Raw genomic sequence first — 72,089 nt, forward strand, 5'->3', positions numbered from 1 at the left:
AGCCATCGAACCCATACAGCCACCCTCCCCATTACTGAAATCTTGGAAAGAAGCACAGAGTTTGGAAAACACTGGAGATTAGCGCACACGACCAACCCTCCGACAGGGCGCTGGCGGGTTGGTAGAGAGGGCGGCACCATTGATTGTTATTCGTAATTTTCTTTTCTTTTATCATTTTTACTTCTGTTTTCTTTAAATATTATTTTGACAATTACCCCTGTGACGTAGCCGCTGTGAATAAATAATGTAAAGTGAGAGTAGATTATTTTATTTAAAAGGAAATTGAAGTTTTACAATGCAAAGTGTTTCTTGGATCTTGTAGGTCCTGTAGAAAGCTGCTGTTTTTTTTTGCTAAAAGTCAATTTTGGTGCTTTTAGCAGATCTACGTTAAGAGAAAAGATCTAGATATAAATGGAATTTATTTATTTGCTAGCAAAGACTCCCTTCTGATGCACTGGACCAAAATAATGGTTTATATGAATGAATTTGACTGTAACGAGGTAAGTGTATCTGCAGAATTATGGCCACAGATGACTTGGTCTTATCAGTGGCTTGAGCCTCTTAAGGACATGGCAAAACTGTTTATTTAAACTGTTAATTTTGCCTAGATTTGTAATTTTACACAAGCACTTTTTAAGAGGAAGAAAGAAGTTTGTTAAGATAATAAAGCTATTTTTCCCCCAGAGTAATAATATTATTGTACAGCATCTCTGAACAGCTCTGTTGTGTGTGGTTGAGTTTGGTATTTACATGTCACGTTCTGGTCAAGAGGATACAATGAAGGATAAAGATACTGGTTGCAAGTTGAAGTCTAATAAACCAACAACTAACATTGGAGACAATGGGTTATTGTTTTGTACTTTGTGTGGTTGTCTGGAGTTGGTTTGGCACAATCCATGGTCCAGTTGTAATTCTGCAATTGCACATCTGCCTCCCTCTATACAGACTGCCCAGTTCTCATTTCTGTCAATTCGATAAGCAGTTTCTGCAGTGTATCAGCCAACTGTATCATGGGCTTTGCCCTGGACACCCAGCTAAAAACTCACTTCAGGGAAGTCTCATAAGACCATGCTTCAGTACAACAAATCTTTTCCATCGTAGGAAGGCATGTGTGTTGCTGCTGTGTTAGAAAGTTCACCCTTTGTGTTAATTCTACAAAATTGTGCCACTACCCAGTGTTACAACTGCATCATTATATAACCTGGATGTTTTAGAGTATCAGAAGACCAGATAAGACTATGGTATGCCATGGGCTATAGTTTGGATACCCTGTGATAGCCTTTCAATAACACAAGACAACATTTGTCCACAGACCATCATAACCATCACATTTTAAGTTAGCCTGCTATAATCTATCTCATTCCACACAGCTCTGTCATTTCATAATCAGTCGTATGCATTGCCAGTGTTGTCAAGATATGTCATATTTTTAAATGGTGCTGATGGAAGATTCTGCTCATTGTAACAACTTGCATTTCTCTAACATCACCAACACAATAAAATCCTGCAAGGATCTTCACAGGATATATGAAACAATTTGCCAAAGCAGGAAATATTAGGACAAGTGATCAAAGGTTTTGGTTAAAAGGAAACAAACAGAAAATACTGGAAACACTCAGCAGGTCAGGCAGCATCTGAGGAATGAGAAGTGGTTAATGTTTCAGATTGAAGATTGGTTCTGAAGGAAGGGTTCTTCACCTTAAATGTTAACTCTGCTTCTCTTCCCTGACCCACCAAGTATTTCCAACACTTTCTTTTTATATCTCAGATTTCCAGCTTCTGCATTCTGTTTTCATTTCTATTTAGTTAAAATGATAAGTTTGAAGGAGAGTCTTAAAATATGAGGGAGCTGTGGGAGGATGTTCAAGAACGTAGATGCTGGATACATTTGACACAGTGGAGCAATAATATAAACAGGAGGTACAGGAGACTGCAGATGTTGGAATCCGGAGCAACAAACAGACTGCTGGGGGAACTCAGCACATTGACCCTCTGAGTTCCTCCAGCGGTCTGTTTTGTGCAAAATATATCAACAGCCTTGTATAGAACAAGAACATTACGGCACAGTACAGGCCCTTCGGCCCACAATGTTGTCCCAACATTTTATCCTGCTCTAAGATCTATCTAACCCTTCCCTCCCACATAGGCCCCCATCTCTCTGTCATTCATGTGTCTATCTAAGAGTCTCGTAAATGTCCCTAATGTATCTGCCCCCACAACCTCTGCAGGCGGTGCATTCCACGCACCCACCACTCTCTGTGTAAAAAAACTTACCCCTGACATCCCCCTGATACTTTCCTCCAATCACCTTAAAATTATGTCCCCTCGTGTTAGCCATTTTCGCCCTGGGGAAAAGTCTCTGACTGTCCACTCGATCTATGCCTCTTATCATCTATCAAGTCACCTCTCATCCTCCTCCTCTCCCAAGAGAAAACCCCCAGCTCACTCAACCTGTCCTCATAAGACATGTTCTCCAATCCAGGCAGCATCCTGGTATATCTCCTCTCCACCCTCTAAAGCTTCAACATCCTTCCAATAAGATAAAATATCTTTATTAGTCAAATGTACATCGAAACACACAGTGAAATGCATCTTTTGCGTCGAGTGTTCTGGGGGGCAGCCCGCAAGTATCGCCACGCTTCTGGCATCAACATAGCGTGCCCACAGCTCCTAACCTGTATGTCTTTGGAATGTGGGAGGAAACCGGAGCACCTGGAGGAAACCCATGCAGACACAGGGAGAACATACAAACTCCTTACAGTCAGTGGCCGGATTTGAACCCGGGTCGCTGGCATTGTAAAGCATTACGCTAACCGCTACAATAGTGAGGTGACCAGAACTGAACACAATACTCCAAATGTGGTCTAACCGGTGTTCTGTAGAGCTGCAACATTACCTCATGGCTCTTGAACTCAATCCCCTGACTAAAAAAGACCAACACACCAGATGCCTTTTTAATAACCCTATCAACCTGCATGGTCAATATTAACTCTCAGGGCATGGGTGACAGTAGTCACTTTGCCCAGAAATTCAATTGAATACAATTTAGTTATTTTTCATTATGTAATTGCAACTTGTCTTCTCTGAGTTATACATGGTGAATGATATTACCCCCAACATCTGTGATACGGAAAGTACATCAGAATCCCAAAGGATGACTAATTGACAGGTAGCGCCCAGATCGAATTTTCTGAGTGACGGGAAATATCCTGGAAATATTTGTTGTCTGGCTTCACTCATGGAGTACGACATAGAGGACTGGTCTAAAGTACAGTGGTCATGGATGTCCAGAACTTGCACCGTGTTGTGCTGGTGGCACCTATCATGGAAACACCTGGGATAATATGGTTTTGCACCCCCAATCCACATTAAATCTCACCCCGAATACCCTAATCCCTGTTCTTCAATTAGTTCCTCAGTCAGTGGTCTCCCCTCCAACCCCATGATCCTTCCTCCCAGCTAATCCCCAGCTTCTAGTGCCTCTTTCCCCCCACTCGTAGCTTTGCTGATATGATCCCTCCTAGCCAGCAATCCCACTCACCAAACCTCCGCAGGATGAACCCTCAACCTTCTTCCCCCCCCCCATTCCATTCCCCTAAGAATGAATGACACTGCCCTTGGTCTCTTGTGAAAGGCAGTTGGGGACATAAGATAAGATAAGATATTTATTTATTACTCACATGTACATCGAAACACACAGTGAAATGCATCTTATTTGCGTTACTGAGAATGTGCTGGGGGCAGCCCGCAAGTGTCGCCATGCTTCCCGTGCCAACATAGCATGCCCACAGCTCCTAACCCGTACGTCTTTGGAATGTGGGAGGAAACCGGAGCACCTGGAGGAAACCCACACAGACATGGGGAGAACGTACAAACTCCTTACAGACAGCGGCGGGAATTGAACCCGGATCGCTGGCGCTGTAATAGCGTTATGCTAACCGCTACACTACAGTGCCACCCACATCCCTGATTTCTCACTTCTGCCACTCCTCCACCACAGGCCCCTGATCTTCTGAGCTCACCTCGAGAAGAGAAGCAACTGACATATTTTTAAAATATTTAAATGTGAAACGCACGGTTCATTGTGAATTAATTCTGATGCAGTGTGATGATGAATATTTTCGTCATTGATCCATTGCCTCCATGCCCCTCTAGAGAGCTATTTAGGTTCACTGGGCAGCTGAACTCAGTGCATATCCCCTCATACATCTCCCTCCATTCTCTTGCCAATCACACTAGCAGCAAGTTACAGTATCCAGTCAGTTAGTGCATCTTTGGAATATGGAACTGGAGCATCTGAAGGAACGCCAAGCATCACAGGTTTAACTAGGTAAATGCCTCTATTAAAATAGCAAATCTTATGCATAGAAGTGTTTCTATTATTGTATAATTTGTTTTCCTGTTAAAAGCAAAGCTCACACTCTCCATGTCCTTCTACATTGCTCCCTTCTCCCCATTGAAACTTGAATAAAACAATGATAAGTGATTTGACATCGTGACCTACATTTTGCAGCACAGCTGCTGTGTCTGGTACATGTAAGAACAATCTCACATGCCAGCAGTAGAGCATATGGTCAGAGAAAGAAAGAATTTACTTTCTGTACTTCAATGTGAAACAGACTTGGCATGCAGTGCCACATAACGAAGTCATGTTACCATAAATTAACTTGAACTGAAAATCTTAACACAAAATCTTGTAAAACATAATGGGGAGTTCAATTAACAATGCAAGTGTGAAAAACTAGGCTGAATTTGTTGTTAATGTCCTATGTGTGACTAATGCTATGTTAAATACAATATGTCTTTGAGCAAGGTGACATCCCTTAATTGTGTTTTACAGCCATTCAGATACACTTCTTCAGCAATATTTGCACACTTGGGCACTAGGATTTGATCTGGGTTTAGTACATGGTGTAGTTTCATGTCACTCCTTTTATAGCATGACACTTCCAGGAAGGAAGGGTGATTGCATGTGGACGTGGAAATATAATTGGGTTGCTGTTACCTGCTGTACTACAGTGCCCTAATGTTCCATTTCAAATTGGTTCCATAAGGTTGCATCTGCAGACTAGACTAGACTCTGAAACTGTCTGGAGATTACCTTTAATGTCTGCTCTCACAGATGCCACGATAAAATAGCACATGCTCTCAGCTACCCCTTGCTCTTCCAATTACCTTTATCTCTTAGCAATCCCCCACCCTACCCCTCTCCACTCCTGACTGTCAAACTGTCTCAGGCTCTCTGGCACCTGGAATATCCCTGTGATGATCACCAGTGAGCAGTGAACCAACTTCCCCATGGTCCTTAGCCAACAATCTCATTCCCAGCCCAATTGGTCAATGAAAACTCCTTGGCCTATTTTAGCTTTAACAATTTCAATACTATTCATAGAGTACACATGATGATATTCTGTCCATTCTGAAACTATCGTCTGTCATTTCTCTATCCACCTATATAATTTGTCTGTACCTGTTCCTGTGTGACCTGAGCTCATATTTCACACCATGCACTTGTCTCATTATACCTTCCCCATCCCTTTGTGAGAGCCCATCTTCCACTCTACTTCCTCCTTTCTCACTCTGCCTGTTTACATTTACTGGAAAATGTTATCATCGTGGCCTTAGAATCATGTCCATATAGGTAAATCCTAAGATCAAACCCTGGTACTTTACAGTCTCTAATTCTCTCCCCATCTCAGGGGAGAATCTCATTGAAACCTGTCGGATACTGAAAGGCCTGAATAGAGTGGACGTGGAGAGGATGTTTCCATCAGTAGGAATGTCTAGGATCCGAGGGCACAGCCTCAGAATAAAGGGACATCCCTTTAAAACTGAGATGAGGAGGAATTTCTTCGGCCAGAGGGTGGTGAATCTGTGGAATTCGTTGCCACAGATGGCCGTGGAGGCCAAGTCATTGTGTGTATTTAAGGCAGAGATTGATAGTTCTTGATTGGTAATGGGGTTAAGGGTTACGGGAAGGAGGCGGGAGAATGGGGATGAAAAGATCAGCCATGAATGGTGGAGCAGACGGGATGACCTAATTCTGTTCCTGTATCTTACGGACTTATGCTGACATATCATCCCAAATAAATACTTGAATCAGAAACAGGTTTATTATCACTGACATATGTCATGAAATTTGTTTTGCGGCAGCAGTACAGTGCAAGACATAAAAATTACTATAAGTTACTAAAATAAATAGTGCAAAGGAGGAATAACGAGGTAGTGTTCATGGACCGTTCAGAAATCTGATGGCAGAGGGGAAGAAGCTATTCCTAAAATGTTGAGTGTGGGTCTTCAGGCTCATGTACCTCTTCCCCGATGATAGTAATGCAAAGAGGGCATGTCCCGGGTGGTGAGGGTTCTTAATGATGGATGCCGCCTTCTTGAGGTACCACCTCTTAAAGATGTCCTCGATGTTTTCCAGTTTTCAGCCAATTATTTTGCTTCAGCTTTGGGGCTAAGCCTGAATTGCTAATGTTTTGACATTAACTCAGCTGTCTGGTTCATTTGTGTTCATATCCTATCTCTCAACATGTAGAAGGAGGCCATTTGGCCCATTGAGTCTGCCCGCTCTCCAGAGTGCTCTCATATTACCTGTTCTCACCAACATGCCCGTCTATTCCACCCTGATTCTCCTGCTGTACAAGACATTGGTGAGATTGTACAAGATGTTGCTGAGACCGCACTTGGAGTATTGTGTACAGTTTTGGTCATCCTGTTACAGGAAAGACATCATTAAACTGGAATGAGTGCAGAGAAGATTTACGAGGATGTTGCCAGGACTCGAGAGCCTGAGTTATAGGGAGAGGTTTAGCAAACAAGGACTTTATTCCTTGGAACATAGAAGATTGAAGGGTGACCTTATACAGGTGTATAAAGTCATGAGGGGTATAGATATGGTGAACACACACAGTCTTTTTCCCAGGGAAGGGGAACTAAAAACTAGAGAGCACAGGGTTAAGGTGAAAGGTTTGAAAGAGACCTGAGGGGCAACTTCTTCATGCAGAGGGTAGTGTACATGGAATAAGCTGGCAGAGAAAGTGGTTGAGGCAGGGACAGCAAAACGTTTAAAACGCATTTGGATAAGTCCATGGATCGGAGGGATTTAGAAGGATATGGGCCGAATGCAGGCAAATGGGACCAGCTTGGCGTGCACCATGGCCAATGTGGATTATTTGGGCTGAGGGGTTTGTTTCCATGCTGTGTTACTCTATAACACTCGGGGTAATTTACAGTAACCGATTAACATAGCAACCAGCACATCTTGGGATGTGGGAAGGAAAGGGAGCTATTACAGGAAAGACACCTAGTCATAGAAAACATGCAAACTCCACACACACAACACCAGAGTTGAACCTGGATCACTGGAGCTGTGAGGCAAGAGCATGAGCTGGTGCTCTGTTGTGCTTCTCCACGGGGAATGAGGTCCACTCGTTACTGGTGATTATTATCAGGGTGGATGGATTCCAGGTGCCAGTCAGCTTCTTTGATTCCTTGCTTTGTTGAAATACAGTCCAAGTCCTCCGTCTCTGGATCTTTGTAGTCTCTTCTCAACTGCTGAGAGGTCACCCAACTTGTCTGACCTAACCAGAGGAACAACACCTCATGTTCTGTCTCAGTAGTCTACAACCCGATGGTATGAACGTTGGATTTTCCAGTTTCAGGTAACTATTACCTCCCGTGTTCCTCTCTCTCCTTCCAATCCATCTCTGGTCCTCCTTCTTCTAACCCCTTCCTCATATCCTGCCCCTCACCCATCTTCATCCCCCTCTCCCTCCTGTTTCCTCTTTATACTACAGCGCACAGCTTAGCTTTAAGGTGAGAGGGGCAAATTTTAAAGGAGATGTGCGGGGCAGTTTTTTACACAAAGAGTGGTGGGTGCCTGGAATGTGCTGCCAGGGGTGGTGGTGGAGGCAGATACAATAGAGGCATTCAAGAGGCTTTTAGATGGGCACATGAATATGTGGGGAATGGAAGGATATGGATGATGTGCAGGCAGAAGGGATTCATTTAATTTGACATCATGTTCAGCACAGACATTGTGGACCAAAGGGCCTGTTTCTGTGCTGCACTGTTCTATGTTCTATATGTTCACTCCACTCCCGGACTTAGCAGCTGTTGGTAAGATGTTCTTTTATTCGTTGAAGGGATCTGCGGTTCACAGGCTGAGTCAGAATTTAATTGCCCATCCCTAATTGCCCTTGTGTGTTTGTGTGGGGGCTGGGCAGAGTTCCACAGATCCACATTGATGTACTTTGTGAACATTGCCTTTACATTTTTTTAATATATGTTCATTTTCTGGTCATCACTGGAAACACCAGCAGCTGTTCGCTATGAGCAGTTCCTTGGTTAATGTTCTGCCTGTGACAGCCCAAGACTGGATGAAGTCGCTGTTGACAGGAAGAGCATTTGAGGACGGTTGCTCATGAGGTCAGTTCAATAATGGTGCCTTGTACCTAGTGAATGCCATACCACTGAGATAACTGTGTCTGACGTCTTGTCAAGTGCTATTTGTTAGACATGTTGGATGTAAACAGGCAAAAGCAAGATTAAAAAAAAATCTGTACATAAAAGTGGTCATTATAATTTCCATTGAGTGATGAAGTTATTTTGTCACTTCTGTACAACTGGTTTGTTGTAGGAGATGACACTGTCAGAGGTCAGCCATTCCTGAGTAATAGCCTTCCCCAGCATTGGCCTTAGCTGAGGACATATTACTGGCATTTAGTATGGTTGTCTCTGTGACTGGCTAAGTAGCAAGCCTGAATGTAGATGGAGTTAAGTCACAGATCGATGATGGGTTTGTTGAATGCTGGCACAGGATAAGGTTGAAATGGTCCACTCCTGTCTCTATGTTCCGATTAATTTCCACTGCAGTTGGCTTTGGACCATCTCCTACACTACTAAACTCCTCCAGAATAGTCATCATGCTGCAGTCATGATCCTTAGATTGTCTTATTCACACTAACCATGAGTTACACACAGCTCTGCTCATGGTGCAGTCTGCATTAAATGTAGGTTGAAATATCAGTAATTAACATTATTTGAGAAATTGGTCAAAATCTATAGGTTGGACTTCCAATGTAATAAGCAATGAAAATTGAAAAATGACTTTAAATTTAGACTAATGTGAATTTCATCATTATCCTTTATGGAGATTTTGGAGAATGTGCTAACATTGACTCGGGATATGTTAACACAAACTCACAAATTTAATCCCCATTGACATAGCTTTGAAGAAAGAGGAACAAGTTTAGAAGGGGTGTTAAACTGTATCCATGACTTTTTGAATTAGAGACTGGATGCAACCCTTTATAAATTCATTGGCTAGCACTGCACTTGCATTTAATTCGGGCCACCACACTGTATGAAAGATCTCCTAACTTGGGAGAGGGGTGGAGAAGACTAAATAGATTGGAACTGGGTTGAGAGCTTCAGTTACGTGGAGTGATTGGAGAAGCTGGGTTTGCTTGCCTCTCCGTGAGGTAGGTTAAAGGAAGATAGAGCATAGAACACAGCACAAGAACAGGCCCTTTGGTCCACGATGTTTTGCTGAACTAATTAAGCTAATGACATCTAACTAAACTAATCCCTTCTGCCTGCACATAGGCCATATCCCTCCATTCCCTGCATTCTCATGTGCCTATCTACCAACCTCTTAAACTCCTCTATCGTATCTGCCTCCACCACCACCCCTGGCAGTGCATTCCAGGCACCCACTACTCTCTGGGTAAAATACTTGCCCTGTACATCTCCTTTGAACTCTCTCCCTCTCTCCTTAAATTTCCTCTAGCGTTAGACATTTCGAACCTGGGAAAAAGATACTGCTGTCTATCTATGCTTCTCATAATTTTATAAACTTCTTTCAGATCTTCCCTCAGCCTCCGCCGCTCCAGACAGAACAGCCCTAGTTTGTGCAACCTCTCCTTATAGTACCTGCCCTCTAATTCAGCCAGCATCCTGGTAAACCTCTGCGTTCTCTCCAAAGCCTCCACATCCGTCCTGTAATGAGGCGACCAGAACTGAATGCAATATGCCACTTGCTGCTTAACCAGAATTTTATAAAGCTGCAACATAATTTCCTGGCTATTGAAATCAGTGCCTCGACTAATAAAGGCAAGCATGCCATACACTTTCCTTACCACCCTATCGACTTGTGCAGCCACTTGTACAGAGGTTTACAAAATCATGAAAGCCTTTGATTATGTAAATCAGGATAATATATTTCCAAGAACTGGTGAACAGAGGGAACCGAATCAAAATGATCGTCAAAAGAATGAGGCAAAATTAGGAGAAATTATTTCACACAGCAACTTATGAGATAGAAGGCACCAACATAAAGAGATGCAGTAGATTCAATAACTTTCAGAAAGAAGTAGTATGTTTACTTTGAAATAAAAATATACAAGGTTGTAGAGAAGACATTCTGTGTTGTATGAGTTGGACTATGCGTTCAATGAAGCAGTACATACATAATGGTCTCCCATGGTATTTTCTAATACATCTACTTTCTATATTAATATTCCAGTCTAGATAAAGCATTGAGGTATGAGGGATACCTCACTGTACAATTGTTGCAAAAGGTGAAAATTAAATTAGTCAGATGGAGTGGATTTGTGTGGATTGTTCTAGATACTCCTGAGATTCGATTTTTGATCTGTGACATCACAGAAATGAGTTCAGGCTGCATTTAATTGGAGGATTGTAAGGATCAGATTTTGTATAAGGTTCGTCTGATCAAGAATATGCCAACATCACATCAAGACGAATGAAAATCAAATACGTGGCAGTGAACCAGAAGAGTATATGAAACAAGTTGGAAGTAACAGTTAATAAACAATACATTAATGGAAAGCAAAGGGTTAAAAGTCCATTGTACACCATACAAACAAGGTTAACAGAACGCACATCCATTGCACAGATGGGATGACTACACCTGATCTATAGATATTTCAAATCTTTTGCAGAGACTTGCTGGACTTTACTAAGATCTCCAATAGTGTGATTGCAGACTTAGGTCATAAAGTCACACAGCACGGAAACAGACCCCTCAGCCCAACTCGTCCATGCCGACTGTGTTACTATGTTATCTGCCCATATCTGGCCCATAGCCCTCTAAACCTCTCCTATCTATGTACTTAATTGAGATGGCTTTTAAACATTGGTAATGTGCCTGCCTCAACCACTATTTCTGGCAGCTCATTCCAAATACGCACCACCCTTTGTGTGAAGAAACCGCCCCCAATGTCCTTTTTAAATCTCTCCCCTCTGATCTTAAACCTGTATCCTCTTGCTTTTAGCACCCCTTCCCTGGGAAAAAAAAGTATGTGCTTTCACCCTGTCTATGCCCCTCATGATCTTATATACCTCCACCAGGTCACTCCTCAATCTCCTTCATTCTAGGGAATTAAGTCTGGTCTATGCAACCTCTCCTTGTAGTTCAGACCCCAAATCCAGGCAACTTCCTAGAAAATCTTTTCTGCACTTGTTCTAGTTTAATAACATCTTTCCTATAGCAGGGTGACCAAAACTATACACAATACTCCAAGTGAGTCCTCAGCAACATCTTATATAATTGCAACTTCTCATCTCCTATACTCAATGCCCTGACTGGTGAAGGCCAGTGTGCCTAAGTGTATCACTTCCTTTAAGTTTCCTAACCTGTCTGTGGAAAGCAAAAGCTCATAATGTAGGAGGTACTACTTTACTGTGGATATATAAGGGGAATAATAGGAAACAAAGTATAGGTCTAAGTGAGTCTCATTCTGTTGGCAAGATGCAACAAGCATAGACGTAAGTGAGTCTCATTCTGTTGGCAAGAGGTAACAAGTTCTGTGTCACAAAGGTTGGTGCTGGAGCTGAAATTTTATATACATGATTTGGGTGAAGGGGCTGAAGGTATGGCTGCTAATGTTGCTGATGACACAAAGAAAGGTAGGAAAGTAGGTTGTGAAGAGCACATAGAGAGCCTACATAATTTGGTATTGGTAATAGCTGGGAGAATTACATGCAATAGTAGGGAGGTTATGCTTCAGTTACAGAGGGCAATGGTGAGACCACACCTGACATGTTATTCATCATGTTATCCTCCTTATTTAAGAAGATATAAATGCATTTGAAGCAGTTCGTAGAAGGTTTGTAAAAGTAACTGGAAATGTAAGGGTTAATGATGTACTGCTGTTATTGCTTCGACCATGGCATGACTATAATTATGACTGCAAGATGTGCAGGTGCTTGGGTGAAACAAAGAAGTGCTTAAGGCATATCTTGTTTTGCTAAAGTTTGCTGTAAGCAACTGCCCAAGTACGTGCAACTCTGCACGTAGGCATCTTTAGATTAAGTATAAAAGGAGGGACACAAACATGTGAATCCTTGAGTGGGGATCAGTACAGAGCTCGGATTACACTGTTTACTCTTTCTCTGTATCCCTCACTCCTGCTAGCGTTAAATAATAAAGTGCTTATTGTACGCTCTTTGGTTCTGCTGTTGTCTACTTTATTACAGCGTAGATTGATTTTCACAGGTTTACTGGACGGATACCTGGAATGGACGGGTTGACTATTGAGCAAAGTTTGGACAATGTAGACTTATAGCTGATGCAGCAAAAAAGGAGGAACTCTTTTTGCTCCAGATTCCAACGTCTGCAGTCTCTTGTGTCTCGATTGTATCTGCTGGCATTTGGAAGTGTGAGAGGCAGCTTAATTGAAACATTAAAGATCCTAAAGGGTCTTGATAGGGTGAATGTGGAAAAGGTATTTCATCTTCTTGGAGAATCTAGAACTCCTAGTGGTCACTACTTAAAAAATAGGCAGTCACCCATTAATATGGAGATGTGCTTTTTTTCACTCTGCAGGTTGTGAGTCTTTGGAATTATTCCTGAAAGGGTGGTGGAAGCAGAATTCTTGAACATTTTTAAGGCAGGCGTAGATAGATTCTTGACTAGGGGGGTGAAAGGTTACTGTGGGCAGATGGGGATGTAAAGGTTGGACTGCAATTGAAGATGAGGAATCTTATTCAGTGGCAGAACAGGCCCAAGGTGCTGAGTGGCCTATTGCTGGTCCTATTGTAGATTCATATAAAACTGAAACCCTGTGTGATAGTGTGTCTGTCGAATTGTAATTCAGTAAGACTGTGTCTATAGAAAAATAGCCCAGTAAGATTGTGTGTGTTGAACTGTAGCCCAGAGAGACTCTGTGTCCATGAAACTGTTTGTGGTCAGCAATCAGGTGTCGTAGATTCAAAAACCACTGGTAAATGACCAAGAGAAAATTTGAGATCGTGGTATGCTCAGCGAGAAGTGGCGGTTGAAGCTAATTCCATTGTCTTAAAATGGAGTCAAAGGTAAAATGGCATGAGGAACTTGAAGGGTTACAGGATGTGGGACGAGGCATGCCTTTCCTTCAAAGATATAACATGGGCTTGATGGTCTGATTGGCCATCTTTGGTGCTTTTTTTTAATGACACTATGTTTTTCTCATTTGCTTGAGCAACGCTCAATACCAGGGACAAACAAGTATCACTCAAGGCATTGCAACGGGCCAAGTATCAGAAAATATGTTGGCTGTTGACCATTTAACCTGTAAATTCACCATCCATTTCTTCCAGCAAGGAATCCACCGGGTATAAGATTGGGCAAACTCATTTTCTTCCTTTTCACTTAGTTTGACCTTGAAACTGCCAGACTTTGGGTAGATGACTTATTCTCATTGTTACCCTCCAGAAGGTGGAAGCTTCCATTAAGTGTCCATTAACAATGGGCCTAGAACGTGCACTGCATTCAGGCAGAACACCAGATAACATCTCATCACTAACTTAAAAAAAACTTTTATTATAGATTTTTCAAAAGTAAAGACCAACTATATTACACCTGACTTTTAGTTACACTTGCATTTGTACCGTTATATGTTAAATGATTGCAAGTACTATGCAAAAATAAAAGCAGCGAATAATGCAACGGGAGGTCACATTGAGAATTCTTTCAACCTGTATGAAAAAGGTGGAAGGAAGATGTTAGTATTTCTTGTCTTCTCATGGTGTTGAGCTCTGCTATTTCGATTACATCATCCTGACAACGCTTTTACATCAGTGCAAAAATTCGGTGTCAAATGTTAAAGAAGCGCAGAATAAATTACTGTATGATAGAGTCCAGTCTGTGATTTCACCATCCTCTACAATTTAGAAATCTCGCTTTTGTTTTTAAACAGATTGTAACATAAATGGAATAAGAAAGTAATGCAAGGGTCCCATGCATTAGACACCAAACTCTGCCGAGTTTTCAAAAAGTTCTCATTACGGTGGATAATATGAAGAGTAGCCTCTCCGTGCAGTCTTGATGAGGACAGTGGGGGATAATTTTAACCTATCTCTTCAGACAGGAATACCGCCTTATTGAATGGATCTTCACCCGATATTACTCTTGGGTTAGTTCAGTCTGAAACTGGTCAAAGGCAGAGTTCATTTGAAATTGCTCCCCACTGATTTAAAAAAGAATTAGGAAAATAAAAGTATTTCTTCCATGGCTGAAACAAGTCAGTCCATTGGTTTGTGTGTTCGGCACAGGTTAATATTAATCTCTGTAAAAATATATATATTCAAAAATGAATATAGGAATATTTGGGAGCAAGACTTCATTTTATGAAGAGCAGTGGCTTCAGATGACCTGAATGAATGTTACTCTAGAGTCACTGCCGAGGTGGCTTCTGGCTGTGCATTTGTAAGTCCCTGAATCGCTAATGGAAACCTTTTGGATCACTAATGTTCCTTGTGGATGTAGGTACTCCCTTCCAACTGGGCGCACCTTACTGAACGTTGAAAGCACCGTGTAGTTAGGCAGCTCCCACACAATTTCAGGCTTAGGGATTCCAATTGCCATGCAGTTGAGTTGAATGGATGACCCAGCCCTTGGCTGAATAGATTTGGGTGGACCATTGGTTATACGAGGTGTGTAAGCTATGACCATTATGGGTGTAACCAGGGAGGAGACACCAGCATTATTATGGGCTTTGCAGATATAATTACCCCGATCGTGTGTGCTTATCTCCCTAATAATCAAAGTCCCATTTTCAAACAGGATATACTTTGCATTGATCTGGGGTCTATCGAGGACAAACCCGCTCGGCACAGTCCATGCAATTGTTGGTGCTGGACTACCGCTAGCAGAACAATGGAGACTCAAAGCATCCCCGCTCATGCTTCGTACTAATCCTAGTGAGCGAGTGTGTATGACAGGTTTCTGGGCGACCTCGAAGATGATGAGTTTCTCTATATATCCGATCTTATTCCTGGCTGCACAACGATACTTGCCCGCGTCTGCCGAGGTGGGACTGTGGATAAGGAAGGTTCCCTGGCTCCCCATCTGGTAGTGGGCAGCTTTGTGCCTACTTGTGAACCGTGTCCCATTGGGTAGGATCCAGATGATCTCTGGGGGTGGGTAACCATCTGCTGAGCAGTTGAGGACGGCAGTGGATCCGGTGCTGGCAATGAATTTCTCATTGAATGGATTCTTGAACATGGGCCTCCTTAACATCTGAGTGACATCCAAGTTGACCACCAGAGTAGCCTCTCCTGCATTGTTGCGGGCCACGCAAGTGAATTGGGCTTTGTCCGAAGCCCTGACGTTGCGAATTTCCAAAGTGCCATTGGAGTGGACAACTATTCTGCTGCCATAGTAGGGAGCATTCAGCAGAATGTTATCAGGCATAATCCAAGTGATACGGGGCATGGGGAAGCCCTCTGCCTTGCAGTCTATCTGTTTCCTTGTGTGCCTCACCGCAGTGTCCTTAATGACCGTCCTGTTCCCGCGGAAACCATTGATGACCGGTGGGGTCAAGGCCACACTGAGATGCATGAGATCCGTATCATCACCACCGGGGTTACGGGCAATGCACATGTACTCCCCAGCATCGGAGAGCCGAATATTTTTGATGAGCAGGGAGCCATTGGAATGTATGTGGTACCTGTTCTTGGAGAACGAGATGATTTCATTTGTTGGCAACATCCACAATATCTTCGGCAGTGGTTTTCCCACTGCCTGGCAGTCAAACGTTGCAGATTCACCAACCTTTGCCTTGTGGAGGGGTTTATAGGATTTCTTTATCCGTGGTGCTGCAGCCACCACTGTCACATGAACCTTCATTTCGTCCTTGCCAAGGGTATTTTGCGCGTAACACGTGTAGTCCCCCTCTTCTGCCATCCCCACTTTATTATAGTAGAGGGTACCGTTGCCAAACACGACATACCTCCTGGTCCGCCTGCCGTTGTCGTCAGCCTGCAAGACGTTGTTGACCATTGTCCCGTCCGGCAAACTCCAGGAGATCTCAGGTTTGGGGGCCCCGGAAGCCTTGCAGTCCACTTGAAGGTCTCCTCCGTACGAGACGTGCTTGTGGATGGACTGTTTGTGTTCAATCAGTGCTGGCTTCATGGACACGTCGATTTTCACCGACATCAGGTCGTCCCCAACCTTGTTGCGGGCGATGCACAGGTAGTTCCCTGCGTCCTTCTCTGTGATGGACTCGATTGATAAGGTCCCGTTGAACAACACCACCACACGGCCTCCTCTCCTGGAAGAAAAAGTTGAGGACATTTCTGTTGTTAGTTGAAATGAAAGCCAGAGAAGAAAACTCCAGGGAGAACTAATGTTTGGAAACCAGATTTCAACAAGTACCTGCTCACCAACAACTGCTTGCATTTGTATTGCACCTTCAACAAAAGTGCATCATGCCAGGATAATTCACTTCAATATTGTCATAGAGTCATAGAGCCAATATGGCACAGAAACAGGCCCTTCGGCCCAACTGGTTCATGCCGACCAAGATGCCCGTCCAAGATAGTCCCATTTGCCTGTGTTTGGCCTATATCTCTCTCAACCTTTCATATCCATGTATCAGTCCAAATTGTTTTTTTTTAGTTATTATTGTACCTGCCTCAACCACTTCCTTTGGCAGCTTATTCCATATACGTACCACCATCTGTGTAAAAAAAGTTGTCCCTCAAGTTCCTATTAACACAGTTGACACAGCCCTGGGAAAAAGACTAAGTCCATTCACCCTATCTATGCCCCTCATGATTTTATCCACCTCCACAAGATCACCTCTCAGTCTTCTATGCTTCAATGAATAATATCCTAGCCTGTTCAACCTCTCCTATAACTCAATCCCTCAAGTTCTGTCAACATCCTCGTAAATTTTTCCTGCACCTTTTTCAGTTTGATAACATCTTTCCTATTGCAGAGTGACCAAAACTGTACAAATACTCCAAGTGCGGCCTCACCAGCATACTGTACAACTGCAACTTTATACCCAACTTTATACTCAACGCCCTGACTAATGAAGGCCAGTGTGCCAAACACCTTCTTCCCCATTTTACCTGTCTGATAAAATTTCACTGGGAGACACTATTAGGACAGGTGACCAAAGCCCTGGTTGATGAGTTAGTTATTCACAAATCATTCAATCAAGGGCACTGGGGGGATACCAGATCAGAACCTATTCACCCACAGAATATTGCCGTCACAAACCAAAATTTTATTATTACTCATTTTTGGTTCCCTTCTAGCTGAGAATGGTCATTTTAGAGTTAACCACGTTGTCTTGTGCTGAGGGTCACATCAACATGAATGTTTCTCCTTGAAGGACAAACTCCAGGGCAGAGTACTGGAAGGACAAACTCCAGGGCAGAGTACTGGGTGAATGGCAAGGTACTTGGCAGTGTGGAGGAGCAGAGGGATCTGTGGGTTCATATTCACAGTTCATTGAAAGTTGCCTCACAGGTGGAAAGAGCAGTTAAGAAGGCCAATGGGATGTTGGCTTTCATAAGTCGCGGGATTGAGTTTAAGAGCCGCGAGGTGATGATGCAGCTTTACAAAACTCTAGTTAGGCCGCACTTAGAGTACTGTGTTCAGTTCTAGTCACCTCATTATAGGAAGGATGTGGAGGCGTTGGAGAGGGTGCAGAGGAGATTTACCAGGATGCTGCCTGGATTAGAGAGTATTGAATATGAGGAGAGGCTTAAGGTGCTAGGGCTTTATTCACTGGAAAGGAGGAGATGAGAGGAGACATGATAGAGGTATATCAAATATTGAGAGCAATAGATAGAGTAGACAGTCAGCGCCTCCTTTCCAGGGCACCAATGCTCAAGACGAGAGGGAATGGTTTTAAGGTTACGGGTGGGAGGTTCAGGGGAGATGTCAGGGGGAGGTTTTTCACCCAGAGAGTGGTTGGTGCATGGAATGCACTGCCTGGGGTGGTGGTGGAGGCAGATACATTGGACAGGTTCAAGAGCTTGTTGGATAGGCATATGTAGGAGTGTGGGATGGGGGGATATGCGGGAGGAAGGGGTTAGGTAGTGCGAGGGTGGTTTGATGGACGGCACAACATGGTGGGCCGAAGGGCCTGTTTTGTGCTGTATGGTTCTATGGTTCTATGGTTCTAAACCAAATTTGTAAGAAATCCAATCTTTCATAGTATTAATATAAAGCTTTTCTAAAATAAACATTTCAAGTCTCTGAACACAAGCTCCCCATCACTGCCACTTACTGTCTGTCCCTAATTGTTCTTGAACTGGGGAGCCAACTAAGAGTCAACCACGTTGGTGGATCATAAGTCACATATAGGCTTGACTAGCGAAGGAGAGCATATCTCCTTCCTGCAGAGACATTTGTAAACCAAATGGGTTTTAATGGCTTTTCAGTAGTTTTGAGTGCACCCTTAATTGAGGCTCATTTTTTAAACATTGCAAATGTTTTTAAATACTTGACTTTAAGATATCCAGCTGCCATGGTGACATTCAAACTCACATCTTTGAATCAATGGACCACAACTTTGGCTGTGAGTTCTACATCTCAAATGTCATGTGTCATAAGGTAAAGGACTGCCATCCCAAAAGGACTAGAGTGAAGAAAACACATTTTTACAACAGGTTGGCAGTTTCTTGGTCAGCATTACTGATTTCAGTTTTTCCAGATATTTAACAAATTAACACATTTAAATTACCAGTTCCCTTATACAATGAGATGGACTCTGACCTCATGATCTACTTTGTTGTGACCTTGCACCTTATTGCACTGCATTTTCTCTGTAGCTGTGACACTTTACTCTAAACTGTTATTGTTTTTACCTGTACTACATCAATGCACTCTGTACTAACTTAATGTAACTGCACTATGTAATGAATTAACCTGTACAATCGGTATGCAAGACAAGTTTTTCACTGTAAGTCGGTACAAAACCATAGAACCATAGAACAGTACAGCACAATACAGGCCCTTCAGCCCACTATGTTGTGCTGACCTTTAAACCACACCTAAGACTATCTAACCCCTTCCTCCCACATATCCCCCTATTTTAAATTCCTCCATATGCTTATCTAACAATCTCTTGAACTCAACCAACATACCTGCCTCCACCACTAACCCAGGCAGTGCATTCCATGCACCAACCACTTTCTGGGTGAAAAACCTCCCTCTGATATCTCCTTTGAACTTCCCACCAAAGCCATGCCCCCTTGTATTGAGCATTGGTGCCCTGGGAAAGAGGCACTGGCTGTCTACTCTATCTATTCCTCTTAATATTTTGTACACCTCTATCATGTCTCCCCTCATCCTCCTTCTCTCCAAAGAGTAAAGCCCTAGCTCCTTTAGTCTCTCATAATCCATACGCTCCAAACCAGGCAACATCCTGGTAAATCTTCTCTGCACCCTTTCCAATGCTTCCACATCCTTCCTATAATAAGGTGGCCAGAACTGGACACAGTACTCCAAGTGTGGTCTAACCAGAGTTTTGTAGAGCTGTATCATTACCTCACGGCTCTTAAACTCGATCCCACGACTTATGAAAGCTAACATCCCATAAGCTTTCTAAACTACCCTATCCATCTGTTAGGCAACTTTAAGTGATCTCTGGATATGAACCTCCAGATCCCTCTGCTCTTCACACTACCCAGAATCCTGCCATTTACCTTGTACTCTGCCTTGGAGTTTGTCCTTCCAAAGTGTACCACCTCACACTTCTCCGGACTGAACTCCACCTGCCACTTCTCAGCCCAGCTCTGCATCCTATCAATATCCGTCCGCAATCTTCGACAGTCCTCCACACTATCCACAACACCACCGACCTTTGTGTCATCTGCAAACTTGCTAACCCACCCTTCTACCCCCTCATTCAAGTCATTAATAAATATCACAAAAAGTAGAGGTCTCAGAACCGATCCTTGTGGGACACCACTAGTCACAGCCCTCCAATCCGAACGCACTCCCTCCACCACAACCCTCTGGTTTCTAAAGACAAGCCAATTCTGAATCCACATGGCCATGCTTCCCTGGATCCCATGCCCTCTGACCTTCTGAAGAAGCCTACCATGAGGAACCTTGTCAAGTGCCTTACTAAAATCCATGTAGACCACATCTACTGCACTACTCTCATCAATCTTCCTGGTCACCTCCTCAAAGAACCCTATCAGGCTTGTGAGACATGATCTTCCCTTCACAAAGCCATGCTGGCTGTCCCTGATCAGTTCATGATTCTCTAAATGCTCATAGATCCTATCTCTAAGAATCCTTTCCCACAGCTTGCCCACCACAGACGTAAGGCTCACTGGTCTGTAATTCCCTGGGCTGTCCCTGCTACCTTTTTTGAACCCCATCATCCAATCCTCCGGTACCATTCCCGTGGACAACGAGGACTCAAAGATCCTAGCCAACGGTTCAGCAATCTCCTCCCTCGCCTCGCGGAGCAGCCTGGGGAATATTCCGTCAGGCCCCGGGGACTTATCTGTCCTAATATTTTCTAACATCTCCAACACATCCTCTCTCTTGATATCTATGTGCTCTAGAACATTAACCTTACCAACACTGTCCTCAGCATCATCAAGGCCCCTCTCCTTGGTGAATACTGAAGAGAAGCATTCATTGAGAACTTCACCCACTTCCACAGCTTCCATGCACATCTTCCCACCTTTGTCTCTAATCGGTCCTACCTTTACTCTCGTCATCCTTCTGCTCTTCATATATGTGAAAAAAGCCTTGGGATTCTCCTTAACCCTACTCATCAAGGCCTTTTCATGTCCCCTTCTTGCTCTCCTCAGCCCCTCCTTAAGTTCCTTCCTTGCTACCCTATATTCCTCATGAGCCCTATCTGATCCTTGCTGCCTACACCTTATGTATACTGCCTTCTTCCTCCTAACTAGTTGTTCCACCTCTCTTGTCACCCATGGTTCCTTCACTCTGCCATTCTTTCTCTGCCTCACCAGGACAAATTCATCCCTAACATCCTGCAAGAGATCCCTGAACAGTGACCACATCTCCATAGTACATTTCCCTTCAAAAATGTCATCCCGATTCACACTCTCAAGGTCTAGCCTTATAGCCTCATAATTTTCCCTTCCCCAATTAAATATCTTCCTGTCCTCTTTGCTCCTATCCTTGTCCATGACAATGTTAAAGGTTAGGGAGCGGTGGTCACAGTCCCCCAAATGCTCACCCGCCGAGAGATCTGTCACCTGACCCGGTTCATTACCTAATACTTGATCTAATATGGCATTCCCTCTAGTCGGCCTGTCAACATACTGTGCCAGGAATCCGTCCTGGACACACTTAATAAACTCTGGCCCGTCTAAACCTTTGATACTAAGCAGGTGCCAGTCAATATTTGGGAAGTTGAAGTTTCCCATGATAACAACCCTGTTATTCTTGCACCTTTCCAAAATCTGCCTCCCAATCTGCTCCTCAGTATCCCTGCTGCTACCAGGGGGCCTATAGAATACTCCCAGTAGAGTAACTGCTCCTTTCTTGTGCCTAACTTCCACCCATACTGACTCTAGAGAGGATCCTCCTACATTATCCACCCTTTCTGCAGCTGTAATAGTGTCCCTGACCAGTAGTGCCACCCCTCCTCCTCTTCTCCCCCCCTTCCTATCCCTTTTAAAACACTGAAATCCAGGAATATTCAATATCCATTCCTGCCCTGGTGACAGCCAAGTCTCTGCAAGACCCACAATATCATAGTCCCGTGTACTTATCCAAGATCTCGGTTCATCACCCTTATTCCTGATACTTCTTGCATTTAAGTAAATGCACTTTAGCCCATCCACCTTTCTACTTTTATGCCCTGTGCTCTGCTTCTCCTTCCTCAAAGCCTCTCTACATGTTAGATCTGACTTTTCCCCATCTCCTTCTTCCTCTGACCTACCCCTCCGGTTCCCTTCCCCCTCGCAAACTAGTTTAAACCCTCCCGAATAATAATAATAATGACAATAATAAAACAATACCAATACCATGATAGGATTTGCACATCTCTGAACGTTTGCAGACCACTGCACCACTAGTTCAATAACGTACCCACAGTGCCACAAAATGCACAGCTTTACTTAAGATAAAATGACAAATTTAATCCACATCATTACTTGGTAATTCCAGTAATTCTAATCCGTCCATTTAGTAACTACTCTATTCAGCCGACCAATTCAGGACTCTCTGTGTATTTCAATAAGTGCCTAACAGACCCTTACACATACAACAAAGAAACCCTTTCTGCTGTCGCCAATTAATTGCTCGAAAATTTATACTGCAGCTAACACTTTAAATCATTTTGACATTCATTGCACGTATGATTAACTCTGGGAGGTCTTTGGCATATGCGGCTTGAGGGAGTTCCATGGATTTGAAGTGGAGATTTTCTGACCTAGGGAGACATGAACAGTATTGAAAAGAGTTCCCAACAGCTTAACTGCAGCCAAAAGTAATGGGTTATCAAGTCTGAAGTATGCAAGGTATCAGCAAATAGTAACAAGGTGAGATTTTTCTGTGTTAAGAATCATTCCTACACCACCATCCCTGTTCACATAAGCATATAGTTACAGTTTTCTACCCTATTTCAGAAGCATTCCTATATAGGTGGTTTGATGCAGCCTGCTATTGATATGTGTTTTTATCTTTTCATCTGAAGAAGTATCCAGCCTCCACTTGGAAGATTTGTTAATGATCTTAAACCCACTTTGTGTGATGGCAAACTGCAAACTACCACTCTTTTGTATATCTGTGAGCTTCTTAACAGAACCACATTGTGCAAGTTTCCACATAACGATCACAGTCAAAAGTCAAAGCCAGTACTATTGGTAGACTTGCAAACTATTGCTGCAACAGCTACCTCCCGGCTACTGTCTTTACATAATGTCCAAAGAATTCCCTTTTATCAGATTAGCAGGCAACATATCACATATTTATACGACTGTTTTCTAACTGATGTTTAATGATGACTTTAACCTGTTTAGATGTGTTTGCATTAAATTGCCACACATAGACCATAGAACAGTACAGCACAGAACAGGCCCTTCGGCCCACAATGTTGTGCCGACATAGCTAATCCCTCCTACCTGCAGAATGCTCATATCCCTCCATTTTCCTCTCATTCATGTGCCCACAAGATAAGTCACATGTACATTGAAACACACAGTGAAATACATCTTTTGCGTAGGGTGTTCTGGGGGCAGCCCGCAAGTGTCGCCACGCTTCCGGCGCCAACATAGCATGCCCGCAACTTCCGAACTTCCTAACCCGTACGTCTTAAAGCCCCCAATGAACTTGCTGCCATCACCCTATCAGGCAACACATTCCAGGCATCCACCACTCTCTGAGTAAAAAACGTACTCCTCACGTCTGTTCTGAACCTACCCCCTCTCACCTTAAATGAATGCCCTCTGGTATTGGATCCTTCAATAATAGGATATATATAATTCTTCACTTGCTTATATGGTAGCTTAAAGCCATTACATGATTACTAAAAGCAATGTTGTTTCACTTTTTGCAAAATATTACTCACTTAACATCTGACGTCCTGTTTTTGTGTTTGATGTTGGTTCCATGAAACGTCTGTGAACTTTTCTGAAATTCCACCTATCAATGTCAATTTCTCCTTTCACTCTTTTCAGACCATAGTGTGTGAAAGGCTAAGTCCTTCGACACTTTTAGATACAACTTAGAATTGAAAATGTTTCAATAGTATTTTGATGTTAATATTTAAACAGGTAGATGAAAAAATTCCCACTGAGATTAAATTTACCAAGTGATTATTTCATTCATAAGTCTTCTGATTCTAGCGCATTAGTATCTTCCTTTTTTAAGGTACAGCATACCATCATGTTTTGTTTTTACCACTTCAATTTCTGTCGAGTTAAAAATGTGTCTAATTGTTTATCATCTCTTCCAGAAATGTCTGGATGGACATCATATGTGCACAACTCTCACCTATCAATCACAAGATTATGAGTTCAAGCGCCACTGCAGAGATTTGAACATACAATCTATGCTGGCATTTTGATTTTGTATGGAGGGATTGTTTGGAGGCGCCGCATTCCAAGAAGAAGACTGCTCTCTCAGGAGAATGGAGCAGAAGAAGATCAGACGAATTGCCCCTAGATTCCTCAGCCATACTTATCTCCCAACCAACATCACTAAAATAGATTGTGTCTGATTTCTTATTGGTACTCACGGGGGCATGTGTTTGCAAACTGACTAATGTGTTCCCCAAATGAGTATATTGACAGGACTTTAAAAGAGTCCTGTAGGTTATAAAGACCTTGGATGGTTCCAAGGTCCTGAAAAAATTGTATAAATATGTCTGTCTGTCTGTCCTTCCTTTCTCCCTTCCCTCCTATCCCTCTCTCATTTCTTTTCTCATTCATTCATTTTCTCTTTCTTTCATTCATTTTTTGTTTTCTCTTACCTTATTTCCCTCTCATTCGTTCCTTCTTCCTTTCCAGCTTTCTTTCTTGCTTCCATTCTCTTTTTGTTCTTTCTTTTTCTTCCTTTTGTTTTACCTTCTTTTTCTCTTTCTCGTGTCTCTCTCTCTCACTCTTTCCCTTTCTATTTCCATCTTTATTTCAAACATTTATCCTTCCCTCCTTCCATTTTAGTATGGGCCTTCGGGATACCAAAGAGAGGGGAGGTAGGGGAAAAGAATGCAGTTTGTTTTGTAGATGGATTTCAGGCACCTACACATTTGAGCAGAGTAAAACAATTCTCACTCAGAGCGGCAAAGTATCAGTCAACAACAGTGGAAACAACTTGGAGTAATACTGGGCACCTTACGGAAGAAAACATCCCAAGATGTTTTCGAGAAACAAAATCAGCCAAACGTGGAAACTGAAATGAAGGAAATATTGGCAGGGATCTTTAAGAAGAAACCAAAGTTTAAGGAGAGCATTTAAGACCTGCAATGGTAAGCTGGTCTGAAAGGTTAGATCCCATGGGATGCAGAGTGAGCTAGCCAATTGGATACAAAATTGGCTTAGTGGAAGGAGACAAGGGGTGGTAGTGGAGGTGGTAGTTGTTTTTCAGTTTGGATGCCTATGGCCAGTAGTGTGCCGTAGGGATCGGTGCTGTTGTTTATCATCTATGTTAACGATATGTTTGAGAATGTAGGTGACGTGACTAATAAGTGTGTGGAAAACACCAGAATTGATGGTGTGGTGTGGTGGACACTGAAGAAGGTTGTCTATGGATCCAGATCAACTGGGAAAGTGGGCCAAGGGGATGGTAGATGGAATTTAACTCGGGCTAGTACGAAGGGATGCAGTTCGGGAAACCAGGGCATGACACACACAATGTTGTTACAGGGCCCTGAGGAGTATTGTAGAACAAAGAGACATAGGGTACAAGTTCCCTGAAAGTGGCCACACAGGTAGACAAGGGGGTGAAGAAGGCATATGGCATGCTTGCCTTCATTGGACAGAGCATACGCCTTCTTTGCCACCTTTTCTACCTATGTGCCAAGAGTTGGGATGTCAGGTTACAGCTATACAAAATGTTGGTCAGACTGCTCCTGGAATATTGGTTCTGGTCTGGTTCTGGTCACCATACTATAGGAAGGATGTGATTAAGCTAGAGAGGGTGCAGAAAAGATTCACGTGGATGTGGCCAGGACCGGAGGGCTTGAGTTATAAGGAGAGACTGGATAGGCTGGGACTGTTTTCCTTGGAGTAAAGGAGGCTGACGGGTGACCTTATGGAGGTTTATAAAATCATGAGGGGCAGAGATAAGGTGGATTGTCACAGTCACATCCCAAGGGTAAGAGAGTCTAAAACAAGAGGGCATAAGTTGAAGGTGAAAGGGGAAAGATTTAAAGGGGACCTGAGTGGCAGAGGGTGACGGGTGTACGGAACGAGCTGCCAGAGGATGTGGTAGAGGCTGGTACAATTATATAGGAAAGGGCAAAATTACAATCATATGGAGATATGGGCAAAATGCAGGCAAATGGGATGAGTTCAAGGAGGCACCGTGGCTGGCATGGATGGGTTGGGTTGAGGTTTCCATGCTATATAACTCTATGCCCTCTTCACATTACTACCATGGGGGAGGAGATACAGGAGCCTGAAGACCCACACTCAATGTTTCAGAACAGCTTCTTTCCCTCTGCCATCAGATTTCTGAATGGTCTATGAACCCATGAACACTACCTCGTTATTCCTCTTTTGCACTATTTATTTATTTTTGTAACTTATAGTAATTTCTATATCTTGCACTGCTGCTGCCGTAAAACAACAAATTTCACAACATATGTCAGTGATAATAAAACTGATTCTGATTCTGATTTGGACTCAATGAGAGTAGTTTTGGGCAAATTCTGCAATGTTTGGGCTAGAATGTGAACTCTTATTCCGAACTAGATTTGATTACAGTCTGCTTAAAACTATAATAAGTGGCAATATTTTTTTAAAAGAATGATCATCTTTGCATTTTGCCTGAAGATTATCACTGACCAGAAGTAGTTCTTAGCAATATTGTATTAACCACACTGGAGACCAGGAGTTAACAATTCAATGTAAAACTGCACAGATTGGCCCAGAATTTGAAGGTGAATGTTGCCGTTACGCACATAGCTAACAATAATGCTTACACTTTTGCATGAATGTAGAAATCCTGATGTTGCAACCTTAGAAAATATTTGCCCTTAATTACATTCCCTTGTTGTAACCCAGCAAGCTTGAAGGAGGGAAATTCACTTGAAGGAACCCACACCTGGTTGGACCTGGATCATGGACAGTTGCCCCATTGATTTCACTGGAGGAAAATGGCTGTGAGGAATTAAGGTGTATTTTTAGAATTTTTCCCCCAATTATTTCAGTTTAATGGTTTAAATGTCTTAAAGTGTTTTATGTTTATTTTAAATTATTTGAGCAAGATTTAATAATTTTATAATGTTTTGAATATTTCTGGAACACTAAGGAACATTCTTGGTCAACTGTTCAAGACATTTCAGCTGTTTTAAAGTATTTGAGTTTCTTGTTTTCTTAATATTTTTTCTTTTAATGATTGCAATATTTGGAGAATTATTGAATGTTTCTGGAACTTTCATAGGTTTTTGACAGCTGGCTTCATCAGGTGTTGGGTATATTTCAGTTCTTTGGTGAGGGAGGTGGGAGAGCTTAATGTTTTCATGTGATGGTTTTACTGCCAGAAGACCCTGTCACTGCACAATGCTTTACCAGCAAGGCCCAGAACGGCTTCTCTCATCAGTCAGGGCATTGAGTATAGAAGTTGGGATGTTGTATTGCAGTTGTACAAGACATTGGTGAGGCTGCATTTGGAATATTGTGTTTCGTTTTGGTCACCCTGCTGTAGGAAAGAGTCCATTAAGGTAGAAAGAGTGCAGATGAGATTTATAAGGATGTTGCTGGGACCTGCGTGACTGAGTTATGGAGAGACTACCTTTAATTGATCATGTTAAACTATTATTTACTAAATGGTCCCCATTATCTCTATCATTGATAGGCCGAATTAATGCAGTTAAGATGAATATTTTACCAAAATTTCTATATCTATTTCAGGCGATTACAACTTTCATCCCAAAATCTTTTATTGACACTATTGATTCCAAAATTCTTTCATATATATATTGCAGAATAAAAACCCAAGGTTAAGTAAGAAATATTTACAAAAATTAAAAAAGGATGGTGGTATGGCTTTGCCTAACTTTAGATTATACTACTGGGCAATTAATATCAGATATTTGATTTTTTGGGCACAAGATTTAGATGTAATTCAATGTCCCAAATGGCTATACCTTGAGTATGAATCAGTGCAAGGATTTTCATTAGTTCCTGTTTTAGGAGCCTCACTCCCTTTTGCACTTATTAAATTGAGTAAACATACGACTAACCAATAGTTAAACATACAATACGAATATGGTTTCAATTTCGTAAATTTTTTGGATTGAATAAATTTAACTTATCAAGTCCCATTCAATCTAATTTTTTCTTTCAATCATCCAGAATCGACTTAGCTTTTTCTTTATGGAAAATGAAGGGAATAACATGCTTCCGTGATTTATTCATCGATAACTTTTTTATCTTTTGAACAGTTGTCTAATAAATACAATTTGCTTAGATCACACTTTTTTTGATATTTACAGATTAGAAATTTTTAAAAAGTTACTATACCTTCTTTTCCGACTCCATATAAAATTGAAATTACGGAAAAAAATTTAGGTTTTAATCCCTATCAGAAGGGCTTGATAGCAATAATTTATGATCTAATTATGAAAATACATCCAGAGATACTTGATAAAATTAAGAATGAATGGGAAAAAGAACTCCAGATACTTTTACCTACAGAGACATGGAATAAAATTCTTCAATTAGTTAATACACCTTCAATGTGTGCCAGACACTCTTTGATACAGTTTAAGGTGGTTCACAGGACCCATATGTCTAAGGATAAGCTTGCCCGTTTTTATCACCATATAAATCCTATATGTAACAGATGTACGTCAGAGGTGGCTTCCCTGATGCATATGTTTTGGTCCTGCCCTCTTTTGGAAAAATATTGGAAAGACATTTTTAACATTATTTCAACTATTGAATACTGATTTACAACCTCACCCTATCACTGCAATTTTTGGACTATCAAGGATGGAATCTGGCCACTTATCTGCTTCTGCTTGCCATATGATTGCCTTTGTCATATTAATGGCCAAGCAATCTATTTTGTTTAAATGGAAGGATCCAATACCCCCCACTACTTTTCAATGGTTTTCTCAAACTATATCATGTTTGAACTTAGAAAAAACTAGGAGTGGCACTGTTGATTCTTCGCTTAAATTTGAGGAAGTTTGGAGTCCATTTATTCAATATTTTCATATGATATAGATCCCTTTTCAATAACCTTTGAATTTAGAGGAGGAGAGTTGATGACATAACAATGCTCTTTTTTCATCGAGAAATATCAGTCCAGTTTTTTTTCTCTTTTGAAATTTTTTTTAGTTTGTTTTGATTTATTACTTATAATTTTTTTGATTTGGGGGTTCTCTTTTTTATTATACAATAAATATTTTTCTTTCCCTTTTTGATTTTTTTTGTATTATATTCGCTTACTAAGAGACCATGAGGTCTAGATTATATTTTTTATTCTTTATGAATATATATGTCATGATTGTCCTCCCGATCGCTTTGTATTATATATATTAATCTGTATTAATTTGAAAATTAATAAAAAGATTGACAAAGAAAAGAAAGAAAGTTACGGAGAGAGGTTGAGCAGGTTGTGACATTTTTCATTGGAGCGTAGGAGAATGAGGGGGGATCTTATACAGGTGTATAAAATCATGAGGGACATAGACAGGGGGAATGCACAAAGTCTTTTTCCCATAGTTGGGGAATCAAGAACTAGACGACATAGGTTTAAGGTGAGGGGGAGAGATTTAATAGGAACCTGAGGGGCAACTTTTTCACCCAGGGGGTGGTCCGTATCTGGAATGAGCTGCCAGAGGAAGTGGTTGAGGCAGGTACATTAACAACATTTAAAAAGCACTTGGGCAACAGGTACATGGACCTGAAAGGTTTAGAGGGATATGGGCCAAACACAGGCAAATAGGACGAGCTTAGATGGGAACCTTGGTCGGCATGGACCAGTTGGGCTGAAGGGCCGGTTTCCATGCTGTATAACTCTATGACTCAGTACATTCTGGTCTCGGGAGGTAATCCAGGTAAGTGTAAACCTTTATACCAGATGTTCACTGTTGGCCACCGACTCTGGGCCATCACCTGCCTTCATTTATCACTGCTTAGTTGAATAGGAAGTGGAACAGAAAAAAACGAGGCAGGAGCCAGCAAAAGAGAATGATTCAGCACAGTTTTAACCCTGGTGTCCACTGGGAGACCAGCAGGATCGGGTATTACTGTGGCTGTTATCAGACTCTTGAACAAACCTCTCATACGCTAAAGATGAATTCTTGGTCTCTCAGTCTCCCTCATTGTGGCCTTTGAACTTTATTTGTTAACCTGCACTGCACTTTCTCTGTAGCTGCAACACTATATTCTGCATTCAGTTTTCTTTTTACCACCTCAATGCGCTTATGTATGGAATGATCACCCTGGATGGCACGCAAACAAAAGTTTTTCACTGTATCTCGGTATACCTGACAATAATAAACCAATACTAATACAATTAACGTTGCTCGGTGGTGTTGGAGTGTGGAAACTGATCAGGCAGCTTTATGTTCAAGCGGGTTTGGTTAAAATGGCCCCAACACCACTGCCTCAACCCGTGCCCACGGGAAGTTAGACGAGTGGAACGTGGAACGCACTGCCGGCAGAGGTTGTGGGGGCAGATACATGAGGGACATTCAAGAGACTGTTGGAGAGACACATGAATGGTAGGGAAATGGAGGGCTATGTGAGAGCGAAGGGTTAGATAGATTGTAGAGTAGGACAAAATGTGGGCACAACATTGTGGGCTGAAGGGCCTGTACTGTGCTGTAATGTTCTATGTTCGACGTAAGTAAAGCCTTACCGGTGCCACTGATCCACCAGTAACTTGGAAGGTAACCTCCAGAGGATCTGCGGTTTGGGGTATCCTGTGGCCGAGCAGTGGAGCTGTAGCTTATCGCCATAATTCAGTTTGTTCTTGCTGGGTGAAGCAGCGACGATCTTGGGCAGCTCCTGCTTGCGCTGCACCAACAGGCTCACAACCCTCTTCTCTGAGCCGCTGGAACTGGTGGCAATGCATTCGTAATTCCCGCTGTCAGAAGAAGTCAGGGATTTGACGTAAAGCGTCCCGTTGGTAAAGACGAACAGTTTCATGCTGACAAATTGCAAAGGTTTAATCTCGGTGCCGTCAAAGATCAGCCAGTGGATGGTGGGCTGAGGTGTCCCCATGGCGGTGCAGGGTAGTCTGATGTTCTCCCCGACCTGCGCCTTGAGGCTCTGGCGGTTCTCCTCCAGGATAGTGGGCGGTTGAGCCAACACCTGCATCCGCACTGTCACTGTGTCGATGCCGGCTGGGTTGCTGGCCACGCACCTGTAGTTCCCTCGGTCGTACACGGTCACTGCTTTAATGCGCAGCGTGCCATCAGGTAGCACTGAGACTCTCCCGTTGAATGGGCTGCTGTTTCTCACCATGGTCCTGTTGGATAGAATCCAGGAGATGGTTGGAGAGGGGCGTCCCTGGGATCTGCACTTCATCTCCACCGGATATCCCGAGTGGACCGTGATGTCCTTTATTCGAGGCTCTAATATCTTGGATGGGTGAGCCACCACAGACAGAGTGACCAGGAGTCGATCCGAACCGTGCTGGTTCTCTGCTGTGCAGAGGTACTGTCCGCGGTCCTGAACTTTGATCTTATGAATGGACAGAGTACCGTTTGGAAACACCTCGAATTTATTGCCTCTCTTGGCGTTAGCTGTGATGGTTGCCCCTACAACAAAATCAAAGATTCACTTCAAACAAATTAATGTTCAATACGGAATCAAAGCAATTAAATTCACCATCACATTAAGGCACAGATTTATACTCTAGGACAGATACTACACCCTACAACCCAATCAATTTTGAGTAATGTTACGTACACGGTACAACTTAATAACATACTATACAACATGTACAACTCTATGGTGCATTATATAAAAAAACTGCACAACTGAATATTGTACTAATTAAAGGCCCAACTTAATACTATGTTTTACAAATGGTACCATTTATAATTGTACTATAGAAAATGGGCAAGTGTTTACAAAGATGTATCTTCATACTGCACTATGTGGGTACTGTACTTTGTCTGACAAAAGCTTCAGGGAGCTTTGGGGAGCATTTGTGTCCTTGGGATTTTCAAATAGGCAGAAAGTGTGTAATCAGGAAAAGAAGTTAGGTGACTAAAGGTTTCAGATAGATAGATAGATAGATAGATAGATAGATAGATAGATAGATAGATAGATAGATAGATAGATAGATAGATAGATAGATAGATAGATAGATAGATAGATAGATAGATAGATAGATAGATAGATAGATAGATAGATAGATAGATAGATAGATAGATAGATAGATAGATAGATAGATAGATAGATAGATAGATAGATAGATAGATAGATAAAAACTATTATGTGCATTAAAAGCCACAAGACATCAAAATGAATCAAGGAACCCATAATCAAGGAACCGTTAAAGTTACAGCCAGTCCTTACTTGATACACACTATCAAGCATTGGGGTGCAGAATACACTACAAGTAGTCAAACTAGAATCTGTGAGGCATAAGGAGACACAAGAGACTGCAGATGCTGGAATCTGGAGCAACAAGCAACCTGCTGGGAGAACTCGGCGGGTCGAGCAGCATCTGTGGGGTGGGGTGGGGGTGGGGTTGTTGATATTTCAGGTGGAAACCCTGCATTAGGACTGACGGATGTTGTCTCAATCCTGATGCAGGGTTTTGACCCAAAAAGACGAAAATTCCTTTCCCCCCACAGACGCTAGTCCACCCACCGAGCTCCTCCAGCAGATTGCTTTTTATTGTGAGTCATAATCCCCTACAACAAATTGAGTTGAAGAAATTTGATAAGGAAAACTAGTTTATTGTTACCGAGAACCGTTTATTTCCCCAGAGCAGATGTTCTATGCACTACCAATTGGAAATGGAGAAAGTAATTTACTGATGGCATTGTCCAGGCCTGGATTGTCACTCCAGTGGTAACAAGAAATCTTTGGCTAATGTAAGTGAACACTATTGCTGGTTTCAATGTTGTAAGAGAAGAGAAATTTCTGTCAAATTTCTCAATGCACAAATGAAAGGCCCACTCCTCAGTGCAGTGGGTTAGAATAAGCAACAGGGCCGTGGTGAACTTTTTAACTGAGTTCAGCGGATTCGCTAAAGCTGTACATATTGGGACCAACCCCAAGGGATATGACAGGGTTTTCCCTGGAGGGGGATCCCAAACCATTGGATTTCAAGTGATCTCTTGCTGGGTACACTGTAATGTTTGTATTTGCTACATTTAAACAACTTCCCACAAATGGCAATGTGGTCCTGTAAGAGGAATTTTGAGAATGAATGGAAAAATTGTGGAAAAAATTGAATGTAACTTGGTGAATAAATTAATCTGGGAATGAGAAGCCAGAAGGTAAACGGATGAGCGAGTGAATAAATGGATAAATGAGTGTGACAGTGTGAATGTGTGAATAAATGCACGAATCAATGAGTGAATAAATGTATGAATGAAAAAATGAGCCGATACATGGATGAAAGAACATTTTCATGAGTGAATGAATGAGTGAGGAATTAAGAAATGAGTCATGAAATAAATGAATGAGTGAGACATGAACGAATGAATGAAGGAGCGAAAGAATGAATGTGGAAGTGAATAAATGAGTGAGCTAATGAATGAATGAACCAGGAAGAGAATGAAAGAGTGGGCTAATGAATGAATGTGGAAGTGAATGAATGAGTGAGTTAATGAATGAATGAATCAGGAAGAGAATGAAAGAGTGAGCTAATGAATGAATGTGGAAGTGAATGAATGAGTGAGTTAATGAATGAATGAGCCTGGAAGTGAATGAAAGAGTGAGCTAATGAATGAATCAGGAAGTGAATGAAGGAAGGAGAGAACCAATCAATGAAGGGCGAACAATTGAATGAACGTGTGAATCAACCAATCAATGAGTGAGGTAATGTGAATGAACAAGGAGTAATCAATTCAATGGGTTAGTCGAACTGGGTGAGTGAGTGAACGCTTCATAAAACGTTTCCACGGGAATAACTGGAACACTCCTACATTGCATCCACTCACCTATTTGTTCCATTACTCATTCACGCGTTCATTTGTTCAGTCATTGACTTTGTTCATTCTGTGCACGTTTCTCAGTCCACCACGCCGCCGAGCCATTCAACAAACTTACCCGTTGAGATTTTTGTCCATCGAATGGTGGGAAGCGGATTTCCAGTTGCTTCACACGGCATAAACGCGTCGGAATCGGCTAGCACCGTGAGACTGGCCGCCGCCCCACTGGTTATACTCGGTTTTGAAGGCCGGTTTCCAGCCACCGGGTCAACGGCGATAATATTGGGCGACGAAGGCTGGGAGTCGCTGGACAAGCCCTCTCTGCTGTCTTCGTCCTCGATGGTGTTTTCAAGGTCCGTATTTGGAGTGGGTCTTCTCGCCCAGCGTCCAGTGGGCGCCTCTGTCAAACTTGCCTGACTTGTCCCAACGACCCGGCCGTGGGAGTTTTCCCGGGGTGGTGTGTCCACCCTGACTTGGGGGGTCAGGAACGGCTGACCCCTGTCAAACTTGTGTAAGGTGATGCGGAATCTGGGAGTAGCCCTGGAGGTCGGTTGGAAGGTACTCAGAGAGCGGGAGGAGGTTGCAGCCGGGGTGGTGGAGTGCACGCTTGGTTCAGTCATTGGGGCGATGGGTGAGGAAACGCTGGGTGTCTGGGTGACAGGGGTGACGGTTGTGTGCGTAGGGCGAATCCTGTTTCTGATCCTGGGCAACCTAATTGCCTTGCTTGCGGTCGATGGTGGACCCATTGTGGTTATGGACCTCCCGGCTTTAGCGGTGGGCGTTAGGAAGGTCATGGGACTGGTTGCAATGGGTTGACTGGGAGGGTTCTTGCTGGGTAGAGCGAGCAGCTTGGGGCCATACTGACTCTCCGGTGTAGTAGGACTTGGCACAGGGTTCCAAGTGGTCTCAACAGCAACAGGGAGCGAAGCCTTCGTGGTTACAGCGACGGTTGGAGACAGAGGCATCCTAGTCTTCATGGGTCGTTTTTTCCTGCTTTCCGCCGCCCGGTTCCGACCCGCGGCGGGACGTGAGGACAACACGCGGTCCCTCGTTCTGCCGAAGGGTTTGCCCGGTCTCCTGCGTCGGAAGGACGTTCGTCTTGTGGTCAGGATTGTCCGGGCGGTGGTCGGCGTGGTGGGTACGGCCTGTGAGATGGCCGGCACGGTTCCAACCATGGTCGGGAGGGCGGTGCTGGTGAAAGTAACGCGGGTCGGCGTGGATGTCTCGGTGGTGGTGCCCAGGAAACGCGCTGTGGAGGGAAGGAGTTTAGTGGGATCCCTTGTAGGAGCTGAGGTCCCCACACTCTGGAGAGTGGGCTTCGTCGGAGTGAACGTCCCGTGAGTAACAGCTTTAGACCTGGTACCTTGCCCTGGCTTACGAAGCCTTCGGAGAATCTCCTTTTGCCTGTTTACCCCGAAAAACCTATCCCATGGGATCTTTCCACGGGTTACCTTGAGGGATTTGTTGGTGGGCTGCACAGTGGTTGGAATATTTGAAGAGAAGCTAATTTGGGGTGGTCTTTCTGTTGGTCTCTTGATAACAAAGACGGTAGGAGTTGGACTGGCGCTGGGAGGGGTCTGAGGGGGTTGTGTTGTGATTTTAGAAGCGGGGGTCCTTGGTTTGCTGTCGGGACCGGTCGACCGGTGCGAACGATGGGTCGGTGTCACCTCCGGTGCATTTACTTCTCGGGAGTCTTTCTCAACCTGGGGATCAGCCGGATCTCCGGGTCCCTGAAGTTGTGCCAACCCAGTGTCGGTCTGTGTAGGGACGGGCAGTCGAACCGGGGGTCTCCCTGCCACCTCAGTGACAGAGGAGGTGCGCTGTGACTGTGTCAGTGCGGACCCTGAGGTTCTCCGCTGCCCGGGTCTCACGATGCTGTATCTGTGTTTCCTTAACCCTGGTCGGCCGAAGCGACGCCTGTAGGTCAGCTTCCTCCTTCTTCCCAGCTGCCTTGGTTTGGAAACGGAGACGTCGGTGTCGGATTCCCTTGCACTGTGGATCTGCTGGGTCACCGCGCTGGAGAGCAAGGGAAGCGGAGGGGTGGTGGTTTTCTGAGTGGCCTTGAATAGAAATCGATCGCCATCCTCTATAGCCGTGGGAATGGTCATAATCCGAGCGCGGTAGCCACGGGTGGTCACGGCTCCACCTTTAGAGACCACCCTTGGAGCGTCAGTCACCAGAACAGCTGCCGTTGGTCCTACCACGATATGGGAGCCCAGCGTGTCACCTCTGGGCTGTTGGGGGTTTGATGTTTGGGCGGGTTTCCTTTGGTAAATTGAATCTATTGTCACTGGGTGCCGACTGGGGTCTGTGGGGACCTTTCCCACTAGAGTTGTTGCCTCCTTTGCTCCGGGGTCTACGGTGTGCACTTGCACTGGAGGTCGTGCGACCACTGGGCTTTCTTTCTGGTGAGCAACCTTTGCTCTTAACCAGGGAGATACCCGAGTGATTGCAGTCTCCCGTGGCCGGAGGGTGCTGACTGTCATTAACTCCTCCTCCGCTGGGTTCGGCGCCTCCTCTCCCGATGCCTCGCCCTCCTCTGGGGTGGGTTGGGTAGTCCCTTGAGGTTTAACTGTGGTCCCTCGCGTTGCCGTCTTCGCCACGATGCTCTTCCTGGCCTTTTCCAGATACTCCGCCCAGCGCTGGGGGTCGACCCTCCTCCTGGGCTGCTTGAAAGTCCGGCGGTTCGCCCACCAGCGAGCTCGGGAGGCACCCATTCTTCTCCTGGGGGTCACCAGCCTTGGCGCTGTTGTTGTTGGCTGAGTTCTGGGCTCTGGAGTGCTGGCATGATCCGGTTCAGCCTCTGGCGTGTTCTCGGTGGTTAACAGGCTGTCTTTCCCCCCCATTTCTTCAGACCCCAGCAGCTCTTCCTCACTCTCCCCTGACCCTGCGCCGTCCTCTGCCGCGTCGTTATATTCAGCCCTATCTTTCTCAGAGGGGCCGGTAACCGTCACCTGCAGGGCGAGAACATCTACCCCATAACGGTTTGAAGCCACGCACCTGTAGTAGCCGCCGTGTCTAACGGTGAGCTTCTTTATCCTTAACGTCCCATTCGGTGTTATCTCCTTATTGGCGGCGGTGTGGTCTAAAACCCTGTGGTCGGGAAGAACCCATTGAACGGACGCATTTGGGATTCCAGAGACTTGGCACGGGAGATGTATGGACTCGCCAGTAGATTTGGAAAGGTGAGGTCCATTTATATCCTTCTCTGAAACATTGGGGTCCAGTATGGTCACCCGAAAGCTCAGCACGTCTGCATCTTGGTAATTGGTTCCTATACAGTGATAGATGCCGGTGTCATAGAGGTCGGCAAGCCTTAATCTGAATTGGCCATCTGCACTGACTGATATCCGGCTATCCTCACTGTTGTAGGGGGCTCGGACTTTGCTGCCATCTGGAAGTATCCATTCATTGATGGGCTTGGGGTCACCAAAGGCTTGGCACTCCAACTCCACGGTCCCACCCATCACCACAAAATGTTCCGTTCTTACACTGCTTGCTCTCTTTATCATCACCCAGCTATTCTTCCCCGGCTTAACTTCCAAGTCTTGCAAGGTCACCTGGACGTCTACGAGGTACTTGATCTGCAAGATATTGAGAGTTGTCCTGCTCCTGTCCATCTGCAGAGTGATTTCACTTTGCAATAGCCACGCATGATCAGCTCTGATCTCTGCCTGGATACCTGTGAAAAGCTGCATATCCATGGTTGGCGGTTGTTTGTAAAGGTAGCTCATGGAAGGTGACTTACTCAGTAACGTGTCCCTCTCCAGCTTTAGTGGAGAGTCCGTGTACATTGCCAGGATGCCCCATAGCCGTTGAATCTTCTCATAATCGATATAGCAAACAAGGAAGGTTGATAAGGATGTGTTTAGGAGCACATAGTCCTCTTTTTGATCCAGGGTTACCCCTGGGGTTCCCAGGGGTCGGTGTACATTGCAGGTTATTTCACACCCATTCCCTGATTGGTCGCTCATGTTCAAACTCATTTGACCCAGCGGTGCCACAAAATCCTTAGCATGCACGATGGCGTAGTCCCCTTCTTCTTCCATAAGGCTGTTACGGATTTTGAGGGGAGACTGGATCTTTGGTGGTGTGCAAGCAAACACCGAGGAGGGCAGCTGTAAAATATCCTTGCCCTTAGAGACACTTGGGTTCGCACACAGGGGGCATATCTGACCATTGGGGTAGTTGCGGTCTCGTTTGCATTTAATTACACCTGCAAAAAGAAACCTGCAGTGTTATTCTGGGAAAGTCAGGCTTTGGACATTTAATAAGCAGTTCATAAAGAAAGATTTCCATAAGTCTTTTGCCATTTCATTGTTAAGCAAATAATTAAAAAATAAATATCTGTGCAATGTATCCTTTCATGTATTCTTACTTGGAAACCAAATTCATGAGGTGTGTGACTGGAAAAGGAATTCCATACTCTCCTTACCTTAAGTTATTTCCCAAAGGTTTTTGAGTACTTAACTGTATTTTCTGCCAAAATTGCCTTGCTGGACTTTGTTTGAGTGAGTAAGACACATCTCTCAATCTGATGTCCTACAGTCTTTCACACCACCTAAATATGGGAAGGACTTTTACGTCATTTAGTTGCCTTTACAGGTTGCTCAGTTGACTCACTTCTGTATCTCCATATACCACTTTTAACTAGATTTGAAACTGCAGTGTAGCTAATCATGGGCTGATGGTAGCACAATGGTTAAGTTACTGGATTGGTATCCAGAGGCCTGGACCTTTCTTCAGGAGACATCTTGGGTTGGCAGAGTTGCAAAGCTGGTAGAGCTGCTGCCTCACAGGTCCAGTGACCCAGGTTCAATCCTGACCTCCAGTACCATCTGTGTAGAGTTTACACGGCTTCCCTGTGACCACATGGATTTCCCCTGGGTGCTCTGGTTTCATTCCACGTGCCAAATACTTGCAGGCCGGAGCTTAATTGGCCAGTGTAGATTGTTCCTAGTGTGTAAGTGAGTGGCAGAATCTGGGGGAGTTTGATAGGAATGAAGGGAGAATAAACATGGGGTCAGTGTAAATGGGTGCTTAATGGTTGGTGTGGATAATAGGCTGAAGGGTCCATTTCCTTGCTGTATTATTCTCTATCTATCTTGAATCCCACCATGAAAGCTGGGGAACTTAACTTCAAGCAATTAAATTAATGTAGAATTATAAAGAAAGTTATTACCAATAATAACAATCATGAAACTATCAGATTATTGGAAAATGTGATCAAACTCACTAGTGGACCATGGAGAATTAGGATGGGTGATAAATTGCCAGCAACATCCACACCCTGTGACTGGATAAATAAGAAAATGCAGCCTACTGGAAGAATATAGAGGACACATTCACCAACTGAAAAGTATTTTGTACTTTCACCTTCAAAACTATATCATTATCAACAGGAATTAGTTTGGGATTCCTACAAATGACTGAACTTTCTTCATAAAAATGTGCCCTTTATATATTTGTGGATATATATTTAAAGACACAAAGACAAAAATAGGTAAGAAGCAATTTTTAAAGAAAGGCATAAATTATTGTCACCTGACTTTTACACAAATATAATGGTTAATTGTGTTTCAAGCCCTAACTATGAAAAATAAGCATTTTATGTATGTTTACAGGAAGGGTATGTCCTGAACTGTCTGTCATATCTTTAGTTTAACTTGCTGTGGCTTATAATTCCTAAATATTTATGACTGTATCTACTCTGGCATCAATCCATTGTTGGAATGACAAGTTGCAGATATTTTTCCCTTGGCTTGTTTGCTTTTTATTTCCCTCTGCTTTCTCATAGCTTGGATCAAGTTAAATCCCCTCACCACCCCTCCAACCCCACCTCATCCACCCTTATGTCCCCTGCCCCCCGCATGTAAATAAGCCTGAAGCCATCGCTGGCTCCTTTCCATGCCAGACGATTGCAAATTATCATTTGTGTCCTCAGTTCTTTCCACTGTCTCCCACTCAAAAGCCCAGTGGCATTTTAATTGCTCTGTCTATTCAGACAACTATTTGTTGACATATACAGAGCAATGGCAAACATATGTAATAATTTACCCTATTATTATGAACTCTTAAATATTGTTCTTATTTTCCTTTCCTGTCTCCTGCTCTGTTAACAAAGACACATCATTTTGCTTTTGGCCACAACAGAATAAGTAGTAAACACTCCCCTCCTTGCACTCTCACTGCCTTGTTGAGCAGCCAGCATAATCAAAGACCCCACCCACCCAGGTCATTCTCTCTTCTCTCGTCTCCCATCAGGCAGAAGATACAGGAGCCTGAGGGCATGTACCACCAGGCTCAAGGACAGATTCTATCCAATGGTTCCCTTATATGATTAGATGGACTCTGACCTCACAATCTACCTTGTTGTGACCTTGCACCTTATTGTCTATCTGCAATGCACTTCCCTGTAGCTGTGACATTTTACTCTGTACTGTTATTGTTTCTACCTGTACTACTTCAATGCACTCTGTACTAACTCAAGGTAACTGCACTGTGTAATGAATTGACCTGTACAATCAGTATGCAAGACAAGTTTTTCACTGTACCTCGATACAAGTGACAATAATAAACCAATACCAATACATGTATGTGTTCGTGCTGATAGTCAAATATTTGACTTCATGCACATTTGAGAAAATGAAGTCTATGTAGATGTACAGCATGACCTGTATTACATGCAGGTATGGGGTGATGTGCACCAAATCAGTTCACATAATGACCAGGCAATGATCATCTCCAATAAATGAGCATCAACCCACTTTCTGCTGATATTTAATGCTGCTATTATCACCAGTTGTCTCACCAACAATATTCTAGGGTGTCACAATTGACCTGAAATTTAATGAGGTTGGCCACCCAACCACTGCAGCTATTGGTCAGAGTCTAGGTATCATGCAGTGGGTGAATCCTGATCCATCAAAACTTTTCCACCAACTACAAGTCAAGAGTGTCTTGGAATTCTCCACTTGTCTGGCTGAGTGCAGCTCCAACAGCACAACGTTATCCAGGGCAAGCTGTTCCTCTTGATTGACACCTCATCCACTTTTGTATGCATTCATTTCCTCCACCCTGGTGCTTCATAACTACAGAGTGCATCATCTACAAGCTACACTGCAGTTACCCAGTGAGACCTCCTCAACAGTACTTTCCAGGCCTGTGACCTCAGTATTTTGGTGAGCAGTGGCAGTAGGGACATGGAAACATCACCTTGAGCTTCCCCTCCAAGATGCACATCATCTTGACTTGGAAACATTTTGCTACTCCTTGGTCTTCACTAGGCTTAAGTCCAATGACTCCCCACCCAACAGTGGGAGGAGCATCGCCAGAAGAACCATGGTGGTTCAATAGACCATCACCATCAAAATATTAGGACTGGTATTGCTAGCAATCCCAACATCCATAGGTGAATTAAAACAAAACTATCTGTGATTATTGCTCGTATTTCAGATTCCAGACCGATTTTCCTGAGTTTTTGAGTTGTAACTTAATTAATTTACAAACCTTTTTCACCAAAAAGCAGTTAAACTCCCAATAACTTTTGTTTGTCTTTACATATGGCAATTAGATTTTGAAAGCTTAAAAATGTTAGGACAGAGGGAGAAAGGGATAGGACAATAGGTTAGGAAGTTGTTGAGTGTATGAAGTGAGATATTGCATTGGTCAATTTAAAATGGGTAGAAATATGTATCAGGTCTGGTGTATGACAGTGGTCAATCTGATATCTCCCATTTTTTCTAATTTCCAAGATGAATTTCTTTCCACTAGGTCTAATATGGTTCAAGCTGTCCCCAGGTTAAGAATGCCTGGCTTATGGACACCCCTACGTACAAACAAGGTCCATAATATTGTTACATTCAAAAGTGCAATATACTTAGATTCAATTGCACAAACGGTAGAACTATTCCTCTCTCTCCACTTCTAGTAATTGTTCTTTCTTATCAGTCTTGTGTGCTTTTGATGCCATTTGTTACAATAATGTGGAGGTATGGTTACCATACTGAGTGATTTTTGTTTATTTTCTGACTTACATACAATATTGACTTATGGACACTGTAAAAATGGAACCCATTCATTATCCGGGACAGCCTGTATATGGATTTGTGTATCATCCAAATATGCAGTGCAGTGAAGCGATTATCTGTTAGTAAATAGCAACAGGTTAGATAAATGACTGACTATACCTGGTTGCCTTTCATTGAGTTCAGCTAACCACTTCAAGTTACAGTCACAAAACCATTTGTTGCCATGTAGGTAGATACTTTCAATTTCTGAGATGTAAGACAGCAGGTCACTTGGAATGGATGTAAATGCATTATCTGACAGATAAAGGTGCTTTATTGAAGAAACTTTGAAGATCTGGCTGAAGCGAAATGTAACGAATGTATCTCGGTGCAGTTCTTGAAGCATGTTTCCTTCCAAGTGGAGCAGTTTCAGTGAAGTGAGCCCATAGAATGCCTCAGGATTAATGAATTCAATGTTGTTGTGGTCCATGTGTAACCGCACTATGTTGCGAAGACCATGAAAAGTCTCACGATTCAATGCTTTCACCTTGTTGTAGCTCATTTTCAGAACCTTTAAAACCAACAGATAAAGTTGTTATAGTCTCGTCCATGGTATCTACAAATAATAGAGAAATGGTGACATAGGGAAACAAAGGACTGCAGATGCTGGAACATCCGGGTGAAAAACAGTATGATGCTGGAGAAACTCAGCAGGCCAGGCAGCATCCGTGGAGAAGAGCAGGCGGTCAACGTTTAGGGTCAGGATCCTTCTTCAGGACTGAAGATCGGAAAAGGGCAAGCCCAATGTATAGGAGGGAAAAGCAGAGCAGTGATAGGTGGACCAAAAGAGGGGAGGTGGGGTGGGCACAAGGTGGTGATAGGTAGATGCAGGTAAGAGATTGTGATAGGCAGGTGTGGGGGAGGAGGGGAGAGCAGATCCACTGGGGGATGGGTCAAAGGTATGGAGGAGAAAAGGGTAGAAAAGAGAGAGAGAAAGGCTAGGAAAAAGCACACATGGTAGTGTAGCGGTTAGCGTAATGCTATTACAGCACCAGCGACCCAGGTTCAATTCCTGCTGCTGTCTGTAAGGAGTTCATACGTTGTCCCCTGGTCTGTGTGGGTTTCCTCCGGGTGCTCCGGTTTCCTCCCACATTCCAAAGACGTACGGGTTAGGAAGTTGTAGGCATGCTATGTTGGCGCCAGAAGCAACACTCGCGGGCTGCCCCCCAGAATATTCAACGCAAAAGATGCATTTCACTGTGTTTTGATGTGCACGTGACTAATAAAGATATCTTATCTTAATAGCTAAATCAGGGTGGTAACAAGTATCAGCCTTGCCAACATCCCAAGAATGAAGTGAAGTATCTGACTGTGGGAGATCCTACCTGCAGAGACTGTAGATCTTTGAATGTGTTGTCCGGTATCTCTTGGATCTTATTACTGTGAAGCATCAACAGTTCAAGACTTTTCAAGCCTGTGAAGCTGTCGCTTGTTAATTTCATCAGGTTATTGTAACTGCAAGAAAACAGGTTTTTTAGTGCCAGCCCATCATAAGCAGATCAAACGTTACCAACGGCAAGGTGATTAACACTAACCCCAAGTTTATGCGTTCCACGTGAGCTTGGATGTTTGCCGGGATGGTGTTGAGGTATCTGAAGGTGCAGTGGATCTCGGTGGGTACATAGCAGGCACATGGTTTGGGACAAGTAAGGCAGACGCGCCAACACCAGGTGAAAGTGCCCAGGATCACGAGTAGGCTCCAGTGCAGAGAGAAGGCAGAGAGGCCTCGTCCACTGACCACATACATCCTCTTTCAGGACCTTGGAAGAACCGCCCTACGGAAAGTAGTTACATACCGCAAGATTCCTGTCAATGGACCAGATTTGGAGAGTGATTTGAGGAATGCAAAAGTAAGTTTTATGCCTTAATGTTGTATTGACAATTACAGATAGAACATAGAACATAGAACACTACAGCACAGTGCAGGCCCTTTGGCTCACAATGTTGTGCCAACATTTTATCCTGCTCTAAGATCTATCTGACCCTTCCCTCCCACACAGCCCCCTATTTTTCTATCATTCATGTGGCTACCTAAGAGTCTCTTAAATGTCCCTAATGTATCTGCCCCCACAACCTCTGCCAGCAGTGCGTTCCATGCACCCACCACTCTCTGTGTAAAAAACTTACCTTCCTCCAATCAGCTTAAAATTATGTCCCCTCCTGTTAGCCATTGTCGCCCTGGGGAAGTCTCTGAGTGTCCACTCGATCTGTGCCTCTTATTATCTGTTTTTGTTTTGCAAGTATTTCACCTGTCAGGCTCTGTCTCCATCTCCACCCTCCCCTCCTCAGTCTGCCTATCACCCCCTTCACCTGGATCCACCTATCACCTGCCACCTCTCCCCCTCACCTCTTTACACTGGCTATTTCCCCTCTTTCTTTCTAGTCCTGATGAAGGCTCTCGACCCGAAACGTCGTCTCTCTATCTCCCCCCACAGATGCTGCTCGGCCCGTTGAGTTCCTCCAGCTGATTGTGTGTTGCGCCAGATTCCAGCATCTGCGGTCTCTTGTATTTACAAAACGGCTCTAATGTTAATAGGAACAAAACCGCACTTTGTGTTATTACAACTGTTCACATCGGGCAAGTACAACAATCAAACTGTATTTTGTAGCATATATCAATAGTCTATATGTGTATTATAATCCATCAAGTCATGCGTCTATGTTTACAGTAAGTACAGTGCAGATGAAACACACCTCCGCTGTAAATTCTGTAGTCTATTAAGTTGTAAAGTTGGATTTATCTTTGAGACGATACAGGCTCAAAAGCGCCCAACACGCCAATTAGAAGCAAGATCGCTGCGTTATTTTACTCAATCAGCCCTGGGTTGTCCTGCCAATAACTCTGAAGATTTTGGGTGCTGAATCTCATGACTAATGACTTGGAGCAGGGTCGAGACGCCCGCTCACTTTGGTGTCCCCGCCAGAATGCGCGTCAGACTCTGTGCAGCTGAAGAGCTCTCGCAGTCGTTACCAAACGTCAAATATTTAAAGAAGTCTTATTAAACCTTGGAGTTTCATCAGGTTATTGTAACTGCAGGGAAACAGGTCTTTTAGTGCCAGGCTATCACAAACAGATCAAACATTACTAAGAGAGAAACTTGCGCGTTCCTCAAAATGCAACTTATTCCTGAGTTTCTCCTCCCTACACAGATATTTGATAGATCCACGCTGTTTTGTTAGATGCTCAAAGTGGGAACTCATTAACGACAAGCTTATTTTACAACACAGACGAAGAGTAACAGAGCGACTTGCCTGGTGATGATTGCATTTATTGTTTGTTCGGTGGGTGAAACCTTCCTGCAATCTCCATGTGGATTACCAGGTACGATTTAGACGTTTTCTGCAGCTTCCCGGAACGAGGTTGTGTTCTCTCCTGAGGATAGGTCGTTACAGAGTGATATACCAACATCTAGATTTTGATTTGTACTCATTAAACAAATTCAACTACAAACCCACCAACATCCAGTGTATTTGGAGAACACCTCCTGACCAAAAACGAGCGCATACCAACGCCTGGTAACTAGCTTTTAATTACAATATTGTTTGGCCTTTTGACAAGTGCTTCATGCTGATGTGTAGTCAGGGACTGCCTTTCAATTTCTCCCGAACAGACTTGCGTTTGCATTTAACCCCAGCGACACAGTGACTTAAAATAAGCATTAAAATGCAAAAGAGACAACAGCAGCAGGTGAGGTTCACGGCACTTACAGCTTGCTGGGGAGCCAAAACCCGAAAGGACCAACGCTTAACGCGGATCCCAAGAGCCACCTGTTGTCTAAAGCACGTCCATATTTCTAGACCACGGTTTCGGTCAAACTTTCTTTGATACTTTATTACAGACGTTCACGGACGTTCGGTGCTGCGTAGACTTTCATAGACAGCAGAACCCTCCCTCAATGCACTGCAGAATCCGTAGCGTGGGAGACAGAGAGAAGGGGAGGATATTCTCTAGTTTTCACGCGAGCACTCAATAAATTTCCACTGTATAAAGCAAGCGACCGTCCCTCTCTTGCTACTTTAGCCTCTGAACCGCTCCAGTCAAGGTTCTGCCCGCCTCACTTTTCATTGAATATCTTTCAGGAGCTTCCGAGTGATTTTGTAGTTGTTGAAAATCATTGGGATTTCATTGTCAGGGAAGGTCTGAAGGCAAGAACACCCCGCGGTGTTTGTCCTCGCCCCGAACCCCACCCTCTTTCTCATGTGAGATATCTCTGACCTGTTCCTTCTGCTTATTCGTGGCAGTCCCTCTACCGGAACAGTACTGTGGATCTTTTTTGGCAAACGACTGTTAAAGGTTTTCTTTGTAAATCCACCCTTTCACGTACACTTTTCCCGAAAAAAGTCACACAGGCTCCGGCGCACGCACACAGATGCAGAGTGAACAATACTCTCAGACACAGTCCCTTTCGCACACAGTCACACTGACACGATTTGCTTCCACTGTTACAGACACATCCTCACACATTCGCACAGTCTGCACACACAGTCTCACCCACACTCGTCCACTTTCTCACGCAGACTCTCTAATACAATACTTCCCTCCTCACGAACACGCACTCACATTCCCGCACACACTCGGACTCACACACACTCACAGAACACACAAAAAGCTGAGGGAGCTCAACGGGTCAGGCAGCATCTATGGAAGGAAATGAACAGTCGACGTTTCATCAGGCCTCCACCTTCATCACACTCTCTCACACCCTGTTCTCTCTCACACGCACGCATTTTCTCACATACACACTATCGCTCACACTCACGCACATTCTTATGCACGCCGACATGCACAATGACACACATACACTTTCTCCGACAACCTCACACAATCTCCCACGCATACCCACACACGCTCATACACTTCCAAACTTAAACGACGACACGCACTCAGATTCTTCCCCGTCCCCCTCTCTCACACACTCTCTTTCACACACACACACAAATTCTCCCTCCTCTCTCTCTCTCTCACACACACACAGATTCTCTCCCTCTCTCTCCCTTCCCCTCTCTCTCTCTCTCTCACACAGATTCTCTCTCTCACACACACACAAATTCCCTCTCCTCTCTTTCACACACAAATTCTTTCTCCCTCTCTCTCCCTCCCTCCCCTCTCTCTCTCTCACACACAGATTCTCTCTCCGTTCTCTCTCACACATAAATTCTCTCTCCCTCACTCTCTCTCTCTCACACACACACACACACACACACACACACACACACACACACACACACAGATTCTCTCTCCCTCACACATACACATAGATTCTCTCTCCCTCTCACACACACACATAGATTCTATTCCCCTCTCTCTCACCCTCTCCCTCTCTTTCTTGCTCACACACACACAAATTCTCTCTCCCTCTCTCACAGACACACTCGCCCTCTCTATCCCTCACACACACAGATTCTCTCCCCCTCCCTGTCTCTCTCTCACACACACATACACAGATTCTCTCCCCCCCTCTCTCTCTCTCTCTCTCTCTCTCACACACACACACACACACACACACACACACACACACACACACACACACACACACACACACACACACAGACTTTTCAGTCAATTCTTTCCATTAAACTGTCCTTCATCCCGAACACTAATCCCAGAAAATGATGTTCTCCGAACGTACCCTTTAAGTATTAGGAATGCAATTGTCAGTGAACTGTGACTAAACAAGTACTTTTATTTATATCCATTGTATTTTGTATCTCATTATCCACCCGTTTATAACTTGTACTATCAGGTTACAGTGAGTAGATTTCTCACATTCTAACTTGTGAACGGTGCATTGGAGATACAGACCACAAATGCAGTCCTTACACAGTCAGGTTTGGTATTGGTATTGGTTTATTATTGTCACTTGTACCGAGGTACAGTGAAAAGCTTGTCTTACAAACCGATGTTACAAGTCAATTCATTGCACAGTGCAGTTACATCAAGTTAGTACAGAGTGCATTGATGTAGTACAGGTAAAAAACAATAACAGTACAGAGTAAAGTGTCACAGCTACAGAGAAAGTGCAGTGCAGTAAGGTGCAAGGTCACAACAAGGTAGATCGTGAGGTCATGAGGTCATAGGTCATAGTCCATCTCATTGAAGTGGTTGAACAGACCAAATTTTCATTTTATTAACCGGGGGGGCAGTGTAAGTAGTGTTTTTACCTGCATTCTAGGATTCCATTCATTCTCAGTGGAACCGGCTACAGGATGTCATTCATTTGATCATAGCTGCAGTTTAGTGTCGTTATCATCCAGAGGAATTTTCAGACCGTGACGTGCATAGATAGGACGCTGAATTTATCATGCACTGTGCTCCTGCAACCTCGGCGCCAGCAACAAACCGGCAGAGGTTGAATAAACATCTGGAAATGATCATTTCAAGAAGCAGAAGGAACCACTGCAGCCCAGCTGGGCTTTGATGTTACTGAGGGTGATGTCTGGAAGGACACTGGAGAAAGGATTCAAGTTGTAAACACTGCACAGGTATTGGTAGTCCTTACACAATGAAGAGATTCCCCAGGACAATGGATACAAAACACGCAGCAAATTCAAAACGCGCGTTTTCCTTGAAGTTATGAGTAAAATCAATATTGCAGGCGCGGCTTGAGGGTGAGAGGAAGTAATGACATTTAATTAGAGAGAATTATATGGCCCGGAAGTAGGGCCTTCGGCCCAACTCGTTCATACCGACCAGGTCGCCTATGTGAGCTAGTCCCATTTGCCCGTGTTTGGTCCATATCCCTCCAAATCTTTCTTACCCATGTACCTGTCCAAATGTCTTTTAAACATTGTAATTGTATCTGCCTCTACCCCTTCTTCTGGCAGCCGGTTCCATATACCCACCACCCTCTGTGTGAAAAAGTTGCCCCTCAGCTTCCTGTTAAATCTCTCCCCTCACACCATAAACGCTCTAATTATTGATTCCCCGACCCTGGGGAAAAGACTGTGATCATTCACCTTATTTATGCCCCTCGTGATCTTATATACCCCTGTAAGGTCACCCCACAGCCTCCGATGCTGCAGGATAAAATGCCACAGACTATCCAGCCTCTCTCAAGCCCTCCAGTCCTGGCAACAGTGAATAAAATCTGTGGAGGGACGCTGCTCAATGTTTCTCAACCCAGTGACTTCCTCCAGTAGATTGCTCGGTGTTCCAGATCCCAGCATCTGCCGTCCCTTGTGTCTGCAGAGTGTTGCCACTGAGATGGACCTGGCTCCATTTCCAACTCAGTGGCTGATGCAGTGGTGCAGAGTTAATAAACACTCTGATTTCAAATATATTCCCACTACCCGACACAGGGATGGAAATTTACTGGGGGATGATAAACAATCCTAGCCCAATATTTCCTGGGAACACACAAAACATTACTCATGACTCAATCCATAGTTTGATAGGATCACATGGTCGCAGAAATATACCCTACAGACGCAGGCCGTTGCACCCACTGTGGCAGGCACTGTAGTGTAGCAGTTAGTGTAATGCTATTACAGTGCCAGCAACCCGGGTTCAAGTCCAGCCGCTGTCTGTAAGGAATTTGAACGTTCTCCCCATGACTGAGTGGGTTTCCTCCGGGTGCTCCGGTTTCCTCCCACATTCCAAAGATGTATGGGTTAGGAAGTTGTTGGCATGCTATGTTGGCGCCGGAAGCATGGCAACACTTGCGGGCTGCCCCTAGAACACTCTATGCAAAAGATGCATTTCACTGTGCATTTCAATGTACATGTGACTAATAAAGATATCTTATCTTACTGTGACTGCACCCATTGCAGAAGAATAACTGTGACACAAAGGGAAACCTTCCTGGACTTAGAGAATCGGAGTCGTCCAGCAGGGGAACAGAGCCCTTCAGCCCATCATGTCAGATGACAGGAGAGGTTTACCAGGATGCTGTCTGGATTAGAGAGTATGAGCTATAAGGAGAGGTTGGACAGACTTGGGTTGTTTTCTCTGGAGGGTTGGAGGCTGAGAGGGAGACCTGATAGAGAGGCATATATTGGGTAGACAGTCAGAATCTTTTTCCCAGGGTAGAAATGTCAAATAGTGGTGGATGAGCATTTAAGGTAAGAGGGGGAAAGTTTAAGGGATATGTGTGGGGCAAGTTTTTTGCACAGAGTGGCCTGGAAGGTATCTGGAATGCACTGCCAGAGGTAGTGGTTGAAGCAGCTGTGATAGTTGCATTCAAAGGCTTTCAGATAGGCATACGAATGGAGGGATATGGGTCATGTGCTGGAAGAAGAGAAGTATTTTAATTTGGCATTGTGTTCAGCACTGGCATCGTGGGCCGAAGGGCCTGTTCCTGTGCTGTTACTGTTCTAAGTTCCAAGTTCCATGTTCTGTACACCATCAAACACCAATCTACTCTCATCTTGCACTTAATCCCATTTTACTTTTCTCACATTCCTCCCAGATTCTATCACGTAGCTACACACCAGGGACAACTAGAGTGATAAATTAACCCACACACCTTTGGCATGTGGGAGGAAACCAGAGCACCTAAGGAGTCACAGGCATAGGTCAGGATTGAACCTGGGTTATTGGAGCTGTCAGGCAGCAGTTCTGTTAGCTGTGCTGCCCCACATATTTTATATACCTTTATTTTGGTGTGGTTAATCACTTCCTTGTAGTAATATTTTGTAGGTTATCAACCTTTTTTTTACTGCATGGTACCATTTCATGTATAATTTATGTTCTGTGTGTTGTCTGAATATATGTGCCTATGAAGTTGCTGCAACAAAGTTTTTTCATTTTACTTGTGCACAATAAACACGACTTGACTTTTATTTTTAACCAAAACTAAGTGTTTTTTCTCAGCAAGCAGCCATAAAATTTTTGGTAAATTATGTGGAACAGTCTCATGGTTGAATTACTTTATTGGTAGATATCACTGACTGCTTATTGGTTATGGGTATTTGTTTTAGAAATTGTGATTGGTGTTTTTCTGATGGGTGCCTTATAAAATCACTCCTGGGGACATTTTATTTTTATGAAGCAAGCTGAGCTCTTCAGTCAGATTTTCACCTAGTAAATAGTCTTAGGATCAATTGTGTAAGGGGTTGGAATCTTTTGCTGAGATAATTTCTGAGGGGTTGCGGGCTTGTAAATTATTTTGTCGTTGTTGAGTCAATGATGATAAAAGAACATAAGGAAAATGAGAAGGTGTGGACGAAGTGATCCTTCTGCTCTGCTATTTATCATGATCATGTGACCTTATACTTTTATTACATCTTCTCCCCCCTCCCCCACCACTACCTTCCCCCTCTTCCCTGGACTCACCTATCACCTGAACTCACCTGTCCCCTGCCTGCGTGTGCTCCTCCCCCTCCCCCCACCTTCTTATTCTGGCTTCTGCCCTCTTCCTTTCCAGTCCTGACAAAGGGTCTCGGCCCGAAACGTCGACTGTTTATTTCCCTCCATGGATGCTTCCTGACCTGCTGAGTTCCTCCAGCACTTTTTGTGTATTGCTCCAGATTCCAGCATCTGCAGAATTTCTTGTATTACCTTCTACTTTAGCCCCACGTTACAGCAATAGCATCATATTTCCTCCACTGTCTTCATGCCCAGAAATCTACCGAACTTCCTCAGCCCTATTGGTAGAAAGTTTCACCACCCTCCATGTCAAGAAATTTATCCTTACATCAGTCCTAAGCGATCTACCAATTATTCTCAAACTGCGACCCTGGTCCTAGACTTCTCAGTCAGAGGAATCATCTTCCTTACATCTAGCCTGATATGCCCATTAGGAATTTTGTACATTTCAATGAGATATCCTCTCATTATTCTGAAGAATACAGCCTTGGTGTATTCGATCTCTTCTCATAGGGCAATCCTGCTGTCCCTGATTCCAATGTGGTGAATCTTTGCTGTACTTCCTCGATGGCAGGTACAAGTTAGGTTTTCACACTTCAGTATTCATTTTTGGTCTCCTAACTGATACCAGCTTCTTGTTTAATTAAATGAATTCTGTGATGGGATATGTGATGGGATATGTGCTTAGATTATTACTAGTCAATAGCATCAGTAGCGTTCATCAGCTTTGAGTAGATGAAACATCCAATTTCCCAAGGCTACTAACCTTGAATTAAATTCCCCTTACACAATGAAAACAGATAATATCTCAACCTACTGATTCCTGAAACTTCATTAAGAAAGTCTTAAGTGTATTTATTCAGTTGGTGGCACACTTGTGCAAGCCAGATGTTTATTAGGCTTGATACTGACACAAGGGCTTGAACTCATTATCTAGTACAACACCCGTGAGCAGTATTGATGGAACAACAAAATAATTGATGAGATGTACTGGATTATAAGGAGAGTATGAAAACAGTGTGTCCTCAATAGAAAAGGGTCGACTGAATATATAATCTGGGCGGACTAGACTGGTTCTGGGCAGACTAGATAACGTTGAGCATGAGAAGATGTTTGACCTTCTCCAGAACAACATAATCAGAGGAGAAGAACACACTGGGGAGGAGCGGTGGGTGGAAAATTCAACTAAAGGAATGAGTGGAAAATAACTTAAGATAAGGAATCTATTTACATACAAAACAGATAGATTTCATCCAGAAAATAACAAGTTGTGCTAGAATATTTATCTAGTTTGAATCGTGAAAATTACATAAATTTATAGCATTGGAAGGAGGCCATTGCATCATAAGTAAATCCAGCTCACTTGCTAACATGGGACTATGGTTACAAACTTTCCTTTTAGTTCTTGTGTCATTCCTGGGCCTTTGTGGCCTACACATCCACAATTCTATCATTATTGTATCTCATAACTGCTGACACGGTAAAAGGCAAGCTAAATGGACCTTGGTCAATTTCCAATTGTTCCTCATTTGGAAGACCCAATTTCTATTTATGCAGACCCACCACCCCTCCCTCTGCTTTTCCCTGATAGTTCAGATGGAAACAAAGATGAAAAAACATATGAGGAAGAACAAGGCGTTCTCCTCATTGTCCTGATTAACATTCCTCCCCATCTTAACACAGCCAACAAGAAATGAATTGGCCATTTATCTCATTGCGTTTGTGGACTTTGCTGCCACAGAACTGTTGCTTGGATAACCACATTAACTGACAGTGTGCAACTTCCTGAAATGTCTCTACAATGTGGCATGGTCCCTTATAAACATAAAAGCGATTAGGAATATCACAGGGCTAAGTACCGCATTTAAAATGTAAAAAATTAACTCTAATCCAAGTTCCATTTATTCATCCAAAATGCTCATTGGGGAATTGCAGTCAATTCATGACCAGATTTCTCTGAAGCAGTCGGATATTTTGCCAATCACATTATTTGTGCCATGGTTTTTGTTTTGTTTTGTTGCAGCTGAATGATTAGCTGGCTGCAGTGCAATGATTCATCATGTTATTTTTAAAACTGAGCTTTCGAGTCAAATATAACATTTCTTGGCAGAGAGGTTAATGATTTTTTCAGGGACTTAACTGTCGGACAATGTAATGGATGGAGCTTGAATTAACCTGGAGGAAAACAAGACGCTAATCAGGATAACAGCTGTGAATAAAACATAGTATTTACAGCATAGATATAGGACATTTGGCCCAAATGGTCTATGTCAATGATTACATTGCACACATGCCTCCTCCCACTCCTCTCCAACTCACTTATCTTTCTTTCCCTTTCTCTCTTGTGTATCTATCTAGCATCTCATCAAATCCGATTCACAGCCTCCCCTGTCCTCATCACAGTGGCGCAGCTGGTAAAGTCGCTGTCTTGCAGTGCCGGAGACCCGGGTTCAATCCTGACCTTGGTTGCTGTCTGAGTGGAGTTTGCATTGTGTGGGTTGCCTCCAGGTGCTCCACATCCAAAACAGTTGAATTTGTTGGTTAATTGACCACCATAAATCACCCCTGGTGTGCAGGTGAGTGGAAAGAATTGATGAAAATGTGGGTAGAATAAAAAAAATGAATTAATGTAGGATGAGTGTAAATGGGAGATTGATGGTGTGGATTTAGTGTGCTGAAGATTTAAACTAAATTGGTAAATTGGTTTATTATTGTCACATGTACCAAGGTACAGTGAAAAACTTTGCTTTGCATGCCATCCGTACAGATCATTTCATTACAACAGTACATTGAGGTAGTACAAGGGAAAACAATAACAGAATGCAGGATAAAGTGTTACAGCCACAGGGAAAGTGCAGTGCAGGTAGACAATAAGATGCAACGTCATAACAAGGTAGATTGTGAGATCAAGAGTCCATTTTATCGTACTAGGATAACATTCGATAGTCTTATAACAGTGGGATAGAAGCTGTCCTTGAGCCTGATTGTATGTGCTTTCAGGTATGTGGATTTGTATCTTGTGATGTGTAATGAAATGTCTCTTAATAAAAGTCATACATTATAAGCGTGGCACAATCAACATTGGTACTTGAAGGGAATACAAACCCTTCAAAAAGATTTTCAGGTTTTAGGTATTAGGAATTTTGGTAACACCCGAGAAATTGGTGATTTTTCTCCTTGGAGCAGAAAGATTAAGAGGAGATCTGAGAGAAATATTCAAAATCACGATTGGTTTAGATAAGGAAAGTAGAGGGAAGCTGTTCCCATTGGTGGATTGTTTGAGAACAAGGGGCATAGTGTTGGTCAAAATATTAGAAGGAATACACAAGAAAGAATGGTTTTTTCACAGAGAGTGATTGTGACTAGGACCACTGCTGGGGGGCATGAGGAAGAGGAGTTAGTGTTCTGAAAATGGTAATGGGGAGCCACTTTTGGGAAAATAACTTGTAGGGATACGCGAAAGAACATGGAATGGGAGGGATGAGAATGCTCTGCATGAAACCAGTGTGGACTCAATGGGCTGAACAGATTCTAAATTTTATCATTGTGATTCACAAAGTAAATAGATATAACAAAATTCAAAAGGATTAGGAATAAGTTTTGGTGTTAAGATAGGAGATAAGGCTCTCAATGGCTGTGTGCTGTGTGGAGAGTCAAGTGAGTGGACACTTCAGGATGGGTCAACAAGGAGAGTGAGTAAGGATAATTTGCAGATGATACCACCGTAGTGGGCAGTATCTCCAATAATAATGAGTCGGAGTACAGGAAGGAGCTAGCTTAGTGACATGGTGTGATGAAAACAACCTTTTCCTCAATGTCATCAAAACAAAGAGCCGGTCATTGACTTCAGGAAGGGGGGCAGTGCACATACTCCTGTCTACATCAATGGCGCTGAGGTTGAGAGAGTTGAGAGCTTTAAGTTCCTAGGAGTGAACATCACCAATAGCCTGTCCTGGTCCAACCGCATGGATGCCACAGCCAAGAAAGCTCACCAGTGCCTCTACTTCCTCAGGAGGCTAAAGAAATTTGGCATGTCCCCTTTGAACTTCACCAATTTTTATTGGTGCACCACAGAAAGCATCCTATCTGGATACATCATGGCTTGGTATGGCAACTGCGCTGCCCAGGACTGCAAGAAACTGCAGAGAGTTGTGGACACCGCCCCATGCATCAGAGAAACCAGTCTCTCCTTCATGGACTCTTGTCTATACTTCTCGCTACCTCAATGAAGCAGCCAACATAGTCAAAGAACCCCACCCACCCCAGACCTTTTCTCTCCTCCCCTCTCCCATCAGGCAGAAGATACAGGAGCCTGAGGGCACATACCACCCAGGCTTAAGGACAGCTTCTACCCCACTATGATAAGACTATTGAATAGTTCCCTTATACGATAAGATGGACTCTGACCTCACAATCTAACTTGTTATGACATGCACCTTATTGTCTATCTGCACTGCACTTTCTCTGTAGCTGTGTCTCTTTACTCTGTATTCTGTTATAGTTCTTACCCTGTACTATCTCAATGCACTGTGTAATGATTTGATCTGTACAATCAGTATGCAAGACAAGTTTTTCACTGTACCTCAGTACAAGTGACAATAATAAACCAATACCAATACCAATAGCAATTTATCCACTCCTTAGAACATAAAACATAGAACAGTACAGCGCAGCAAGAGGCCCTTCGGCCCACCAAGTCTGTGCCGGACACGATGCCAATTAAACTAAATCTCCTCTGCCTGCACATGGTCCATATCCCACCATTTCCTGCATATTCATGTGTCTATCCCAAACCCTTTAAAAGCCACTATGTATCTGTCCCAGGCACCTACCACTCTGTGTGTAAAATACTACCCCACACATCTCCCTGAAAACTTCCCCCCTCTCACCTTAAATGCATGTTCTTTAGTGTTTGACATTTCTACCTGGGAAAAAGATTCTGACTGTCTACCTTATCTTACTCCTCTCATAATTTTATAAACTTCTATCAGGTCTCCCCTCAGCCTCCAACGCTCCAGAGAAAACAACCCAAGTTTGTCCAACCTCTCCTTGTAGCTCATATCCTATAATCCAGGCAGCATCCTGGTAAACGTTTACAAGCCCACTTTTTTGCTTTTAAACTCTTCATAACCATAGAACCATAGAAACCATACAGCACAAAACAGGGCCTTTCGGCCCACCATGTTGTGCCGTCCATCAAACCACCCTCGCACTACCTAACCCCTTCCTCCCGCATATCCCCCCATCCCACACTCCTCCATATGCCTATCCAACAAGCTCTTGAACCTGTCCAATGTATCTGCCTCCACCACCACCCCAGGCAGTGCATTCCATGCACCAACCACTCTCTGGGTGAAAAACCTCCCCCTGACATCTCCCCTGAACCTCCCACCCATAACCTTAAAGCCATGCCCTCTCGTCTTGAGCATTGGTGCCCTGGAAAGGAGGTGCTGACTGTCTACTCTATCTATTCCTCTCAATATTTTATATACCTCTATCATGTCTCCTCTCATCCTCCTCCTTTTCCAGTGAATAAAGCCCCTAGCACCTTAAGCCTCTCCTCAAATTCCATACGCTCTAATCCAGGCAGCACCCTGGTAAATCTCCTCTGCACCCTCTCCAACGCCTCCACATCCTTCCTATAATGAGGCAACCAGAACTGAACACAGTACTCTAAGTGTGGTTTAAATAGAGTTTTGTAAAGCTGCATCATCACTTTGTGGTTCTTAAACTCAATCCCACGATTTATGAAAGCTAACATCCCAAAGGCCTGCTTAACTGCTCTTTCCACCTGTGAGGCAACTTTCACTGAACTGTGAATATGAACCCCCCAGATCCCTCTGCTCCTCACACTGCCAAGTACCTTGCCATTTACCCAGTACTCTGCCCTGGAGTTTGTCCTTCCAAAGTGTACCACCTCACACTTCTCTGGATTGAACTCCATCTGCCACTTGTCAGCCCAGCTCTGCATCCTATCAATATCCCTCTGTAAGCTTCTACAGCCCTCCACACTATCCACAACACCGCCGATCTTAGTGTTGTCTGCAAACTTACTAACCCAGTCCTCCACCACCTCATCTAAGTCATTTATAAATATCACAAAAAGTAGAGGTCCCAGAACCGATCCTGCGGGACACCACTAGTCACTGCCTTCCAATCTGAGGGCACTCCTTCCACCACAACCCTCTGCTTTCTACATGCAAGCCAATTCCTAATCCACACAGCCAAGCTTCCTTGGATCACTTGGCCTCTGACCTTCTGAAGAAGCCTACCATGAGGAACCTTATCAAACACCTTACTAAAATCCATGTAAACCACATCCACCGCACTGCCCTCATCAATCTTCCTGGTCACCTCCTCAAAGAACTCTATCAGGCTTGTGAGGCAAGATCTTCCCTTCACAAAGCCATGCTGGCTGTCCCTAATCAGTCCATGATTCTCTAGGTGTTCATAAATCCTATCCCTTAGAATCCTTTCTAACAGCTTACCCACCACAGACGTGAGACTCACCGGTCTATAATTCCCTGGACTATTCCTATTACCTTTTGTGAACAAGGGCACAACATTCGCAACCCTCCAATCCTCTGGCACCATCCCCGTGGACAACGAGGACTTAAAGATCCTTACCAGCGGTTCAACAATCTCCTCCCTAGCCTCTCGAAGCAGCCTGGGGAAAATCCCGTCAGGCCCCGGAGATTTATCTGTCTTAGTATTATTTAACAACTTCAACACATCCTCTCTCTTGATATCTACAACCTCGAAAACATTACCCCTACCAGCAATCCCTTCCACGTCATCAAGTCCCCTCTCCCTGGTGAATACCGAAGAGAAGTATTCATTGAGAACTTCTCCCACTTCCGCTGCCTCGAGGCAAATCTCCCACCTTTGTCCTTAATCGGACCTACCCTTTACCCTAGCCATCCTCCTACCCTTCACGTACTTGAAAAGGCCTTGGGATTTTCCTTAAACCCTACTAGCCAACGCATTTTCATGTCCCCTTCTAGCTCTCCTCAGCCCTTTCTTAAGTTCCTTCCTCGCTACCCTATATTCCTCACGGGCCCTGTCTGAACCTTGCTGCTTATACCTCATGTACGCTACCTTCTTCTCCCTAACAAGTGGTTCCACCTCTCTCGTCACCCACAGTTCCCTTCACCCTGCCATTCCTTCCCTGCCTCACCGGGACATATTTATCCCTAACATCCTGCATAAGATTCATGCTTACAGAGAGAAGACAATGATTCTAAGGGAATACAGCCCCACGTGAGAACCTGAGGTAAAAATTTTAAATTGTGTAAAAAAGAAGTAAAACAGCTTTCAAGAATTATGAATTTACAAACATATGGACATATGAATTAGGTACAGGGGGCCGCTAGAATCCTCAAGCCTGCTCTACTATTCAGTAAGATCATGTCTGAGCTGAATGTAACTTCACCTCTGCATTCCCACCAACCCTCAGCAACTCTTCACCCCTTTTTTATCGAGAGTCTAATGAAAATGTAAAGATTCTGCTTCCTTCAACGTTGGATGAAGAGAGTTCCAAGATGCATGACCCCTGAGAGAGCAAAAAAAATTCCTCCTTTTCTGTGTCTTAAATGGGTGACCCTTCCTTTTAATTAGTGACAAGAAACAATTTGGATAACCTTTGGCTTAGTTAACGTTGCCCATCTGTTTTTACTTTAAGCACACCTTGAGCAGCCACTTTTGAGTCCTTATTTTCCCACATGCTTTATATAATGGTGTTCATTCAACATTCAGCATCGTTACTGAAGCACCATCCATTTGGTATCTTGAGCTTCCTTGGTTAACTTCAGTTGTTCTTCCTGCCAGAAGTGTAAGAAGAAAGTTGAACTTGTCTGATACACTGCAACATTGTATTTGAATTTGGGCAAGAATTGGACACGAACATATTGAACTGTGTTGCAAAAATATTCCAAGAAAAGCCAGTGATAACAAGAGCCAGTTAGGAAACTGAGGGAATTAGACAGGTTGTCAGTACTTAAGTCTTGAAAATCCATGCCAAACAACTGACACGTACTCTATTGATCTGAGCTACCAGGATATTAAAGTCATTTATCTCTAACTCTTTCAGCTTCCTAACTGGCTTTGTTATCATTGGCTGTCCTTGTAACTCCTTTTTGCAGCCAAATTCAATAGCCCCCATTCCGATCCAAACCCATGCAAAACGTTGCAGTGGATCAGACAGCTGTATTCTGAACATTTCTTCTTACGTTCCTGGACGAGATTCAATGATTGAGAAGTCTTACTGAGAAAGCTCAAGGCGACACGTTCATCAGACTTCAATAAAGATGATCAGGACCTGAACATGTACCGTTACGTTCACCTCTAAGAGCATATGAGAAATACACAGGTCAATATTGGTGCTTCAATCCTGCTCAAAGCAAAACAGATGGACAACATTAATGGAGCAGAATGATAGTTGGTTTCTGGCACCCCTGGTAGTAAACGTTGTTCCCTCATTCTCTGCAACTGAAGTTTAGCACACACAAAAATATTGTTTCCACTGCTGGGATAAGATGCTTCAGCTGAACATCAGAATGCTGAAAATATCAGTCACCTAGAATCTGATCTGAATAAGGCAACAAGTTAAATCTGGTTTGGTACCAGTTTACTACTTGGCATTAATAAGATAAGACAAGATATTCTTTATTAGTCTCATGTACATCGAAACACGCAGTGAAATACATCTTTTTGTGTAGTGTTCTGGGGGCAGCCCGCAAGTGTCGCCATGCTTCCGTGCCAACATAGCATGCCCACAACTCCTAACCCGTACGTCTTTGGAATGTGGGAGGAAACCAGAGCATCCGGAGGAAACCCACGCAGACACGAGGAGAAACGCACAAACTCCTATCAGACAGCAGCCGGAATGAACCTGGGTCGCTGGCGCTGTGAAGCCTACGCTAACTGCTACACTACTGTGCCTGCTTTTCAATCCTGATGGTTTGGGGTATGGAGTCAGGATCCAACCTTTAGTTTAAATGCACTGAATGGATGGGTTAAGAGCAGATGGAGAATGATCTAATTACATTTCACGACAGGGAGCTGGGTCTCCTGTCCTCTTTTCCAGGTTGGGAATGATTAGATGTTCTCCAGAATCAGTATTGTGACCATTGCTTCTCATTATTGCACAAGCTATTTAGATTTCTGGAATTGGTCGTACAATCAAAGCATTTCCAGACACATTAGACTGGAAGTCAAAAGCTGCAGATGCTGGATACTGAAATAAAACAGAAAATGTTGGAAGTACTTAGCAGGTTTTTCTCTCTCCAATGATGCTTCCTGAACTGCTGAGCTCTGTTTTCATTTCAACTTTCAAACTGGGAGGTATGTGGGCAGAGATACAGCAAGTGCATTAATAAACTTATGTGCAGATGTCAAATAAACTTCAACTTAGGTCAGTGTAAGATCATACATTTTGGTGTTAAGAATAAAGGAATCACAAACTCTGTAGAAAGGAATTGTCTAAAAGAGGGATATTGCATTGGACAATTACCCAGAATGATCTCTTTCTGTGTTGTGGGTACAATGCACTTTGCAGAGTTTCCATAAATAGCTTTCCATAATAGTTTCCACAATAGCTCCATAGTTTGATGGCCCCATTTCTAGTCTCCTGTGTTCCTCAGCTAGACTACTTAGTAAGTGTTTGATCTTTCTCTCTCTCAGCGCAACTGGCTTGTGAACTGGAGACACAGGAGACTGCAGATGCTGGAATCTGGAGCAACAAATGAACAGTTGGACAACCTCAATGGGTCAGGCAACATCTGTGGAGGGAATTGGACAGTTGATATTTTGGGTCGAGACCCTTCATCTGGATTGCCTGACTCGCTGAGTTCCTCCAGCGGCTCATTTTTGGGATTGTGAACTGCTCTGTAAATTTGACTAGCTTTGATGCTGCTGCATTGTAGTCCATGGAACCCACCATTTAAGGAGCTAAATTTGAGTGAGTTTACTTGGACACATCTTTTCACTCAAAAAGCATGTATTTGAATTTTTCTACGTCTTTAGTTTTATATAAGGATGTTTAATAAAAACTAATTGGAACTGCAATCTTCGATGAAATCAATTTTCTTCCACTCTGCATTGGATGTCAACCCACAGGCTCGTTTTTTTTTTTGCAGTTAGGATTACTGACTGAATTATTCTCCGTGCTGAAAGAGGAAAAAATAAAAGACATAAGGGCCATGGAGAAAGAGTAAGACTGATTGGAGAACCAACACATGCACAAAGGACTGTTTCACTTCCTTCTGCAAAGTATTACTTTACAATATTATGTACAAATAGTCTTAGCCAAGTCAGTCTATAATCCTAATCAGGGACTGCAGTTTCTAAAAACATTCACAGTACCTTTTGAATTCAATTGCCATATTTAGAAGATTTTGAAAGATCAGCTGGAGTAATGCAATGGTTGCAATGTATCCGTTTGCAATTATTCCAGACCTTGACCCATTTAGTTTGTACCTCCAAAATTGACCCAAAATATTAAAAACAGTGCACAGCCATAACGAAAGACCAGAGAATAGTCACTGGGGAGAGGATCAGCATTTCACAGAGCCTTCACTACAGTGGTACTTGAAACAACAGGAGCAATGCTGGTTCTGAGAAGGCACCCTGTAGACCATGTTAGTAAATCCATGTTAGTAAATTTCCAGAGTTCCTTCCATCCAGACATGAAAGGAAGTCAAGGAAATCTTAAATAACATTTATTGGCATCTGCTGTACTTTATTTTTAAACTCCTGATTATGTTCCAGACTTCAAAGAACAATTATTACATTTTTTTTTTCATCCAGTATTCTGCTGCCCTTAACTCGTCTCATTAGTTTTATGCCCTGGTGTTGGACATGTTGAATGATAGGGCTACCCAAAATTCTCTCAGCAATCGTGTCCTCACTTATTACCTGCCTCTAAAGGACATAAGTGAACCTGTAGTTTCCTAATCACCATGACTGGTACGAGCTTTCCTTTAGTTACCTGAGATTAAATGGCTCAAAGGCAATGATGGGATTTGAACTCACTTCCCTTGTTAATAACCCTACATTTTTGTAATCCAGTAGTTAGATAAGATAAGATTTCTTTATTAGTCACATATACATCGAAAAACGCAGTGAAATTCAATTTTTGCGTAGAATGTTCTGGGGGCAGCCCGCAAGTGTCGCCACGCTTCCGGCGCCAACATAACATGCCCACAACTTCCTAACCCGTACATCTTTGGAATGTGGGAGGAAACTTGAGCACCTGGAGGAAACCCACGTAGATACTGGGAGAACGTACAAACTCCTTACCCACAGCGGCCGGAATTGAACCCAGGTAACTGGTGCTGTAATAGCGTTATGCTAACCGCTACGCTACCATGCCATTATGCTATCATGCATCATGATGCATACCTCATAGTGATACCATTCAAAACTATGCAGCAAAATGCTTTGATCAGCTTTTTCTTTGTGGAAAGTGCTGTCCTCATTAAAAATTGACAACTTTATTATTTCAAAGCATTCCTGAAGAGGACAGTGCAATCTACCATGAGGGGAATGACAATTCACAGTTCTTGAGGATGAATCATGATTATTAGCCATGATCAGGTAAAAGAGTCCACAATTGCACTAATTTACTTGGCTTATTATCTGCTTGAGAAACACTAAAGGTTGAACATTACTTGCATGTCATGGTTGCTTGATATACAGCTTATGAAATAATTATCTTGCATGTTGCACAGTTGCAGAAATAAATCACATTTATAAAGTACCTTAGGATGTCCCAAAAAGCTATACAACCACTTTTATAATGTAGGAAACATTGCAATTTACACTCAGTGGGGCAGGCACGGTAGTGTAGCGGTTAGTGTAACGTTATTACAGCACCAGTGACCCAGGTTCAATTCTGGCCACTGTCTGTAAGGAGTTTGTACGTTCTCCACGTGACTATGTGGATTTCCTCCAGGTGCTCTGGTTTCCTCCCACATTCCAAAGACGTATGGGTTAGGAAGTTGTGGGCATGCTATGATGGCGCCGGAAGAGTGGCGACACTTGTGGGCTGCCCCCAGAATATTCTACACAAAAGATGCAATAAAGAAATCTTATCTTGTCTTCCACAGACAGTAATGTGATAATGGGTAGGTATGTCTTTTTTTATGATGTTGGCTGTGGTATAAACATTAGTCAGGACAGCAGGTAGAAGTCCTTCACTCTTCTTCAGAATGTTCTCACACACTCTTTGTCTACCTGCATGTAGTTTAATATCTGAAACCTCTGACAGCTCAGTTCTCCGATTTCTTCTTCTTCTTAGGTGGTCATTCAGGATCGAGGATGATTTTCTTCTATTTTGGCTTTGTGGATTCTGAGGTGGTTAATGAGACCCATGTGGGAAACACAGACTCTTCCACAGATAGGGCAGGTGGTGACACAAGAGACTGCAGATGCTGGAATCTGAAGCAATAAACCATCTGCTGGAGGAACTCAGCGGGTCGAGCAGCATCTGTGGAGAGAAGAGCAGGTGGTGACTGACGGGGTGGGCAGGAGAATCATTTGTGAGGTGTTCTCCTTCCACTGCTTAGGCAGGGCTTCTATGTGCTGTCAATCTGTGGCCTTGAGGTTCTCATACCATCCTGAAGTGCTCCTTCTCCACTTTCAGCAGACATGGATAGATGCTTACCAGAGCCAGAGGGAGTGTTGCATTTCTTCAGTATTAGAGTAGAGTACCATCTCCACTATTGATGGCCGTGCCTTCAGCCATATAACTGCAACATTAATGAATTTTCTTTCAAATCTCACCACCTCTTTCTCCTTAAAACCTACGTCTGTGATCAAACTGTTGGCCACTGGAGATGATTGAGATCAGAATTGGAGGAGTGCAGAGATGTTTAAATTGATCTGTTCCAGTTCCAAATTTCAACAAAACAAACCTTGGCAGCACTGCAATTTCTAAAGTAACATTGGGTCTACAAGTGCCAGACTTAATTAATGTTTCTATGTCATTGTTGAAACCTGTGGCATATATTAGGTGTGAGTTTTGGATCAATTGGTTGCATTCTCACATCAGATTAAATGTCGTTGATTGTTGGTCCACTCCATTATCTCCGGATTAATGATTGGAGCATCTAAGTGCCCTTAAGTAGGACAGGATCAAATCTTGTTTGATAATATTTCTATAAAATGGTCTGGTAAATTTTATTCTGTTAAATCCACCATATAAATCCAAATTATTGCTTATGTTATTGTTGAAAGAATAAATTGGCCAAGGAGGTTTAAAGTTCCCAGAAGCTTCCAGCAATCAAAGGTTGAAATGTGATCGCATAAAGCTATTGGAAAATTAGCTGCAGCTTACACCATTATATCTGTGCTTTATCAGCAAGCTTGCCCATATCTCACAGTAATATCAATTAATATTTTGCACTAATTGCTCTGTCTCATTGCTCCGATAATGATTAGTGTAATCAGGATGGATGGGAAAACTGAAGTCTGCAAGACCTCATAAAAAGAAAGTCTGGCACCTATGCAAGGTCTATTGTGTTTCACATAAACATCTCAAGCTGTTTTACAGGCATTAAATCCATTTGAAATGGTCATCATCGCAAAATATGGCATCTATTTTGCACATTGCTCGATCCCACAAACTGCAATGTGATGATTGATTGATAGTCCGCTTTTAGTGATCTTGGTTGAAGGGAATTTTTGGTTGGACTCCTGACAGAATAGCCTGTCACACCACGTTATGTCTATACCATTAATCCATCACGGAACTCCTCCTTAAAAGCCTACTAACATATATTATTGAAGGAATCAATTTATTTTTCTTAAAGAAAGTCTTACATTTGCATTACACCTTTCAGATACAGAACTTCCCAAAACACAAGACAACCCATTCAGTCCTTTTGATGCGTAGTCACTGTTGTGAAGTTGAAAACAAGATGACCAATTTGTATGGAGCAAACTCCCACAAATATTCAGATCATTTGCCTCAGTAACATAGATTAAGGTTAAACATTCACCAGGGCAACATCCTGGTGAATTTTCTCTGTACCCTCTCCACCACTATCACATTTGAAAGCTGGCACCTCCAACAGTGCAGTTCTGACAAAGCGACCCAGACCTGAAGTATCAACTTTCCACAGATGCTTCCTGACCATCAGTGTTTCCATCATTTTCTGTTTTGGATCCAGAACACCCTTATTGCTGTGAATGGAATTTCAGTTTAGACTTTCAGATTAAGTCTGTAGGATTAGCAAGTGGCAAATTGCTTCTTTCCCTGTGATATTCTCCAGTTGCATCTGTAACAAGAGATGCTTTCAAACATTTAAGTCTCAATGCAAGGATTTTTACCTAGCCAAACTGCCTAGGCAGCTGTTTCTGGTTGGTAGGTACTTCCAGATCTTGTTACTTTATTTATAAGAAGGATACAATTCCACATGGGAAGTTCCCTTTCTGACATAGCTGAAATCTTCTGTCCTCTTGAATGTGATCTCTTGCCTCTGGAGATTTTTCAATAACATGGCAGTATTTATATTTCCTCAGTTTTGCATACTTTTTAAATTCTATGAGGTGGCTATGGTTGAGGTCTCAGTGCAAACTTTGCAATTTCAGTAAGAACACATGTCAGAAACTCAATATATTTTTCAGGAGTTTAGGAACCTCATCCAACTTTTTTTCCCTCATTTTGCAATAATTTCATGAGGAATTCAAGTTATTGAAAGAAGGAAGAATGACATGTAAAAAGCAAACAACTGGTTAGACCTTTTCCCACCAATTTCTGGAAGAATAAGCCAGAACATAATATTGTTAATGAAAAATGCTCATGTCTTATTTTAGTCCACAGTTAAATGAAATTGAAAATATCCAGATTAGTTACTGTGTGCATATTAAATGAAAAAAAATCTTTGCAGAGTATACAAAATCCCAAGAAATTCCATGATTTTACCATTACAGAATTCTACGCCATCATCACCCAGATCAGAAACGTCTGGGATTGTTGGGATTACCCTGCAGCCAGTCACTCATCTCCAGATTCTTGATGGCTTTTCACCATCTGCAAGATAGCAGTAAGGAATGCCTCCAGCAACACTCAACAAGCTTGACACCATCCAGGACAGTGTAGTTTGCTTGATTGACACCTCATCCTCCACTTTAACTTCCTCCCCATTGATGAGAAGCTGCAGTGTGGCTGGAGTGTGCAGAACCTACAAGATGCTTTGTTTCAGCCTTTGGTAGTTTCTCTATTGCTCAGAAGGGCAAGTGCATGAGAACACATGCAAGCTTCTCTCCAGGTAGCACAGCACCCAGTCTTGGAACTATATTGCCGTTCCACCTTGGAGATTGATTCTAAGTCCTGAAAGTCCCCATGCAACAGAACAATGGGAGTACATTCAACATGCGGACAGCGGCACTTCAAGAAGGTGACTTGCTACCAAGAGGTATTGGGAATAAATGCTGGCTGTCCTCAGGGCCTCCACAGGCCATGACTGATGGCTGTGGAGCCATGCTTTATGTAAATTGACTGCCACATTTCATAGTGTCATAGAATCATAGAGTAATACAGCATGGAAACAGGCCCTTCGGCCCAACTCATCCATGCTGACCACGGTGCCCACCAAACAAGTCTCATTTGTTCATGTTTGGCCCACCTCCTTCTAAACTCCCTCCTATCCATGGACTTATCCAAATGTCCTTTAAATATTATTATTGTACCTGCCTCAACCACTCTGGCAGCTTGTTCCATACGGGCACCACCCTCAGTGTGAAAAAGTTGTCCCTCAGGTCCCTTTTAAATCTTTCACCCCTCATCTTAAACCTATGCCCTCTAGTTTTTAGTTCCCCTTCCCTGGGAAAAAGACTGAGCGCATTCACCCTATCTATACCCTTTATGATTTTATACACCTCTGTAAGGTCACCCCTCAATCTCCTACATTCCAAGAAATAAAGTCCTAGCCTGCCCAAGCTCTCACTATAACTCAGGCCCTCGAGTCCTGGCAGCATCCTTGTAAGTCTTCTCTGCACTCTTTCCAGTTTGGTAATGGTGTTGGAATTGGTTTATTATTGTCAGCTGTACCGATGTACAGTGAAAAACTTGTCTTGCATACCGTTTGTACAGATCATTTCATTACACAGCACGTTGAGGTAGTACAGGGTAAAAACAATAACAGAATACAGAGCAAAGTGTCACAGCTACAGGGAAGTGCAGTGCAGGTAGACAACAAGGTGCAAGGTCATAAAGAGGTAGACTGTGAGGTCAAGAGTCCATCTCATCGTATAAGGTTGATGCCATTCAATTCACAGTGGGATAGAAGCTGTCCTTGATGCTGGTGGTACGTGCCCTCAGGCTCCTGTACCTTCTGCCTGATGGGAGAGGGGAGAAGAGAGAATGACCCGGGTGGAAGTTTAATGATGTCTTTCCTATAACAGGCAACCAAAACTGTGCACAATACTCCAATTGTTGTCTCATCAACATCTTGTACATAGTGCCCCAACTCCTCTACTCAGTGCCCTGGCTGATGAAGGCCAGCGTGCCAAATGCCTTCTTCACCACTCTGAGTACCTGTGATGCCGCTTTCAGCGAACTACGTACTTGTACTCTGAGGTCCCTCTGTTCCACAACACTCCCAGGGCCTGGCCATTCACCGCATAAGTCCTATCTTGGTTTGACTTCCCAAAATGTAATGCTTCGCTGTAATTATTTCCCTGTCTGTAATACAGTTGACCACTCCATCAGACGCACTCAACAAGATTCCAGCCCTTCGTCCTACGGATGGACAAGTGGGGTACAGTTGGATAAAACAATGTCAGCCCAGGGTGAAACAAAGTGCAGCTTATCTGTCAAAACCAGGTCACCATAAAATACCAAGTAAGCCTCTTCCTAAGTCTGTGCTGTGTGCAAATGCTCTCTGCTTTATGCACAGTAGCATCACACCTTCTCATTGTGGTGCTGTGGATTGCCAGGTCCAGTAAAACACTTTTATTAGTTCATGGCAGTGAGGAAGCAACATAAAGTCTTGATGACTTCTACAGTAAAGGAGACGATCCAAATCCAAACTGGTTATGTAAGGGAATAATTGTGAAAATAGTCAATGTAGCAGTATGAGAATAGGATGAGAAAACAATCAAATACTGCAGATGCCGCAAACATGGAAATAAAAACCAGAGTCTGCTGGAATCAGACAGGAGGACCGCTAGCACCTGTAAAAGTTGGCATCTTGGTAGAAGGCACTTTACACATTGCCATGGCAACGAGAGGTGTTTTAGTACGTGCACGTGTGTGTGTGTGTGTGTGTGTGTGTGTTTATGTGTATGTGAATGTTCATACGTGTGTTTGTTTACTAGTGCATGTCTGTGTGCACCTTTGCATGTGTGAGGGTTCTCAACAGCACACACTCTACGTTTTGGGAGTAAGACTATTGTCCTTGTAGCACAGCATGGCGAGAGGGAACTGGCAGCCCCATTGGATGTCCTGCCCAATTCTGCTTCCTGTTTGCTTCAAACACTTACACAGGAGGCTGTTAATTCACTGGACAAATTTCACCACTCATGAATTACCAAGCAATAAATTCTACCATTGTTTTAACCCTTTGCTTCCTAATCCTGAAGTGATGGAAAGCTTAATTTAGTTTCCATCAGGAGTTTTGAAGATTTGTTCAAATTGTTATTCGACTCCAGATGAATGTGAATAACTTATTCTTATTCCTCTGCAGGACATGAGTATTCCTTGCAAGACTGGTATTTGTTGGTTTTCCCCAGTTGTCCAAAAGAAGTTGCTGGGAATTTTTCAACAGGCATACAGTAATGTCAATGGAAAAGGTTGTTATGTGTTTTTACAATGGATGAGTCTCTCTTTACATTAGCTTTACCAACAGGCAACAAGTTGAACATTCAGTAAGGAACATAGAACATTACAGCACAGTACAGGCCCTTCGGCCCACGATATTGTGCCAACATTTTATCCTGCTCTAGGATCAATCTAACCCTTCCCTCCCATATCGCCCCCTCATTTTTCTATCATTTATGTGGATATCTAAGAGTCTCTTAAATGTCCCTAATGTATCTGCCTCCACCACCTCTGCTGGCAGTGTATTCCACGCACCCATCACTCTCTGTGTAAAAAACTTACCTCTGACGTCCCCCCCATACCTTCCTCCAATCACCTTAAAATTATGCACCCTCGTGTTAGCCATTTTTGCCCTGGGAAAAAGTCTCTGACTGTCCACTCGATCTATGCCTCTTATCATCTTGTACACCTCTATCAAGTCACCTCTCATCCTCCTTCTCTCCAAAGAGAAAAGCCCGAGCTCACTCAACCTATCCTCATGAGACATGCTCTCCAATCCAGGCAGCATCCTGGTAAATATCCTCTGCACCTTCTCTAAAGCTTCCACATCCTTCCTATAATCAGGTGACCAGAAATGAACGCAATACTCCAAGTGTGGTCTAACCAGAGTTCTATAGAGCTGCAACATTACCTGGCAATTCTTGAACTCAATACCCTGACTAATGAAGGCCAACACACCATATGCCTTCTTAACAACCCTATCAACCTGCATGGCAACCTTGAAGGATCTATGGATGTGGTTCCAAGATTCCTCTGTTCCTCCACAGTGCTAAGAGTCCTGCCACTAACCTTGTATTCTGCCTTCAAATTTGATCTTCCAAAGTGTATCACTTCACACTTTTCTGGGTTGAACTCCATCTGCCACTTCTCAGCCCAGGTCTGCATCCTATCGATGTCCTGTTGTAACCCATAGCAACCTTCGACACTATTCACAACACCACCAATCTTTCTGTCATCTGCAAACTTACCAACTCACCCTTCCACATCCTCATCCAAGTCATTTATGAAAATCACAAAGAGCAGGGGTCCCAGAACAGCCAGAAAGATGTTCAAGGAAGGCTGATGCAGGCCTTGGGAATTTTACTTGAATATAATCTGCTCTGCATGTATCAAAGGGGAATTTATACTCAGTACAGAATGATGACTTACAGTCCCAAGGGTTACTTAATCAGCGATCTAGTGACCAAGTCCAAACCTCAAATGGACAGCTGAGGAATTTTAAGTAAGGTAATTAAATCATCTAGATTAAAATGCTTGTATCAGTATTGGTGATATAAACAGATCGTTGTAAAAATCCCATCTGGCTCTCTTGAAGGGAAGGAAATATCCCATTCCTGTCCTGTGTAGCGTATCCAGACCCACAACAATCTGTGTGGGCTTTAACTGCCTTCTGAAATGGTCCAGCAAGTCATTTAGTCAAGGACAATTGAATATGGGCAATAAATCCTGCTCCAGCCAGCAATGCTCACATTCCATGAAGAAATCAGAGGTAGTGCAAAAGTGTGTAAGATGTGCACATAATAAGTACTTGAAAAGCAGTTCAATTTTCTTTCTTTTTTTGTTTGTTGCTTTTAGGTATTTTCAGTTCATCACTGCTTAAATTGGTAAATTAAATTAGTTTATTATCATCACATATTGAAGCACAGTGAAAAACTTATCTCGCATACTGTTCATACAGATCAATTCATTAGAACAGTGCATTGAGGTAGTACAAGGGAAAACAATAACAGAATACAGATTAAAGTGTTACAGTTACAGAGAAAGTGCAGTGCAGGCAGATAATAGGTTCAAAGTCATAATGAAGCAGATTGTGAGGTCAAGAGTCCATTTTATCATGCTAGGGGACCGTTCAATAGTCTTACAACAGCTGGATAGAAACTGTCCTTGAGACTGGTGGTACGTGCTTTCAGGCTTTTGTATGCTCTGCCTGATGGGAGGGGGGAGAAATGTAGACTCCATGGAAGGGAGGCTGGTCTCTGTGATGTGCTGAGCTGTGTCCACAACTCTCTGCAGTTTCTTGCGGTCACGGGCAGAGCAGTTGTTGTACCAAGCCTATCAACCAATTATTACTTCTTCCACACCATTAAGCAAACACTGTTAATTTAGAACAGAATGGGACCAAAGCAAAAAAGAAAGATTTGCATGTACATAGCAATGACAACATCCCTTTCAGAACATCCAAAAGCACTTTACAGCTATAAAAGTGCTTTTGAGGTTTAGTCACTGCTGTAGTGAAGGACATGTTGGAGCCAATTTGCGCACAGCAAGTCCCAGCAAACTTCCCTGAGAAGTTTGTGTGAAGGGGCAAGGAGGGTAAGTAGCTGGTAAGTAGGTAAAGGTAAGGTTTACCTGTTGTCTATTATAGATTTGTAGGTGGGATTAACTAGGGGGAAAAAAAGGTAGTCAGATGGAGGACATGGTCATATGCTACAGCTGTTTGATGTGGGAGCTCGTGGACCTTGCTGCGGTCCAAGATGGCCACATCTGCAGCAAGTGCTTGAGGCTGGAGGAACTTCGGCTCAGAGTTGATGAGCTGGAGTCGCAGCTACAAACACTGAGCAGCATAAGGGAGGGAGAGAGTTATGTAGACACGGTCCATCAGGAGACAGTCACCCCCCTTAGAGCAGGTACATCTGAGGTTCAGGATGCAGATAGAATGGTGACTGTCAGGGGAGGGAAGAGGAAGAAGAAGTCAGGCAGGCAGACAGAGCAGGGAACCCCGGAGGCTGTTCCCCTCAGAAACAGGTTTTCCGCCTTGGAGGCTGTTGAGGGGGATGACCTGCAGGGGCCTAGCTGTGGTTACCAGGTCTCTGGCACTGGGACTGGTACTGCTGCTCAGAAGGGAAGGG

At 43.3% G+C, this 72,089-nt stretch overlaps 2 protein-coding genes across 3 annotated transcripts in view; one reads left to right on the top strand and one right to left on the bottom strand.

Annotated features, from left to right (window-relative positions):
• The window catches only part of LOC127571939 (mediator of RNA polymerase II transcription subunit 12-like protein), a 499,625-nt gene extending 498,795 nt beyond the window's left edge, over nucleotides 1–830 (top strand). The window contains exon 45 of the mRNA XM_052018705.1: nucleotides 1–830. This exon is cut by the window's left edge and continues 15 nt beyond it. Coding sequence (XP_051874665.1) covers nucleotides 1–38 — 38 coding nt within the window. The 3' untranslated portion in view covers nucleotides 39–830.
• Nucleotides 831–13,774: 12,944 nt separating this feature from the next.
• Nucleotides 13,775–44,491, bottom strand: igsf10 (immunoglobulin superfamily, member 10). 2 transcript variants are annotated; one of them, XM_052018703.1, is made up of 7 exons: nucleotides 44,457–44,491; nucleotides 43,645–43,915; nucleotides 43,435–43,564; nucleotides 42,230–42,620; nucleotides 34,159–38,256; nucleotides 30,782–31,685; nucleotides 13,775–16,562 (listed from the first exon to the last, which is right to left on the bottom strand). In XM_052018703.1, exons 2-7 carry the CDS (start codon nucleotides 43,854–43,856, stop codon nucleotides 14,654–14,656), a joined length of 7,644 nt encoding a protein of 2,547 aa, XP_051874663.1. In that variant the 5' UTR covers nucleotides 43,857–43,915; nucleotides 44,457–44,491; the 3' UTR covers nucleotides 13,775–14,653. The 2 variants fall into 2 exon arrangements, with proteins under 2 accessions (XP_051874663.1, XP_051874664.1); XM_052018704.1 differs by lacking the exon at nucleotides 44,457–44,491 and having other exon boundaries at nucleotides 30,782–31,670; nucleotides 43,645–43,949.
• Nucleotides 44,492–72,089: the final 27,598 nt, after the last annotated feature.

Source organism: Pristis pectinata, chromosome 6 (assembly GCF_009764475.1).
Source record: "Pristis pectinata isolate sPriPec2 chromosome 6, sPriPec2.1.pri, whole genome shotgun sequence".
Classification (NCBI taxonomy): Eukaryota; Metazoa; Chordata; class Chondrichthyes; order Rhinopristiformes; family Pristidae; genus Pristis; species Pristis pectinata.

What these genes read in the sequence shown, in the direction of transcription:
- igsf10 (XM_052018703.1), bottom strand. Translation starts at nt 43,856, where the DNA reads ATGTATGTGGTCAGTGGACGAGGCCTCTCTGCCTTCTCTCTGCACTGG. An exon ending in ACTCAATGAAAGGCAACCAG is followed by an intron (nt 38,257 to 42,229) that starts GTATAGTCAGTC and finishes TTCTTTTTGCAG; the next exon opens with GTGTAATTAAATGCAAACGA. An exon ending in ATGGACAAAAATCTCAACGG is followed by an intron (nt 31,686 to 34,158) that starts GTAAGTTTGTTG and finishes ATTTTGTTGTAG; the next exon opens with GGGCAACCATCACAGCTAAC.